The 72,089-nt window shown below is 43.4% G+C and overlaps 1 long non-coding RNA gene across 1 annotated transcript; it reads right to left on the reverse strand.

Annotated features, from left to right (window-relative positions):
• Window positions 1-715: 715 nt before the first annotated feature.
• On the reverse strand, window positions 716-45,851 carry LOC128340927 (uncharacterized). Its single transcript, XR_008314092.1, has 3 exons — window positions 45,676-45,851; window positions 1,544-1,662; window positions 716-1,432 (listed from the first exon to the last, which is right to left on the reverse strand). It is a non-coding gene; the product is annotated as an uncharacterized LOC128340927 (long non-coding RNA).
• Window positions 45,852-72,089: the final 26,238 nt, after the last annotated feature.

Below are 72,089 nucleotides of genomic sequence, written 5' to 3' on the forward strand. Positions count from 1 at the left end.
GCCAAGTTGAAGACAGATCATCCAGGAGAGAATCTATCTATGTGGTCGCTAAGAGTCAACACAGACTTGACAGCACTTAATCAATCAACAGAATAGAAGGGAAAGCAGCAACAACCCTGTCATATTAACCTAGTTTCCAAAGGGAAAAAGTTCACCATATCCATGCATGTCTGTGTGCATGTGTCCCTCCAATAATTTACACAGTCCAATACAAATCAAGCACAGAGGAGGGAATCCTAGGTAAGTGTGATTGTGCTGAAGCAGATAATAGAATCCATTAGTTCTACTTGTTTACAAGAAAATCCTCAAAAAGGAATCCTAAGGTCCACAAGTTGGACGAAGGCCTTCAATTGGATTAAAGCCAAATGTGTCAAGAGCAAAGCAGTTTTTGGTTTGTATCTGTTTGATAAAAGTATTCTATTGGAGACGTCACTGGCAAAAGAAAAGTTATGCATGTAATCTGTTCTGAAATTTTATCTATGTTGAAGCTACTCCTTTAAATTTATTTTAAAGTATTTACAGCAAAGCAATCCAAAGTGATAGTTTTAGAATTAGCTCGATTCTAAATTATAGAATACACAATGCAAGACACTGCTTCATTTCTAAAATTATATTACTAGTGATCAAAGAGTTATTTCCCCATTAATAAGGGGGATGGAGCCAAATAGTAAACACTTTAGCACACACAGGACAGATACCACCTCAACACAGATAATATTTGACAAAATTTTATTGGTTTTCAGGCCATTTTTCATTACAGTTTAATAGAAGCGTTATAGAGGAAATATCTTCTTTATGTTCATATTTTCAAGCAATTTTTTGTCAAGTCTGTTACAAAATTTTCCATCACATTTTACCAGCAGTTTTGAAAATTTTAATAATTAAGCCCCATAATTTTCTTGTCAGCTGCATAGTCAATGGTATTAAGTTACAAGGATTCTAAGAACATTCCTCTCTCAGTCACATCCCTTTACCTCAATGCTAATTTTATTCCATTTCAGATGGGGAATTCCCATGAATGAAAATCAGTCCATTTATCCAACATTCACTTTCTGGTTTGTGCTGTCTTTGATAAAGCTATCAAGGATGTGCTTTGTGTGCAACTACTCCCCCACCTTACAATGCAGTCTTGTTTTAAAAACTATTTTCTAATTAAAGCTTCTCACAAGGACATTTGATTTGTGATCAATACACAAACTTGCAGCCATGTAAGAAAAATATGAATTCAAAAGCAGAAACCACCAACCACCACCAAAACCCTTTCAAGATCTCCAGGCTTGTCCTCCTCAGCTGCTTTCCAAGCCAGAGAGAGTAAACAGCCTTCTCCCAGCTTTCTTCTTTTCCACAGCTGAGAGTGTAGGATGTTTACACTACCTGCCACTTAGAACTCTCCTGGATCCATTGTGAACCAAGTACCAAAGTTCATAAGGCGCTGTAATGAGAAAAAAGTCATAGAATTAAGGAGCGATTAGGCAGATTTCTTCTCTTATAATTTCAGTGTTTTCTATAAAGGCTGGAGACACAGCTTAGAAAAGATTCTTACACAAAAAGCTCCCAACATCTCCGGAGGAGTACCACATCTCATATGCTTACATTAGACCAATGTTGCCAGACATCAGTCCCTTTCAGGGTGAAGCATTCCCGTATCTGCTGACAGCATCCCTGTAAGAAAGAATGAGGTTTGCTACCATAAGTCACAGTATCAAATTTCCATATCAAAAGTTCTGAGTTCTGCCTCTGTCATCTTCTAGTATGACCAAGAAACAGATGAAGCATAATCTGGCTTTTCTACCTTTGCATTGTGCCACCCCATTCCTTAGTGAGGGGTCACCAGCTTCAGTCCCCACGTACTATGACCAATACCATGTCAATGGGGTCCCCAAGTTCACTTCTCCCAGGAAGTAGTAAGAGCTACACACTTTTAGGGAAGTAAAGCAGCACACCACACTTGGAAGCACCATTGCAATGGGAAGAAAACTACTCTCTTCTTTCCAACACTGAAGAGAGAAATGCACAACAGGCTAGTGCATTTAAAAACAAAGCTCAGTTTATAACATATTCCACTTATTTGACAGAGCTACTCTGAAAATGTACTGTAATAGTTGGACAGATAATATGGTTAAGAGATTGGAAAACGAGTAGAGTTAACTTAGTATTCAAAATAGAATGATCCAAATCAGCAACTTTTGACTGCTAGCCTCAATCCTGCTGCTAAAAGGGTTAAAGAAATATGGACAATATTTGGTGCATTTACTGTATTATTAAACCACAAAAGTCACCATAATTAAGGCCTGTTAGAATCCATGTTACTAGTGACCCCCGAATGTGGTAGGATTAAAAAAGGGCAATAACTTTCCAAAGGACTTCTATTTTCATAATAAGTTTATACCTAGAGAATACCAAAGAATACTCTGTGTTCTTCCCACTAGGATTTGTCATCAATCTTGCTATTAAGCAGGGCTGCTAAACTTCGGCCCTCCTTCAGATGTTTGCCTACAGCTCCCATGATCCCTGGCTATCGGCCAGTGTGTCAGGGGATTATGGGAGTTTTAGTCCCAAAACAGCTGGAGGGCCTAAGTTGAGCAGGCCTGCTATTAAGAATGAAGAGTTGTAGGAAAGCATGATGGGGAAAAACATGGAGTCAGGAGCAGCAGCAAGCAAAATGGCTGGGAAATTTGTGCTCACCTCATCCAAGGTGTCAGAGCAAGGGATAAGAGTAGGAAACCTCTCCTAGTTACAAGCTCAGTTGGGGGCAGGAGGGTTCTATAGTCAAGATTTGTTTGTAGGGATGTCTCCACCCGATTTGCTTTGACAAACGGAAATTGTATAGGTTGTTCAATATACATTAGATGACTGAAGTTCTATTGTGACAATGCAGTAGCATGTTAACTGCAGTAGCTACCTCACTTGCAGGTTAACACACTGGGCTGTTTCAAACACAATATGGATCCTTGGATGAATTTGAGAATCCCTGTTGGGCTTTTCCAGCTGAATGTGCCTCAAGTTCATCCAAGGTTCAGTATGGCAAACCAAGCTTTGGGACCATGGTGTATAGTTGGCTTGTTTCTTTTATGTGTGGCTGAATTTGCCATCAACTCCCAGGCTTTTTTCATGGCTTGTTTGCAAGAGGTTCCACAAAGAGCAGATAAACAGCTGCAGATTGGGTGAATGGCAGAGGAAGGTACTACTGTTCCCTCTAACAGGGATTCTCAGATGTTGTTCACTATAACTCCCAGCATCCCCAGCTGCAATGACCTTTGGCTGGGTATTATGGGAGTTTAGTCAACATCTGGGAATCCCTGTTAGAGGGAACACTGGAAGGGACCAAAGAAACCACTGACAATAAAACAGCATGCTGCTCTCAGGTCATCTGCAAAGGGAATTTTCCATTTGTTTTTGGAAAATTTGTTAGAAGCTTCCATGGTTCCGTGTTTCATTTGACATGTCCCACTATATGGCTGAACAATTCTCTTCACAACTCTTAAGTGGAGATGTGCACAAAACATATTTTGTGATTCAAGCACGAATTGCCAAAACAGCAGCCATTGCCAGCTGTTTCGATGAATCACCTTGAATCAGTGGCTTCCACCACCTGGAATGGCTGGTCATCCAAAGCAACCATCTCAGCAATAGCCCAAGTGCTGAGATGAGGCTCTAGATGACCAGACCACTTGCCCACTGACTGAACAGGTAACTTCCTCTGCTTTGGAGTGGAAGCCCTGCCGCTAGAGAACACAAACAGGCCTATTGTATGTAGTACACCACTCTGAGCTCCTTGGAAGAAGAGCAGGATATAAATGTTGTAATAATAATAATATTGCTGACAGCAGGAGCATGGACCCCAGGTGATGCTGTCGCAGGTGCTGCAGAGACCACAAACAGAGAATATATAGTATAAGTCATTGGTTAACACCAAATGTGGTTCAACTTCTGTGTAATGAAGCTGAAACTGTTTGCAAGGCAATAACCAGTTCCTTTTCTGCATTTGGCAGACCTTGTAGAAAGGGAGCATAGAGTATTCCACTTGTTTAAACACATACATTCTCAAATTCTTATTGCAGAAGGCATTATGAACACTGCTCTTCAGGCTGCCCAACACAGACACTTGCACTTAAAAGTTTGTCATACTGCCAGTGGTGGCTGGTCAGTAAGGAAAGGCGGAACAGTGCCCCGCCGCCAAACAAAAAACAAACAAGCTAATAAAGGATCAGACTTAGCAGCAGGGAGCTTCTTCCAGCCCCTTATCCCCTGCCTGCAACTTCTTGTTTTGGTCTTACTGGCTGGAACAGCTGCTACTCAAGCTGTTCCAGCCAATCTGATTCCTAAGTGGCTCCTCCTGGCACTGTGCCCAGGAAGAACTAAAATAATGGGTTAAAGTGCACTTCCTGGTTGCTTTGGGGAGTATATTTTTAGTACATTTTCCCCTTCTTCCTGAGCACAGTGTCAGGAGGAGCCACCTAGGAATCAGATTGGCTGGAACAGCTTGAGTAGCAGCTGTTCCAGCCAGTAAGACCAAAACGAGAAGTTGCAGGCAGGGGATGAGGGGCTGGAAGAAGCTCCATGCTCTGGAGAATTCCCTGGCTGCTAAGTCTGATCTTTTACTAGGTTGTTTGGTGGGAGCATCCCTGCTTTCTCCCTTCTGACCTTCTTTCTGCTTTTTGCCCTTTCTGCCTTTCTCCCTGCTCACTGCTGCAACAAGACCGCTCCACTGCAGCTTACAAAGTGACAAGCATACCATTGTACAAGGCTAACCGTGGCAGCAATGAATGTACTTTCTGCGCAATCACTCTGAGTTGCAGCCTTTTGAAGCTTTCTAGAACATCAATCATCAGGAATGACCATGGAACTCTCAAGGGCTCACAGCCCAACATCGAAGGCCAGCACAGTACAAATAAAAAGTCCTCTAGCAGTATTAATGTAATAAGTTTAATAAAGAGGCCACAGACTCTTTTTGCTCCATTTATGTGCATATACACCATTCTCTGGACTTTCACTATAAAGAAACTGTAGGCGTATTTAAAATTATATGGGCCACCTAGAATTGTATGCCCCTGTTCATAGAACTGCTTGTCTGTAATTTTAGTGTTCTATCAACTCAGCTATTTGGCACAACATCCAGTGGTTTAAAAACATAGCAATGAACATTTTAGCAAAGGGAAGTGGAATATGCCGACAGAATTAGGATACAATCTTATCCCCAGTTAAGAACAGTTATGGAATGGTTTTAGGATTAATTATATTTGCTACAAGCAGGGGGCAGAGAACTAAGAACAGTCACTCTTGTTTTGAACACTTTAGCTGTGACAGCAATTTGGCATTTTGTTAACCTTTTACAAGTTCACAATTCAGTGACTCAGGCTTGTTTTCCTTTTCAATCCAGCACATACCTTTGAAGTAAAAGGAAATAACTAAAGTTGGTAGAACAACTAGCTGAGCACAGAGGCAACCTATTCAGTCCAGCATGGATCCCTTTAATAGCTCCTGCTGGTGTGTCCATCGTTTCATTTTAGATTGCGACAAGAAACCATCTTCATATTTTTTCTCATTCTTTCTGCTGTGTAAACTACTTTGTGAGCTTTTTGCTGAAAATCAGTATAAGTATTCTCAATAATAAAAATATGAGTTGCAGTCCTTAAAATGCTTAAATATTGTTTTAACAAATTTTACATTGTGTGTTAATTTTTTTGTTTTTGTTTTGAACTAATGTTTTATCTTGTTGTAAACCACCCAGAGACATAAGTTTTGGGCGGTATAAAAATATGTTAAAATGAATAAAAAAACACAGTTCTGCTGACATTTATATAGATCAGCCACAGGACTGGATAACATATGCCAGTTACAGTACTGAAAGAACTTTCTCAATGAGGCTTGTGTTCCCTATAGAACCCTTGAGATCTCAGTGTTTTATCCTACATGGATGCAGAGAGAAATCTGAAGACTAAGAGCAGGAGGCTTGAAATCAACAGCAAATGAGTGCTCACACTTTATATTTACAAGTCTGAAGATTTATCAAGCTTATATTTCCAAAAAGCTCAGATTAAATTAATATTGAACAATTTTGAGTTTGCAACATTTTTCAATTTTAATTTAATACAAGATACAGTGGCTGACAATTCTGACTAGCAAAGTGCTTACAGAGGAATGATAATGTGCTAGCTACTTGTGCCCAGTCTAGAGCTTGCATTCCAGACTAGTGTTGCACTACTACAACATACTACAACCAGAGGCACACTCAGCCCTGGACTTTGGGGTCGAAGTCCAGGGCCTCCACAGCCCCAGACCCCCCCCCAATCCTCTTTAGTCTGTTATGGGTGGTGTGGTTGCCCAGTGGAGCATGATGATACCTAATTTGCAGCGGAGGGGGGCCCCCCAAAGGCCTTTAGGTTCAGGCTCCAAAATTACCAAGGTGCACCTGACAACAACTGTTGCTCAACAGTTACACAATCTGCAACATGGCTCATTTGTTTTAAAAGGAGCTTTTGCATAAAAGCAATATAATGAAATTCTACAAATCCCCATTTCTTAGCACAACATTTACTCAGAATATTATTTCTTTCTACTTATTAGTGGATCACAGGACTATTATCTGCAAACCAACTTACAATACACGATCCCTCTGCAATTCTGACTACCTTCAAACCCAGACAATGTCTTCTACATTCTAATATCTCCACTGATCAAGCAAGTAATAATGGTAAAAAACGTCAACCATGTCTAGTGCTTTGCAAATCTTAAAAGTTTTTAAATTAACCTTGATATTTATATATCAGATGTACATACTGCCTGATATGCTAGGCAGCGTGGTATAGTGGTTAGAGTGCTGGACTAGGACCGGGGAGACCCAAGTTCAAATCCCCATTCAGCCATGAAACTAGCTGGGTGACTCTGGGCCTGTCACTTCTCTCAGCCTAACCTACTTCACAGGGTTGTTGTGAACTAGAAACTCAAGTATGTAGTACACCGCTCTGGGCTCCCTGGAGAAAGAGCGGGACATAAATGTAACAACAACAACAAGCAACTTTACTGGGAACAGCCTATATTCTGCGATGATATCTATAACAACAGCAACAACACTGACGATAAAATTCAGCCATCCCAGGTCCTTGGGAAGGACTCGATGTCTGGATAAAACAAACCAGTCAATAACACCTGTCTGACTGTGTAAATAAATAATAATGTGTATCTTTAGCTGGTGTACACAATTTATAATGTACAACAGAGTAAACAATTAAAAAGTTAACAATTCCACAGGTTAAACACAGTTAAACAGTTTAAAATTAATTTCAATTAAAAGCCTGAGGGAAAAAGTTGTGTTTTGAGGGTCTTCCTAAAAGCAATCCGAGATGGAGATGCTCTTATTTTAACAGGAAGCATATTCCAAAGCCACAGAGAAGGCCCGGTCCCGAGCTGTCACCAAATGAGCCAGTAGCAACTGTAACCAGACCTCCCTAGCAATGTCCCCTCTAATGTTTATAATCAGTGACTATAAAGAGTTTTGTCCTGAGCGGCAGCATCAAGTCAGTGTGCGCACAACACACACGCGCACAACACACACACACACACGAGTTAGTGACTACATTTTTAAAGTATTATTATAGCAATAGGCTAGGAAGCCAATTGTGTTTTGGTTTTGTGTGTTTTGAATAGTAAAATCTAAATTTCCCAACTCTACCTAGTTTTATTTAAGTCTGAAACAGTTGACTTTAAGTCAAAAGTCATCTACCTTTCCCCCACTGCTGGGGGGAGCCCTCCCTCCTATCTTCCTCCCCCCAGCTCAGGTCTCTCTAGGCTGCCCCAGGGGAGCCACCACCGCCTCTGCAGCCACTGGGAGGGAGCCACCGCCACCTCCCATCCTCCCCCTGCCCAGTTCCAGTCTCTCTAGGGAGCTGCTGGGGGGAGGGGGGGTCATCACCGCCGCCTCCCGTCCTCCTCCAGCTGCTCTGCAGCTGGAAATGGAGAAAGAGGAAGCCTGGCCGGGGTGGGGGGAGGTGACAGCGAGGCAGAGAGAGGGGGAAAGTGCGGTAATGCTTCCTGGCCACAGAGAGTGAGGGAATGGGGTGCTGGGCAGTGGCAGGCGCAACAGAGACTGTGTGCCTTCCAGAAACTGCGATGTGGGAGCCTGGAAGTTGGGGCACACGCACATGTGCACACCTTGGAGGAAACAGTGCTCCCCAGATTATCTTATTAGGCAGCAGGGTTCATGACAAAAGGAGGCACTCTCTTAAGTACCCTGGACTCAAGCTGTTGAAGGCTCTATAGGTAACAGCCGGCACTTTGTATTTCACTCAGAAACATCTAGGCTGCTAGTGCAATTCTTTTAAAATCAGTGTTATATGGTCCTTTCGGGTTGTCCAGAATGCAGTCTGGCCACTGCATTCTGTACCAATTGTAGTTTTCAGACTATATACAAAGGCAGCCCCACTTAGAGTACATTACAGTTGTCAAACCTGGAGGTTACCATCATATGCACCACTGTTTTTGAGGTCAGTTACCTCCAGAAATGGGTGCAGCTGATGCATCATGTGAAGCTGATAAAAAGCATCCCTGGCTACTGTCTCGACCTGAGAAACCAGAGAGTTTTGGATACAGGAGCACCCCCAAGCTACATATCTGATCTTTCAGTGGGGTGTAACCCCATCCAGAACAGGCAGTCTAAACCATTTCTCAGGTCCCAACCCCACCACAGTCAGTACCTCTGTCCTATTTAGATTCAGCTTCAAATTGTTATCGCTCATCCAGCCCATTACTGCCTCCAGGCAGGGTTTTAGGGAATCATGCCATTTCCGGATGAGGTCAATATGGAGAAACTAGCTTTACCCACGCAAAGTATCTGCACACTAGTACTTTATTGCTCAGTATCATAAATTTCTTTACACACACAATTTTTGATCTTTTGATTTGCTGGTATAATAGAGAGTCAAATGATCTTACTCGTGAGAGACCTACGTAAAGTTGACCATGACTAAAAATTGGTTTTGGTAATTCAAGACAGATTATCAAAAGCAGAAGAAAATAGGATTCTGTGGGGTTCCTCACAAGGATGGGGGCCTGCTGCATGTCCTGGGGAGAGGGGTCCGTGCTATGTTTCGGCACCTCCAGCATGGCATTTTATATAGATCGATAGATCAGGGTGTCATCAGCAAATTGATAGCACCCTGCACCAAACCTCCCGATGATCTCTCCCAGCAGTTTCATGTAGATGTTAAAGAGCATAGGAATGGTATGGGGTCTTGTGCAACTCCATACTTTAATTCTTGCTTTGCAAAGCAGCAGTCTCCAAGCGACATCTGGAATCTCCCCAAGATTCCACTGTAAAACAGTGATACCAAATCCCAACTCCCTCAGGCAACCCAGAAAGATACCATGATCAATGGTATCAAAAGCAGAGTAACACTCCCACTGTCAGTAAACAACTGGAGATCATCCATCAGGCTGACCAAGGCAGTCTCAAACCCATAGCCTACTCAAAATCCTGTTTGAAATGGGTCTAGATAATCCTTATCCAAAATTGCCAGGATCTGAGAAGCCACCAGCAGCTCAATCAGCTTTTTCACCTATGGAAGATTGGACACCGTTCTGTCATTATCTAACTGAGGGACTTCCTTCATCAGATAAGGTCCAATAGTCCCCTTAAAACAAGGAGGCATCCTGCCCCTACCTCAGAGAAGCATTTATAATTATTTACCAGACCCTCTTTGTTAATACGATTACCAGATGAAATAAGCCAAGTTGGGCAAGGGTCAAGAGAACAGGCTGTAGTATGTACAATCCGAAGCAGTTTGTCCACATCCTCACAAGTCACAAACTGAAAAGTGATCCAATTTAATGTTGTATGAGGAGTTTCTGAAACCTCCATAGTAACTGTGGAATCCAGTTCAGCCAGAATGCGAGAGATCTTATCTACAGGAGGGGGAAAAATAATTGAAAACATCACAGCGAGTGACTGATGGCTCCAAGTTCAAATTCAAGGGAGAGGAGACACATACTAGCCCACTCACAACCCTAGACAACTCTGCTGGATGTGTACTTGCAGAAGCAATGTGGGCAGAAAACCACCACTTCTTTGCTGCCCACATTGCCAAAGCATCGATCTTCAAATGTGCTCTGTGTTGTGATCAGTTGGATCTGCCCAAGTATTTCTCCACATGTGCTTGAGTAGTCGTCCTAGCTGCTTCAGCTCTCATAGTTCTTCAGCTATGAGAAGGACAGGATGCTTAGGAGCAATTGTCTACTGCTCTAGCGAGTTCTTTATTCCGTGTTTGCACCAGAACATCGACAGAAGCAGCACCAGCTCTAAACCCTTCAAAGGCTTCTTGAAATCCTGTTGGATCCAATAACCTTCTTGGGTGGACCAACCTAATCAGTCCTTACTCTTGCAGAGATGGATTGTGGTTGCAAGTCCTATCTTAACCAAATGGCGGCCCATCCATGACAATGGGGAGATGTCAGGAGTCCCCACCAATGAAACACCACCCTGATCAGTGCAAAAGACCAAATCGAGTATGTGATCAGCATCACGAGTTGGTCCAGAGACCACTTGGAATAGGCCCATAGTTGTCATGGCTGCTATGAACTCCTGAACCAGTCCTAACAAACCAGACCTGAAATGAACATTGAAGTCCTCCACCAACAACTTGGGCAAATCCAATGCCGGTTCCATCAGCTCAGTTACGCAATCTGTTGGGCAGTGGGGTTATCAGTACACCAACAGAACTCCTAGTCTATCCTTGGTCCCCAAACTCAAGTACACACATTCAATACAGGCCAATTCCCTCATAGGGATCCTGGTAAAACAATATTACTGGGCAACAATACTGTAATTGGCATGAGTCTTTGTTTTAGGAGTCCAAAACAATGTTTGGCCCCAGCCCTCAGTCCCATCCCCTGCCAGCAGCCTGTCAAGCTGCACCCGCAGCTGCACTCCCAGCGTTGCTCCCCTTTATAAGGGCCAAAAGTTTACAAGTCCAACAGGTGTGGCTCTCACCCACCCTATCAGGCAAACCTGTCCCAGATGCAGGATATTACAGCAATTAAAAATGAGCAAAAACAGGTAGCAGCCAGAGGGAGCAGTGCACAGAAGCCACAGCCAGACTTCTTAACCCAATCCAGAAAAAGAAATCACTATTATTCTAGCATTCTTCCAGAATTTCTGACTTCTCACACGATCATGTTGAATATATCCTTAAGTAACTTAATTCCTCTGAACTTTTTTTAAGTCTGAAGACTCCATCAGTCAGGAGATCTATTATTCAATTTCTTAATTGTTCATTTAATTACATCACCTGTTAACTAATTCAGTAATGCATTAGTAATGAATTTTCTATAAATTTATATGATACATTGTTTTCAAACAAACTTTCAAGTTGATTTGGAGTATAAAGGCTGGTGTAGTAACTGCAAACTCTTCAGAGTTTTCACTTGCTTAGACTAATATACAGATGGCCTTCGTTATCCACAGTCCCAGCACCCACGGTTTTGCATATCTGCAGTCAGGCAATGGAGACCCAACCTCTTGATTCACAGATACAAAAAGTTAAAATTCATCTATCAGCAGTTCCTGGGTGACCAGAAATGACCTTCAAGATCATTTCTGGCCACCATTTTGCTGGAAGCAGCCATTTTGTGGCTCTTAGTTTAACACACACACACACACACACACACACACACCACACCTGGGTTTTCATGGAAAATCGGCAGAATTTGAGGTTGTGGGGGCATTGCTGGACATCTGGAGAGCACAGCATGGTACTTTATTTCATTTATTTCTGCTTCATTGCTTTTTAAGGCTTTTTTAAAGCCTCCAGGAACCTAAACCCCGCCCTCAATTCCATTGAGTTAAGGTCTTGTTATTCCACAGTTGCAGATGAAAACGGAACTCCTGTGGATAATGAGAGCTACCTGTATTGTCCTTTGTTCTGTTGTAATGTGTTAAAGCATTAGAATATAATTTTTGCAACACCTGCAAGTCTGGCTCATCTTACACCTTCAGAAAAAATAGCTTTGTTTCACCACAGAAGTTCATAAGCAAGCATGTAAACATCATCAAGCTCCCAACTCATTATACATTGCCATGGTGGCTGTTGATGCCAAAACAGTTGCCTTCCTCCGTTTTAGAAGACTATAAGATGACCTTGCACTCTAAATGCCCAGTGCAAGTAAAAGTACATAATGGGACTTGCATCAAGATCTAGTCAGAGAGCCAACTCTTTTTGTGGTACACATCAGGGTTAAATTATTAAGTAGAAGTGTTCAAGTTAGCAATTTGTAAAAACAGATTCATGTGTAACTGCCTCAGGAGAGGCAGTGTCTCAGCATAAAGGCTAGCTGTCAAGAACTTTCTATTCCAGTCCAAGTTCAAAAGGCAAAAGAATCAAACGAGATTAGTTAGTTACCAGGCTTTACTATTATTATTATTATTATTTTATCTAGGAGTCCTCAAGAAGCCATTTCCTTCCTCATTGTCACTCAGAGGCAATGCAAAGATCCATGTTGCTATTTTAAAATGATTTTTTAAAGTGCAACTAATACCACTACTCTGTTTTATAGGAACTGAAACATTCAGAAAGAGCCAACTGTTCAGAAGTTTTCATATTTGAGACAGATAAACCCTTTGTGCTTATCTCAGTAGATTCTGACATGAACCTTGCCCCAAAGGCCCCACATTCTCTACATTTTAGCTTTGTATAAATTGCTATTGCTTCAGTGCCTCAGCAGCATACCATGCAGTTCCAGAGGAATTAAGTTTCCAGAAGTGAGGGATGGCAATGAAGGTGGGTTAATTTTTAGCTCAAGTATGCCTTATAAAGCTTATAAATATTCATACAATGAAAAGAGTTCTCATAGTGATTTACATAGCAAATATGGTGAAAAGGTTATTCCCTAACCCAAGAAGGTTCACAATCTAAAGAGAGATACAAGGGAGACTCTAGGAAATGGGGGAGATGCTGTGCCAATACGGGCACAGGGAAAGTTAAATAGCGAGGGCTGCTAAGTGTAGGAGTACTGCCACTTCAAAAAAGTGTCTTTGCCCAGTTAGCAAGGGTTTTAGCAATTCAGCCATTTCCTTCAAAAGGAAATGGATAAGCTGATTCCTTTAACAAGTGAATTTTTAGCTGGAGTAAAAATCCTCCAGATTGTGCCATGAGGACAATCCACTCAAGACAAATATGGTTTCAGTCTCAGGAGGCTACAACTTCCTTAGTCACATCTTCTATTGAAAAACCACCACAATATGCTGCTCGTATGCAGAAACATGAGCCATGCTGACATAGTTAAGTCTGCAAAATGTTAAAAGCTTTTTGAGGATACCTATAAGCAATCCAAACTAAGGAAGGCTGCTTTTTCATCTTGAGACAGACATTTATCTCAATTAAAATCTAGCAATTTCATCAGAAGCAAAGCACGTTTCTTACCTTGTCATTTCACTAATCTTGCACAGTTCAACTTTTCTCTTCCAAAACCTGCTTAGCACCAGAGAATGGCACAATTTATAATCTGCAAAGTGCAAACTGGAAAGTCTAGTTCTTTTACTAACAAAATCAATGCTCTTGACCCAAGTTTACCTTATCTAAACAATTTTCTTCAATAAGTTTTTACCTGCAAGTAAATTTCCACAGAATACATTGAACATACTAACATCTGTCTTGAAAAATTAAAAATTAACACGTCCAGGGTCAGATGTCATCTACCCAAGAGTTCTTAAAGAATTCAAATGTGAAATTGCTGGCCTCCTAGCAAAAATATGTAACATATCCCTACAATCAGGTTCTGTACCAGAGTCCTGTAAAGTAGCCAATGTAACACCAGTTTTTAAGAGGGATCCAGGAAATTACAGACCAATTAGCTTAACATCTGTGCTGGGTTAACTGACAGAAAGCATGCTTAAGGATAAAATCATTAAGCATATAGAAGAGCAGGGCTATATGAAGGAGAACCAGCATGGCTTCCACAAAGCAAAATCTTGTTTCACCAACCTTTCGGAGTTCTTTGAGTGTCAATAAAATGAAATCAGTTTAGACACTTTTTTCAGAGTGGACAAATGCCCCTTCGTGGTTTCAATACTTGCAAATAGTGTAGGTCAGAAAGAGATACAATAAGGTGAGGAGTTAAGGGATCTGACTGAATTTGAAATATTAATAGTACGAAATTCAGAACATTTATTTTGACTTATAAATTGTTACTGAAGTATGATTCAGAACAGGTAAAACATTGCATGATTAAATGGATGCAAAATTTAAATAGAACGATATGCAACAATGGGAGTATCAATGGAAGGTGAACATTCAATTCATAGTGAATAGTACAATAAGAGAAAATTGGGATAAAATGTATTTTCGTTAGTATCTTACTCCTAGGATGATGGCAAAGACAGACAATACATATTTTGGAAATGCTTGAACCAGGTGGGAACATTCTACCATATGTGCTGGACGTGCAGTAAAGCCCAGCAATTTTGGAAGATTATATACTGCAAGATGCAACAAATTGTAAATACCAACTTTCCTTTGTTACCAGCTTTTTTTTGTTTTGTTAAATATTGCAAAACCTCATATACCTGTAAATATACCGAGCTATCTTTATATACAATAACTGCAGCTAGAATACTTTATGCTTTATACTGGAAAACTAACTTAATTATATCATTGGATGAAGCTTGGGGAATATCCATCAATGGCAAAGATTACTTCATACATCATACATAAAGAATAAATCAGATGATACATCTGTTCTAATGTGGGAACGGTTTATGCACTATAATTTGGTACATGGTAACTCCACACCCGAGATTTGGATTATCTCTGTAAATAAGGCCACAAGTTGTATACTTTTAATTTTGATGTTTATTAGATAGGTTATCCAATCATTATTGAACTAGAATGAAATGAGAAGACAGGATATGTTGGAGAAGTGGAATCCAAGTTGATGTATTAGACAACGATGAAATGTCATTTGTTTTCCTTTGTTTTGTCTTTTGTTTGGAAATAAAATAATAAAAAGAGAGTGTCAATAGGCATGTGGATAAAAGGTGATGCAGCTGATGTACTTGCACTCCTAAAAAGCTTTTGGCAAAGCTTCTCATCAAAGGCTCTTGAGTACACGTAGCGTGGGATAAACAGACAGGTTCAGGCGTAGAATGGCAACCAGCTGAAGGACAGGAGACAGGGTAGAATTTAATGGACAATCTTCACAATGGAGGGAAGGTGTGGAGTCCCCCAGGGATCTGTACAGGGAACAGGGCTTTTTAATTGATTCATAAATGATCTAGAAGTTAGGATAAGCTGCAAGTTGGCCAAATCTGAAGACGACACTAAACTAGGGTAGTGCAATCCAACACGATCTCTCCAAACTGAGTGAACGAGTGTCATATTGTTATATGACAGATGTGGTTCAATGTAAATAAGGGTAAGATGTACATTGGGGGGGGAACCCCAACTTCACATATATGCCTATGGGGTCTCAACTGCTGGTGACTGACCAAGAGAAGGATATTGGGCTTGTGGTAGGCAGCTCATTTAAAGTGTTGACCAAGTATGTGGCAGCTGCAAAAAATGCACATCCCATGCTCAGGATCATTAGGAAGGGGATTGAAAATAAAACTGCTAATCTGCATAGCATTGTATAATGCCTTTAAACAAATTTATGTTGTGGCCATATTTGGAGTACTGTGCACAGTTCTGTTCACTATCTCAAGAGGGACATTGTAGAACTGGAAAAGGTACAGAAGAGGGCAAGCAAGATGCTCAGGGGCCTAGAGCACCTTCCCTATGAGGCAAGACTACAGCATCTGGGGCTTTTTAGTTTGGAAAGGAGGCAATTACAGGGAGACATGATAGAGATCTATAGAATTATGCATGGTGCAGAGATGGGGATCACAATAATTTTCCCCTCTCACACAACCAGAGATCATCCCATGAACTGATTGCCAGAAAATGTAGGACTGACAAGAGAAAGCTCTTTTTCATACAACATGTAATTAATCTATGGTATTCTCTGCCATGAGATGTGGTGATGGCCATCAGCTTGGATGGCTTTAAGAGTGGCTTGGACAAATTCATGGAAGATAGGTCTATCAATGGCTACTACTCTTGACGGCTATAGGCCAGATCCAGGTTCAGAGGCAAGATAAACACCAGTTACAGGTGAACAACAGCAGGAGATGGGGCAAGCCTTCATCTCTTGTTGCCTGTGAGCTTCCCCGAGGAATATGGTGGGCCACTTTGTGAGAAGATGTTGGACTAGATAGGCCTTGGGCCTGATCCAGCGGGGATGTTATATTCTTATTAAATGCACAATCCTCCATAACTGTTTACCTACTTGTATTAATATAGCTAGTTTAGATATCTGGTACAGCAGTATCTGTCACTCACTGCATCATGCACTAGATTATGTTGACAGCAGACATCTGCATATTTCTATTCACATTCAGTAGGTGGAAGCTTTAACAGTATTTGCTACAAGTGTCTTTTTAAAAAAGAATCTTGTAAATTTTAAAATACTGTTTCCATAAGTTAGTTGTACCCCACTGGGGTCAGAACTAGTCTGCAATCTCCCCCCCCACCAACCTTCTGTTCCATCCACTTCAAACACTACATTTCAGCAAGACAAGATGCTGGAGAGAGGGGGTCCCTCTTTCCAAGTAGTGAGAGGAAAGCTCTATGGACAAGTTTCACATCAAGTTAAGAGGCCGCTTTTCATTTAAGGAAGGAATCCTCAAGTCACACAGACTAGCAACCAAGAAGAAGTTTCCCATTCCTCTAACACATGGCTTGGCTCATGTGCCAAAGCTTCTGCACATTTTTTCACTGAACTATTCCTTGAGTTGTGTATGTAAGGCATGGGCCAATTCTTTCTATGGTATGCACCATGGTTAACTGTATGTATATATGTACATTCGATTTTTATACCGCCCTTCCAAAATGGCTCAGGGCGGTTTACAATTAAAACAAGATAATTAAAATCAGTTAACAATTAAAACAAAAATTATAAAACAGTATAATACAACAATTAAAACATCATACAACAGCAATTAAACAACCCTGAAAACCAGGTTACAACATTAAAACCAGTTACAACTATTTAAAAACCCTGGAAAGCCATGCCAAACAGATAGGTTTTAAGGGCTCTCCTGAAGGCCAGTAAAGAATTCAAACTTTAAGAAAGAATTTGAGAATGCATGTAAAGAGCTTCAGATTTATGGGCAAATGATTTCACTTCCTGATTTTCTCATTTCTTCCTGATCTATCAAACAAACCATTCTATCTGTGAGAAATTAATTACCCCAAGTCTCCAAGTTAACTCCCTAAAGTCATAAATTCTGTAACCTTAAACTGCCAGTATACTTATGTGTTGAGAAATGTCAAAGTTATCACTTTACACAAATCACTGTGCATCTCTTTAGGTAATGCCCTGGTCCTTCCCCAAAAGCTCAAGTTGTTAGTAACTGCTGTTAGTTACTCAAAGCCTAAAGTATATAAACCATAAGATAGGTCTCATATTTCCTATCATCCAAATTGTGAATTCAGGCAGAATCTTGTTTTTGTATTGTCACACACAAACTTTTCACTGCCTCTTACTTTTAGAGTAGTATTTATATGCATAGAGTAGTATTTCTATGCAAAATGCAGTTGAACTCTATTTCACTTTCTCTAAGTCAGCCACTTAACTGATGAAGTAGTCAAGAAGCATGCAAAGTCTCCCACTCACTGAAACACAATGAGTGTGTTGTGGCAGAAGTCCAAGCCTTGTTTCCCCCTGCAGAGAATACACACAATCTTGGATAAGTTTGAATTCATCAGCCCATTTCCTCTGCTGGAAGGGAGTCACCCAGCCAGTTCTCCAAGCAAACAATTAAGGAGCCAACCGCCCATAGACTGTTTATAGAGACAGCAATCTCACTCATGTGACAGCTTCAGAGAACCAATACTTGAAAACAAGTGAGCCATACCAGGAAAAGCCAACACAGTGTATATTAGAGGCTCATACAATATTGATCTATAATGAACACACGCATTAAACCATGCTGAATAGTTTCCTTTATTCTAACAAGCCTATACAGTAATGCAAGGTTATTCTAAATGCAAGGCCAAGGAGCTGCCAACATAGACTTAATGTTAGCCTTGCCTTTTGTTCCTTACATATGGGAGAAACTATGTCTTAATATCTGCAAACTTGGATCAAGGAAAGAACTGGTTTTACAGCCACTGAATCTTGGGTCACTACTGTAAAAAACCGGAATATTTTATGTTCTACTCATCCCCCCCACCTGCCCCACATTTTTTAAAACCATCCTCAGTATATTAAATTATTGTACATTAGACAAGAGAAAAGGCCTATAAGGGGACTACAGTTCTGTGAGAGATGTCTGCACTTCCCCCAGGGTTCCAAAAACATCTGTGCACCAGAGGTTCTCTCAGGAGTCATCTTAAATTCTGCCTAGTGACTTTGGTAACAGGTACTTGAGTAATCCTTTATGAAATAGTTTTCAGTGAGCTAGTTGCTCAGAATCAGCTAGGGGCATAGAAGGAGAAAGAGAAGAGCTTGAGAAATCAAGTTTATATGGTGCTGGGGCAGAATTCCACTCAGCAACAAGAGTAGTACTAGATTCTGGGCAGAAAATTCTCTTTTTAAACAAACTCTCAAGTAACAGCACCAGGAGGTTGAACCAAACCAAACTTGAACCCAACCCCAAAAACGTTCTGGAAAACCCCCAGAAAAAAGTTCTGGTTCATTAAAGAATTTAACCAAAACCTAAAATCTCAAGGTTGACTTCAACTGAATCCTGGAATACAAAGGATGGCATCTAAACTCTGATCACAGAAATGTACTTCTTTTGCAAGCAGAAGGCATGCTTGGATACTGCAGCAACAAAAATCTAGATGCCACTCAAAGTAGTAGGTTAAAGTAGTGGCTCAGTAATCAGTCACTCCATTTTCAGTTGTAGAACTAACATTTATTTTTCTGGGCTGACATCCAGACTAACAGTGCACATGCCAAATATTTTATATCTGTGTCTTCCAAACACATGTCCCTGGAGGCTGCAGAATTCTCAGACACATATTTTCAGGTGATAGCTGCAGAAGGGAGAAATGGCAAAAATTGCCCCTCCTTCATTGCACGCACACACACCATTTGACACATGCAATGTTCATCTGGATGTCAGCCCTGTATCTTATTATGTTGTATTTAATTTATAAAATCCTTAAATTAAAAAACACAACCAGTTTGAGAGAAAAAATTAAATAGTTACTGGCTAACATGTTACACAGACTTACACTTGTGTTTCTAATTGGGCATCTAAGGAAACCTTGCACAATTAAACCAGCATGCATGTCCTTCAGGAGCACAACTTACATGGTAAGTTGCATGCATGCAGAACATGCACACTGCTTTAAGTATTTGCATAAGAGGACTCTTGTGCAAGACTGGTGGCATGGGCTAAGCAACATGGATTGACTGAAAATGCCAGCATAAGCTGCATCATCAGCCACCCTTATTCATTTTATAGTTAAACTGCAGGCAACAGAACTTAACACGATTCTGCAAAGTGTCTGAACCAGCTACCAAATAATTTTTTAAGGTTAGTCTCCAGACTGAAACTAAACCAAAGACCACTCATGAAGATGAACTTAATTCAAGTTATTTAATGGTTTGACTCCCTCGAGTATGCATATAGCTTGGCTCATTTATTAAGCTGTTTAACTCACTAATCCAAACTAGTTGAAGTAGTAGAGCAAAAAGTTGAAGTAGTAGAGTAAAACTCATTCTTATCTCTCTAGTCTTTCCACATAGAAAGCAAAGAGGCATTGTTCTGGACGAAAGTTAAAGAAAGACCTCTACATTTTGACAATCTATCTTCTCTTAGAAGGCCAGAAAGGCCAATTTGGCTGTGGTGATCAACTTTCACCTCTGAGAACAGACACTGAAATACGTGAAGGTATTTTATGTATTTTGCGGTAAAACCCTAATGTCTCCTAAATAGTAAGTCAAGGCAGATCACAGAAACTTTCTGCATGGTACCAGTGCAAACCTCGTGATCACAAGAATGAACTCTACCCTTACCTCTCTCTCCGCAAGTTTTATTGATAAAATGTAAGCTCACAGCTAATTGTTGTTTGGACTGCCTTATTAAAAACTAATGCAGAATGTTACGATCAGAAAGAGACAAAGATGGGTTCCTACTCAGCTCTTTGCAAACATGGCACACATTAAAGAGATCTAGAGTTCTCTATTAAATCAACACCAAGTTTTATTAGCACAATCAGAACTTCTGTAACAAAACCATTTACGAGGTATATACTATATTGTTTTGAGGTTTCACATACTCTAGAAACTGCACAACTGGGCTTAATTGGGCAATTAAGAATTCCTTGTCAACGTTTCCTGTCAGTGACTCACAGAAGTACGTGTATACTGTTATACATGTACTGTATAACAGTTTCTAAGCCTGTTAAATACTTACCAGATATTAGCAAAGAGCAGCTACCTTTAGACAGCATTTTTGGTAAATGACTGAAGGTGCAAAGCATTTTCCAGGACATTTTCCATGATGTAGGTGCAAGGCATTTTCCAGGACATGATGCATGTCACGACTTGTGTCACAGCTCACGATGCAACTCAAACAGCCCATTTGGAAATGTACACTGCAGTGTTGGTGCACTTTTCAAGTAACAAGAAAATGCTGCACTCAGTTTCAAAAAAGCAATAAATATGTCTATCTTGGGGGGAACATAATTGTGACTTAGCTCACTTAAGATACTATTGCATTAGACATGGAACTATATACTGTACTCCCAATAACAGCTGCTGAATTTTAGGGATGCTAGAAGCAAAAGTTATTTTACAAAGAGAAAGCCAGTCAACAATCTATTTACAGATGCAGCTAGAATGCTTGTTTTACAGCTTGGAGTGGGGGTGGGTTTGTGAGCAGTGGGGGAAGAGAGCATGACTGTGTACAATAACTTTATCCTGCAATTCAACATATCTAACAAGTGCAGTCAGCCATCTGTTGGCCGGGGGGGGGGCGCGGAGGGAGGCAGTCTTCCCCCATTCTCTGCCAAGAGCTCTTAGAATTTAGTGCAAAGTATGAGATAATGCAACATTTAAGCGCTGTAAATTGCACATCAAGTATCCATACAAGGAATTTTGTCACAAGACAAGATAGATAAAATGACATTATTTTAATTCAGCTTGTCATTTAGTAAGTTGTACAGGAATTCAATTGAAGCCACAGATGCTTGGCACTTCAAAGCTTGGCTGCTTTTAGTTCAAACTGGATACTCTGTAATATAGTTAAAAATAGCTGCTCACAATTGTGTGCATTCAAATGGCAAGCAACACACTAAAGTATTTATTTAGGCAAATCCTGGAATTACTACCATATACAAGGATTCATGGAAATCTGGTGTGGCCCACAAAGCCATGAATAGCAAACATAGTGTCTACCTGTACAGAGGTGGCAAGCAGAGATGAGGTCCCAGAAGTTATACTGAACTAAACTTATTTTCCTCTTTCAAACAAGCACTTCTAGAGGGGTAGCCAGGTTAGACTACAGGCAAACCTTGCTAATAGTAGACTTGGCATCTGAAGTTGGGTAATTGCCATCCAACCTCAGTATACATGATAAAATCCAGCAATTAAAGGGTTAAGACTCGCGTATCCATGGATCCGGGATGGGCGGAAATTACCTCCAAGATAATTTCCGCCCGCTGTTTTGTGAAACAAGTTTTTAACTCTAATTTCATTGTGGTTTAATTGAGGCTTTTAGGGACATTGCTGGACAGCTGGGGATACAGAGCAGAGTAGGGCACTCCCCCCACCCCTAATTTCCTCCACTTTGTCCTTTTTGTCCCATTTTTCGCTGCCTCAGAAACCTAACCCCACAATTCCCATTGCCCCAATTCCCCATTATCTGGAGTTTCACTAAATACGTTTAGCTTAGAACGTAAAGCGGAAGAGGGAAGGAAGAAAGATGCACAAATTCTGCGAATATTTGAGCTATCACAGGAGGGAGGATCACAATTGTTCATTTTGTTCGTCAAAGACAGAAAAAGAACTTGAATATATTGCATGTTTAGTCTGCCCTTCCTCCGTGGAGCTCAGGGCACCATACATGGTTCCACCTCTCCATATGGAATGGAAAAAGGTTACAAGAAGGAAAATTACATAATTATTATAATAAATAATTTACTATGTTACAATAGTTAAAACCTGGAACAGGAAGCATGGCAAAATTATAAATTCTTGTTTCTTCAAACCTTTTGGCTAAGATCAAGTGTGTGTAAACTTGCAACCTCCTCCTTGAACTCTCAATGGAAAATTCAGCAGCTGAAAGGACTGGTATGGATACAAAACATCTTGTCATCAAAACGTAAGACTGGTCCTCCTGAATTAGACCCAAAGGGTTATCTATTCCAGCATTCTGATTCCGACACTAGCCAGAAGCTTCTGGCATTCACAAGTAAAGTACAGCATCACGCTCCACTTGCGCCCAGCATCTGGCCCTCAGAAGCGTCACACATTTCTCTATGTGGATTTAGCAAACCTGAATAGACATAAAGAGACCTTTCTTCCATGAATTTGTCTAGACTCCTTTAAAAGCCCCCTAAGCTAATGGCTAGCTAATTTCTTCTTGGGGTAGTGCATGCATTCCATGTTTGTTATGTGCTGCATGTCCTAAATACTTCAGCTATCAGAATAGGAGAGGGATACACGCACACGGACACACGCACAGTGTCCATGTTTATAATTTTGTATCTATCATGTGCCTCCTAAATAGGTTTTTCCTAAACTAAAGAGACTCTTTTAGCCTTTCCTCACAGGTAAGGTGTACCAACTCCTTAGTTGCAGTTCCTCCTTTCCATATCTTTACCACTTTACGATATCCTTTTTGAGATGGGCCAACCAGATGATTCACTGGGTTCCTTCCAAGTCTAATTCCATTACCGGAAATACAGATGTCACTGTAGTCACAATACTAAGTGAGTAGTAGCCTTATAAAAACCTAAGTCAAGCCGGGACCAAGCCCAAGTACTATGTAGTCCAGCATCCTGTTTCCCACAGTGGCCCATCAGATGCCAACGAGAAGATGAAGGCATGCCCCCTTTCCTGCTGTTGCTTCCCTGCAACTGGTATTCAGAGCCATCTTGCCTCTGAACATGGAGGTAGCCTATAGCCATCAGGACTAATAGTAATTGACAGACCTGTCCTCCATGAATGTATCTATGTCACCATTAAAGCCATCCAAACCAGTGGCCATCGCCACACCCCATGGCAGAGAACTCCATAGATTGTGTGCTGGGGGGGGGGGGGATATTCTTTTTTCAGTCCTAAATTTCCTGGCAATCAGTTTCATGGGATAACCCCAGGTTCTAGCATTGTGTGAAAGAGGGAGAACAACTTCTCCCTATCTACTCTCCCCACACCATGCGTAATTTTTTAAGCCTTTATCATGTCTCCCTTTTTTCTAAAACTACAATACCCTAAGTGTTTTAGCCTTGATACATAAGGAGGGCTCTTTAGCCCCTTGATCACCTTGGTTGATTAAACTCTTGTGCACCTTTTCTAGTTCTACATTGTCCCTTTTGAGATACAGTGATCAGAACTGTACACAGTACTCCAAATGTGGCCACAACAGGGATTTGTATAAGGGCATTATAATATTAGTAGTTTGGTTCTCAGTCCCTTTCCTAATAATCCCCAGCACAGAATTTTCTTTCCCCCCCATAGCTGCTGCAAACCCAGTCAACACCTTCGGTGAGCTGCCCACCACAACCCCACGATCCCCCTCTTGGTCAGTCAAAGACAGCTCAGATGCCATCAGATAATTTGTGAAGTTGGGGGACATTTGAATGGACTGTGATCTATCCCTGGTGTTTTCCTACTCTGCCGACCCAAGTCCACCTGGACACATGGAGCTGCCCGGACTCCTTGGGAGTCTGGAAGGGTTGAGTGGAGATGGGAAGGTATGGAGTACGAGTTCTATTATTAATCAGAGATACCTGGAGCCCCACATCAGCAGGGCACTCAAGCTGGATGGCCTACCTCATGAGAGTGCAGTCCAATGGAGACTCAAAGTTTATAGAGCTTCTGGTCCTCCTCAGTAGATTGGCCCTCGCATGAGGGGGCTAATCCACGGCCAGCAAGCTGACATGAGGCAGGAGTGTGTTGGGTCTTCCTAGTGTCCATTACTTTACACTTACACTGAACCATATTTACCATTTTGTTGCCCACTCATCCAGTTTGGAGAGATCCTTCTGGAGTTCCTTGCAATCTGTTTTGGATTTCACTATCCTAAATAGCTTGGTGTCATCTGCAAATGTGGTCACCTTGCAGTTTAGTCCAACTTCAAGATTACTTAGGGATACATTAAAAAGCACTGGTCCCAGTACAGATCCCTAGGGGGCTCCACTTCTTTCTTCTCTCCATTGTGAGGATTGTCCATTTATTCCTACCTGTCATTCAACCAGTTACCAATCCACGAATGAACCAGTTCCCTAATCCCTTGTTAAAAGAGAGACCAATTGCAACTAGCTTTATATTGTATAAGCAAAATGAGGTGTGGCACAAAACCAAATAATATGTGCCTTGGGCTTCTGGTTCCCCATGCAGCAGCCTCATGTCATATTGCAAACTTTTCTGAAAACAGAAATTTTGAAAAAAGTATGTGATAGGGCATTCAGTTCTATTTGCCATAGAAAATAGTGCCTAAAACTCAAACCACAAAGTGTTCTCTGTTGACACATGAAAGTCAATCTTTTCAGGAATAAGCTTAATTAGAAGAGTAAACACAGAAAAACAAAATGATAAAAACAACACCCAGCCAGCGACATCATGCCTCATTTCTAGGAATTTACTATACATATTCCCATTTCTCTTCACCACAGCTCACACACTGCAAAACAGAAATTATCAAAGCGGATCTCTCTGCCTTGTCAAAATGACAAAGGAATTGATGACAAGACTGCAAGTGCTTTGCTCACCTAAAGTACTATGTTTAATAAATTATTAATATCAAATATATGTTTCACAGACTGATCTAGTCAAGATCCAGACTGCATGGATGGAAAGGACAAGCCGCAGCTACATGAAGAAAATCAAAGCAACCACAGACTCTCAGAGAGGTTTTGAACCACTCTCTAAGCAAGGCCAAAACTATCTCCTTTGTTCTCAGAGTAAGACAACCAAACAGTGAGCTATCCGCATAGATATGCAACCATGTCCATTTTATTTAACCCTGAACCAGTTTTATCTGATAATGAATTTATAAAGGCCACATTGCCTTTAAAACCAGCTGGTCCAGTTAAGAGTATTTGGCTTCACCTCACACTCCTTCATAGTAGTACACGGGTCCAAGCCACCACATACTTGGAATTACTTGGCATCCTAATCACAGGAGTTTCATGATTACTATACACATGTGTTTGCATTTGAAACTGTAGGAGGAGTGTAGGGATGGTGAAAAAATGTTCTAGTAAGAACTAACCTACCTACTTTCCTTTCACTATCCCTACAACTGGATTGAATTTGGTTCAAATTGGTTAGGTGATCCACAAGTTAGCCCACTTGCACCTCACACGTTTATGTGCTTGTCATTTTGAATTGGTGTGGATAACATCACAAACTATGCCACTGAGGTGTCCCTACAACTATACCCAATTTGGTTCATATTGGTTCAGACACTGAGAAGCTGACCAGAAGCGGGGGGCACACAGACTGACAGGGACATACAGACACAGACATGCACACATATACTGGGTCTCATAATCCTAATGGAAAGTGAGATAAAAAAGGCAAGATACCACTACTGAAGGAAGCCCTTTGTTTAGCAGCCGCTGCCAAGTTCGTAATGTAAAACTTGAAAATCCCTGTGTGCGCGCCATAGAAACAAATGTTGCACTCATGGCTTTATGCACAGCAGAGGACAATCTCTTTCTCCTCTTTCCAGCATTAGAGCTCCTGAATCTATGACTGGAAAGAAGGCATGTACCGTAGGGCTCCCTTCCTTCTCTGTGTTCAACACTGATAACTACCACAGCCTGGTGAAGAATGTGGATGAGAACATCTGCCACTAGTGCTGAACAGTGGACCACAGTACTAATGGTGGTTGCCCATCCCAGCTCTTTCCTTCTCTATTGGAGCTGAAGTGACCCAAAGGGAGGGCAACTACCTTCAAGTGCGGGTGTGTGTGTTAGGAACATAGGAAACTGCCATATAGTGAGTCAGACCATTGGTATATCTAGTTCAGTATTGTCTTCACAGACTGGCAGTGGGTTCTCCAAGGTTGCAGGCAGGAATCTCTCTCAGCCCTATTTTGGAGAAGCCAGGGAGGGAACTTGAAACCTTCTGCTCTTCCCAGAGCAGCTTCATCCCCTGAGGGAATATCTTGCAGTACTCACACATCAAGTCTCCCATTCATATGCAAGCAGGACAGACCCTACTTAACTATGGGGACAAGTCATGCTTGCTACCACAAGACCAGCAGGGGGTTCTTGTTTGCCTGGCTGCTTCAAGATCTTTTGACCTTCTTTCACACCAATCTTGCGCCTGTCAGTCCAGACTACTAGAAGTCTGGAGTGTCACACTTGGAAGGATCCTCAGAGGTCTTCTAGTCCACCCCCCTGCTCAGTGTGGGTATTTCCTATAGCACCCCTTTGGGCTACAGCCAAGAATCAATTCTTAAACAGAAGATAAGTTTTTAAAAACTGAAGGGGAAAGCGCTAGAAAGGGCCAGTAAAACTAGCGCAGTCTTCTGACCATCGAGCAAGCTGGATCACAGACAGAGCTTTTTGATCTTCCATATATGTACTTTCCATGGGCTCTTCCCAAACCATAGAAAGGCCAGCAGAAACAGACACAGGAGGGCCCCAGCCCTGCAAAAAGGGTAGGCAGCACAGTACTAGTTGCAACAGGGTGGACAGAATTAGTGATATGCATGAATCTCGATTCGAAGTGTGATTCATGCACATCCATGCATGGAGGCCAAAAGCATGCTGGCAACGTGCAGGGGCATCTGGGGAGAGCGCAGCTGGCACGCAAAGACAGCAGTGAGGAGTGCTGCGATTCAGGATGTGGCAGTGAGCAGCAGAGGAGCAGGTATGCACCAGCTCTCCTCCATTTTAAAGGTAGGGGTGTGCACAGAACTGGCTGGCCCAGTTCGGTTCAAGTGCAAACTGCACTCGAAACTGACCGGACCAGTTCGGTCCGGCCCTGCTTCGAACCCCTCTGGTTCGGTCCAGGGGGAGTTCACAATTTTTAAAAAAATTAAAAAATATTGATTTACCTCTAGCCCCTTCAGGGAGCTTCTTAAAGGCTGCGGGGGCGGGGGGGGGTGATCCACGAAGGTTCCCCCTCCCCCCTGCCGGCCTCGGTAATCACTTCTGCAGCCTATTTTAGTGGCACTTTTGGCCCATTTGGGCCTCTGTAACCCGGCACGGCGGCCATTTTGCCTGCCGCCACACATGCACAAATGGCCTCTATGAGGCCTGGCATGGCCTAGGACCTCGCAGAGGCCATTTGCACATGCGTGGTGGCCATTTTTACAGCTGGCCTACAGCTGGGCCATGCCAGGCCTCGCAGAGGCCATTTGCGCATGAACAGCAGCAGGAAAAATGGCTGCAGCGCCGACTTAAGCAGGCCCAAACTAAATGCCACGAAAATGGGCTGCGGCAGTGATTACCGAGGCCGGCAGGGGAAGAGGAACCTTCGTGAACACCCCCCCCCCTACAGCCTTTAGGAAGCCCCCCAAAGGGGTTAGAGGTAAATCAATATATTCTGTAATTTTTTTAAAAAACCATGAACTGGCAGGGGGTTCAGTCTCGGTCCGAACAGAACCGGGGGGGGGCTTCAGTTCAATTCCAACACCCCCCCCCCCAACCATTGAACCAAACCCCCGAACCCATTTTCACTTCCCTATTTAAAGGTTCAGGGAATGAGTTACGAATCACGCTTTGAACCATTATTCATGCACATCCCTAGCCAGAATGCCCCAGTTACGAGCTGGTAACTAACTCAACTGTCATGGCAACAGGGATGTACTCCCTGAACAGGCAATGGGATGTCTCATTAAGGGTGAGGAAATACACATGGCCTGCTGAGCAATTTAGAAGAAGGAGGAGAAGGAACCAAGAGAGCTAGCTATACAACTCCTCCTTCACCAGAGGCTACTAAAAGCAGAATATGTGGGGGGTGGGGGAGGTGGTATTACAAAACACTTTCCCGCATTGTGGTTCACATGTGTGGAAGTACCTCATAGAAGGGGAGCTCTTAGGATTCAGAGCCATGCTGAGGTGGCATAACTCTGGAGTCCACCTCATGTATGGCTATTTCTATACCTCTGCATATTACTACACCATATCTTAACAAGCGCTGTTTATCCTGCTCTCCTCAAAGCACTGATCCATATGAAGTTCACTTTTAGGTCAACCAGAGATTACTACTCAACAGAAACAGAGATCATTCTGAATTTTAGAACAGATCTTTTAATATTAAAATATGTTATAAAGATTTCTGAATGTTTGACGCCTATGGCAGTTGGCAGCTGCAAACATCCGACTGAAAGCCCCATCTGGTGCTTCACAGCTTCCAGTCGAGGATGTTTACAGTCGCTCACTGTCAACAGCAATATGCATTCCTTAGCTGTTTTACTTTATTGTTAAACTGAATGACTAGATCCAGAAAGACTGCCTAAGATGACAGTTTCAAACCCTCCTCCTACCGTAGGCTACACCATAGGGAAAGACTGCTGCTGCAGAGGACTGCAAAAAAGTTGTTCCCTTAAGATCTTAAGGTTATGCAACAGGCAGCGATACTATGTACAGTGCACCTTAGGAATTACAGATTTAATAGCCAATACAGATGGTTAATGCTATTATGATTTACTAATCTAAAAAAGTACCCTTTGGCTAGTACTGCCTGTATGCCAACATTTAAAGTGTTAGATTTTCGTACCTGTCAACATGTCCCTGTTCTCCCATTCTCCTGAATGGGAAAATATGGATTTTTAGATTGTCAGCCTTTTTGAGACAAGGGAACCATTTGTTTTCTATGCAAACCACTTTGAGAACTCTTGTTGAAAACCACTATGTGATATTCCTATAGATGTTCTACATATGTGCCTCTCCTCATGTAAGGGCATGAGGAGAGGAATAACTAAGCAATTCAGCAAGGTAGTCTAAGCATTTGGCATTTATAGAATATGCCAGGGTTCAAAGTATAATCAGTAATCCTTAACAGAACCCTGTATAGCACGCAAGAATTATCCCATATTACAGATGAGATGGAGATAAAGATTTGCCTAAGACCATTCAGCGATTTCTTGACCAATGTGGCATGTGAATCAGGGCCCGGCCAGTTCACACCCTCAACCACATCACATCAATTAAGTCACTGTAACAGTAGTAGCTTTAACATTACCTGAATGTGAATGAAGTCATGCGTTTTAATTAATGACTTGCCCAGTTTTCAATCAAGTCTGATGTTTGATGCCTATCAGGAAAAAGGAGTTTATAGTAGCACACTCTGGGGGAAAACCTGAATAAAGGTCACTGAAAAGACAAAAAAAAGTTACAAGAATGAGGAAGCTTTGTGTAATGCTCAGTTCATGCCCCTTCTGTCTCACTTTCAATGCTTCACATTTCCAAGGCAGTGAGAAGTCTCCGAACAGAAACTCCAAACAGAGTTTAGTTTCCTTTGAATTAGAGGACACTGGAGACTTATGCTGTGTCTGTAAAATTTTCATTTTATAAAATAAAAATAAAATACAAGCAGCACCACTGCCGTCTTCCCCATTGTTGCAACTGGGGGGGAAACTGTGGCAGCAGTTGTTAAGCAACCACCAATAGCCATTTTTGAAAGGGCAGTATATAAATCAAATAAATAAATAATAAAAACCGCTCATCCAGAGCAGTGCCGGGTCTGCCGTCTGCGTCCACAACAGCCCTGGGAGGCAGTAATGCAAGGTCAGTGCTTTATATGATATGCAGCATTACAGAAATGAGTCCACAGCAGCCCAACGCTGCTCTGAACAAGTCGTTGCACAAACAGTGCTACCCTACCACAGTTTTCTTCAGTGGTAACAATGGAGAAAGCTGCAGTAGTGCTGCTTGCACTGTCACTTATGAATATCAGGGCTGCCCCAGGAGTCTGCAGGGTACAGCATTATGTTTCTATAATGTTGTGCATCCTATAAGCCACTGATCTTGCATCAGATTCCCAGCAAGCCACCCAACACTGAACTCCAGTTTTATCTCCCAGACTCTGCCTCTCTCCACCCTGCCCCAATATAAAACTGGTTCTGCCCACAAAAAACTGAAGCACATCCTATTTCCAGATCTATTACATTCCAAAGGCTGGAGATCCTTAGCTAGCAAAGGAACATGCCTCTGTGTGTGTGTGTGTGTGTGTGTGTGTGTGTGTGTGTGTGGGGTGGGGTGGGGCTTGAGTCCCCTAATACTTGTCAGCTGCCAATTCACAGTATCAAGAAAGCCAAACACTGAGCTGCATACACTCGGCTGAAACCAAAGAGACCTAAATTCACCTGTATGATGGGTGCTTCGAAAGATTTTATCATTAAAGGCAATTACTTACAGTAAATCAGCTGGTTAAAATGGAGACCAGAAAGATTGTGGGTTGTCTCCCCCCACCCCCCCATGCCATGTCTTCAATGAAACTGCCACATAGCAAGCAGGCTTGTGGGAGTATTATAGCTATTTGGAATGCAGGAACTTGCAGTGTTATTTACTACAACTGATAAATGTGAAGAATCCACATAAATCGCTCCTCTGAAAACACAAGGTTAGATTTTTCCATAATAAGGTTAAGAAAATTCATCTTTTGAGTCAGCAGGTGAAAACAAGCTAAGTCATACTAGGGGTTGGTTCTTTTTATTCACTACTAAATTTTGAGCTATTAAAACCTCCTGGGGAACCACATTTTCTCAGTGGGTCAAGTCACTAAGGGAACAAAGCAAACGTTCAACACTGCGCATTCCAGGAATTCTTAGCACTTGGCATCTCTGTACCACTCCAGACAAGGATCAACTTTCTCTCTCTAGCTTAGAACAGATTTCAAAGCTAGCTTTGGAGATTCTCACCACAGTGCCCAATTCTGTTCGTCACAAACAGAATATTTCTTACAGACACAAAGTCAGCACATCACTTCTTACATTATTAATAGTAGAAAACATCATCAGGTATTAACACTGAAGTTTTACAAAGCACATTTGGGGATAGCACCCCCCTACACACACCCAACCATGATCTAGCATTCTACCCAGATCAATCATAGTCGTTCAGTTATACTTCGTCACAAACTGAAGATTCGCTCATCTGTAGCTATGTTATCACTCTTCAATTTGTTGTTGTTGGGGGGCGGGGCAAGTTATTGGTTGCTTGAATTCATTAGATGAAGGACATTGTATCAACAATACACCATTTCACTTTCCATATGCATGGCTCCCTCAGAGCCATCCAACAGATCATATCAGTATCAAAGTCAAAGCAAGGTCATGTCTAAAGTGCTTCAATTTTCACAGTGCTGGACAATAGTATTACAGTATACAGAGTTTTCCTGCTTTGTTGCATGTAGTATGCAAAGTTTAGAATACTGTTTCAGCATGCACATTACCAAAATGTTTCAGAACAGGAAAAAGCATTCATTCTGAATTCAACTGGAGGAGTCTTCAAACGCCATATTTTTAATACGGAAAACAATCTATTAAGATTCCCCCACCCCAAATGAAAAAGAAAAAATCAACTCACACACACACACAAGCAAATCCAAGAAGCAGCATAACTTAGCGCCCAGAGCAGGGGCGTAACTACCATTAGACAAGGGGAGGCAGTCATCTTGGGGCCCCACTGCCTCGAGGGGCCCCCCAGAGACACATCACATGACTCCCCATCCGCCCGTGTTGCACCCCCTATGAATTATGTTGAGTCTCTTGGAGATCGGCAGGAGCAGAGAGTAAAAAAACTAGATTCAATGTGAACTAGATATTCACAGTATTCATAATGGGGATGTGAGTGTGAGTGCACTATATATTTTGTGTGTGTGTGTGTGTGTGTGTATGTATCAGTGAGGGGCCCATTTTAAAATCTTGTCTCTGGGCCCCCTCCAACCTTGCTACGCCCCTGGTCCAGAGCATATTATAAAGATGTTTTCACACAGATCCATTCTACGGTTAGGTCAGTTGTGCAGTTAACAGTTTGTGCTCTCCTTACTTCTCCACTCTTCTATGTGACTATTGAAACCAATTAGAAGAAATCTATCTACTTGCTTTAATTTTTCTGTAGACCATGGACAGTATCCAAACAATCACAGAATGTAGGAACTCAAGAGAACTTCAGATTCATTTTTCTCAAGTAGCGAGCCCTCATGCCACATGATAAATTGTTTTTGAAATAAAAGTTTCAAAAACTGCTTGCAATATGTTGTGAAAAGGCCATTAAAAAAACCCAGCAAGTAAAAAATCCATTAGGCTAGTGCTTTTGTGTGTGGCAGTCAAAGATCCCCTTTGGATCCTAACCGAATTTACAAAGGGGAAAACAAAGACGACAGACTACAGAAGCTTGTCATCAGGCAGAAATCGGGGATTACTCTTTCTTGTATCTTGCAATCCACCATGTTTTATATTTTTCACAATTTTAATTAGTGCCAGCTTGCTTATCCTGCCCCCACTTCTCCAAAAACAACTTGAGAGTTTTGTTTATGACTTGCTCAAATGTACCACGTTTACTTCTCAATTAACCTGGATTCCCCATATCAAATCCAAGACTTTAGCTCCTATACTACACTGGTTCTCTCAAGATTTCTCGTAACAGACACTCTTAAGCAAATGGTTCCCCTCCAAATTTAATGTACCAAGGATAGATGAGAGGGAAAGGAGCAAATACTGGATGTCTGCCCCTTGCCCCTAAGTAGGGAGAGAGGCACCTTTCCAAGTGGTGATTCCCATTTTATTTAAAATGGAAGAAAGTAACTGTTCCTGTTCAAAAATCTATCCAGTGGCTGTTGCTGGTGTCTCTTTTCAGATTGTGAGCCCTTTGGGGACAGGGAACCATCATCTTATTCTTCAATGTAACCATCTTGAGAACTTTTCAGTAGAAAAGTGGTGTTATATTCTGTCCCTCCAGTTCAATACTGCTTGGGGCAGCTCACAAAGACAATACAACAATATAAGCCAGTTAAAAATCAGATTTTATATAAACCGCCCTAAGCCATTTTTTGGAAGGGTGGTATAGAAATAGAATAAGTAAGTAATAAATAAAAAATTATTGATTAAAAACTTACTAGAATTAAGAATAACAAACTAGAAAGCCTCTCTAAAAAGATGGATTTTCAATTGTCTCTTAAGAACCTAGATGGAGGGAGAGTGGCAAAGCTCAGTGGAAAGGGTATTCCAAAGCTGAGGAAGGCTGTATGTCTCTCAGTCAGTGGCGAGGCCAGAAGCAGGGCCTGATGCATAAAATGGAGAGTCCTGGCATATTCATATGGACAATATTTATTTAACACATTTTTATACATGTTATACTGACATTTATTCTTATGTCTCTGTGGGGTTTACAACAAAACAAAATAAATATCAGGAAAAAGTTAACACATAATAATTTAGAATTTTAAGACAATGCTAACACTATTAAAAGAGTATTTAATGAAAAATATAACATCATTGTGCTATGAAACCAAACAGATTTTGTTAAATGATCAAGGGCAATCTAAATCTCAGTTGGTTTGATGAAGAGCAATCAAGCCAATTAAGACACAGGGCTATGCTTCCTGCAGTGAGTCACATGGATGATCCTAGCCAGCAGATCATTGATTGTGCAGAAAAGTGGCAAAAATGTCTGCTCATGCAGAGTGAGGACCAAGTCCCAACACACCAACCTCGAAAAAAGGGGGCTCTCTGACATTGCCAAAAATGTTCATGAAAATTCACATGCAGCCTTTCATCTCAGCCCTCCTGTCTAATGTTTGGCACAGAGAGGTTCCTCAAAGCAAGAGTATCTCCCCTCTGTCTAACTTTGCTTCATTACTCATTTGCACACCTTAGTTCTGTAATTCAGGTCACTATGTGCCTTGACAAGTAGTCCCAAAGTCTAGAGTAACCATAAGTGTAGATACAGTGGAGCAATAGTGCATACAATTTCCTTATTACAGTATGACAAAGGCAGTACTTGCTAAATTTGCATCAAAATGTGTAGTGATCAATCTAACCCATGTTTATTCTTTGTTAAACTAAACCAGTTAACCTGTTTTAGGAGTACCTGGGTGCTTTCCAAACACCAGCTTAAAATTGCTTCACTATGTATAGGCTTCAGGTACATTCATATGATCTGGTTTTGACACTGTCATGCAAATGGGAAAAACAAGGTGCCGTTCGCACAACCGGAGCCTGTTTTTGGATCTTATCTTGACATTTCAGGCTTAAAGTGTATGTGTGTCATGAAATAGTAACTCATTCTCTGAGTTTTGAGAATGGTTTGCAGGCTTGCTCCTTCCCCCCACCCCCGAAATGTCATGTGGAGGGTCCCAGGCTGTTTAGGGAAATGGTATTTTTTCAAAAATCTGGAAACATGGGACAGACCACTGCAGGCCTGTAACCAGCCTCAAACTTTGGGAGGGCGGGGGGACTGCATTAGTCAGGGGAGGCAGGTTATAAAACGTTTAATGAAAACAGTCAGTGAATTTGGGGAGGAAATAATCTTTTGGTGTGGCAGGTACACACCATACCACCAGCTGGCTACGGGCCTGGACCTCTGCAGGCACAGAAACGATAAGCAAGGGATTTAATCTTTGCAAACTCAGAGCATGCCAATCACACTTCTTAATCCTAGGCATGCTTACTCGGGAGTAACCCCCCCCCCCAAGCTCTGGGAGAACCACTTCCAAGGAAATGGGCACAGCAGACTGGGATTGCAATGAGCGCTGACTTGGGAGTAAGCCACCCTGAGCTCAGAGAGAGAAAGGCCATGCCATGCCATTCTTGCAGCACCTGCAGCTGAGCACCGCCTTCCCTGACAGCCAGCCTTGTACAAATTCAAACGGGGGGGGGGTGGATTAGAAAGAGGGGAGGGGAGGGTAAGTCATCATGTCATCCTTTGCTACCTGCCCAAAAGTGAGTGCCTGCCCTCTCTGCAGCCCCATTGGCCCAAAATGGGGCAAGAGGAAGGCACAGAGTACATGGTATGAACAGTCCTCGCTTGCAAACAATCATCATCAAAATGCATTATGGATGGGAATATCAATGGTCCCAGCTCTACCACAACATATGCAACAGTTTCTTTCTTTGTTTACATTTTGAAAATGATCCTTCCATAGCTTACAGTACTTCCTCCTATGCTAAAGCTTGCCGTCTGGAAAGCAGCCTGGATACTCCAGCAGACGTGGATCTTACTTGCTGGAATCCAGTATTTAGATCTGAATTTCAGTCCTGCACCCACAAATCATAGGAACATTGGATGTGTGAATTAAACGCCTAGATATTAAGAAAAATAAAATGATATTTTAATCACACATTCAGCTATCAAGGGAGCTCCTTTCAGCACTATTTATCTATCTATCAAGTTCATGGACCATCCCAAACTTCATTCTCTGGGCAGTTTACAAAAACATCAAATTGATTAAAAATCAAGTCCTTAGAACAATTTAAAACCACAGTCCAGTTAAAAAGCTTGGGTGGAAATACAAGTCTTTACAGACTTTTTATAAGTTGTCAGAGATGGGGAGGTTCTTATTTCAGCAGGGAGCACATTCCAGACTCTCAGGACAGCAAATAAGGCAGCCCATCCCTGCATAGGCCCCAGACCACCTGGTGGCAACTACAGATGAACCTCTCCAGATTATCACAATGGGCGATGGGACTCATGGCAAAGAAGATGTTCTCTTAAATACCCTGGGTCTAAACTGTTTAGGGCTTTATAGGTCATAACCATCTCGTTGTATTTTGTCTGGAAACATAATGGTAGCCAGAATAGTTCTTTTAATATAGGAGTAATATTGTCTCTTCAAGATATCCCAAAAACCAACCTGGCTCCCTCATTCTGTACCAACTGCAGTTTCCAGACTACGTACAAAGGCAGCCCCACATAGAGTACATTGCAGTAGTCAAGTCTGGAGGTTACCAGCCAACATACCACTGTTCTGAGATAGTTTATCTCAAGCAACAGATGCAGGTGGTGTGTCAACCAAACCTGATAAAAAGTACCTCTGGCCACTGTCTCAACCTGAGACACCAGTGAGAGGTTTGGATCCCAAAGCACCCCCAGACTGTATACTTGTTCCTTCTGAGGAAGTGTGACCACATCTAGAACCAACAGGCCAAAATCACTACTGGATCAAAGTTTAGCAAACAGTAGGAAACTCCTTATAAAAACTGACCACACCACACACTGGACAAGGAGAGAGTGTTCAAGTGTAAGGGGACCCACTCCCAACAAGTGATTGCGAAGCTGTCAGTCATATACACATTCGCTTTAGCTTAGGGAAGGGCAACTTATTTGGCATCAGGTAACTAGAATTAAGGCCTGCAGCTAGCATGCACACACCACAGTTTACAAGTATAAATTAAGACACCAAGAGCAATAAACCAGTTATAAGATAATGTGGCTAACATCCAGATGAAGTTGTTCAATAGTATTATTCAGGAGTTACTATACTCCATTTTCCCATCTGAAACACCGAGTGTCAGAATTTAAAACATCTTGAAACCGGGCTCAGAATAACAAGCTTTTAAAGAGTGCTATAGTTTAATCTGGATTTGCTTTTAAAATCACTTCCATGCTTCAGTATTTACAACATATCACCATCATACTTGCCAATCTCTCTGAAGTCTGGCCAGGAGCCACAGAATGCAACTCCACACCCCAAATAGGCTTGGGCTTGCATTTCTCTGAACAGTCACTCATTCTACAGTAAGCCGCTTTTGAAACTCTGGGGAGTCCTAAAAGCAGTTTGTGAAATCTCCTGCAAATATGCTACTAAAAGACAAACATTGCATTGGGTGTCCACAAATTCTTGGATATGCCCCTTGGATCTTGGTCTTGTTTTCAGACAGGTAGTAAAGATTTTCTGAATGACTGATTGCACTAATTCTGGAATGAACAAAGGACTGGGAGTCAGGCATAGTACGAAACTCATGTTTAACTGCTCTAACAAGGCTAAAAGTGTTATTGTTGTCTACCACACTACTATGTTGACAGATTTTGCTTGGTGTTTTTATTTTTATTTTTTAAGGTTGCACTTTGTTCCCTATGAATTTTTCATCAGTCAGGGACTGGTAAGATCTCATTTATGCCATGTGCTGTATATGGGGCTAATTCCGAAGAATATTTGGGGAAACTATACTTAATGCAAAATACAGCTGCACATTTATCAGTCAGGACCAGATATACAGAATATACATTTCTAGTTCTGAAACTGCTATGCTGACTCTCAGCTGGTTTCAGAGCACAATTTAGACTTCCAATTTTAACCCAAAAGGCCAAAAATGGCTTGGGACCAGTACCTACAGTATTGTTTCCTTGTCTAGGGTGAACCTATCTAGAACATAAGAGCATCCTCCAAGGCCCTGCTCTGAGTTCCACCCATCCAGTGTTCTTTCTAATTTTTCTCATCTGTGTGCAGAATGAGTTTTGTTCTGTGCAGCAGTATCAAGGCAGTGTGTACGCACATGCATTCAGAGTGGGGCCTTCCTCATTCAACCTGAGCGGGATCTAAAATTTACTGAGCGGACATTAAAAAAACTTGTGAGCGTGTGCACACCTTAGAGGGAACACTGCACCCATCATCATATAAGATGAGTTAGGTAGTTACCAGCAACAGAGCCTTTTCAGTTGTGGTACCATCTTTGTATTCCCTCCCCCAAGAGACATGCTTTGTGCCATGTCGGTATTCCAGTCAGAGGCAGGTGAACAAGTTTTTATTTGCCCAGCCTGTTGAGAGAGAGAAAAACCACAGCTATCTACTGCTCTGCTTTATTATTTATGTTTACACTGTTCTGACAGCTTTGACTGAATAAAGGCAGCTAATAAATAAACGAGTGTACTATACAAGTGAACTGACATTACCCATGGCTCCCGCTTAAATCCAAATTTGAAACATTTGTATGAAATAAGTTAGCAATTCATAAAGGAAGCCTGGTGTGGTTAGCATTAACTATAATTAGTTTTGGTGCACTCGCAATGTTCAACTGACAAGGGAAGGGAAGATTTGCTCCAGAGAAGGGAGGAGAACATGGATGTGTCTGAGGCTGGCTCCCAATCTACAAACCATATTTGTAAGGCAACAATACAACTACTCATACATCAGACACACATCAGAGACTGACTGCAGATGTGTTTATTTTAAAAGTGAGCCCAAGGTCTAGACCCCTGAAATGGAGTGTATAGATCATGTTCAATTCACATGCAGCAATATGCACAGTGTGAATAACTGTACACAAACGTGTACAAATACTGTACATGCATAACAGTGTATAAACAGATCCAATGTTTCAATAGCACTCAATTACTTTAGTGAAATACAAATACGGAATGCCACAAGATTGTCTTCATAACAAAAGTTATGAAGAGACAATCCCAAGACTCAAGGCATTTCCTAAAGTTCAAGGGAACTCCATATAGAGATAAGCAGCTCCCACATTATATATAGTGCCTTTTTCTAGAAGGGTGTGGTGCCTTTCACAGTAATCCTAGCCTTACACTTAGCACATTCTAAAATTACTCCTATCACCTGGTAATTACAGCCCTCTTCAGATGTTTAAACACAGGGAAGATGTACCCCTGTCCAGCATGCAGAGAACACGGTCTGATGTCCCACTTCATCTGACGTATGCAAAACCCTCAATTCCGTGTTGAACACGCTTACAACAGCTGTCTGCAGAGACAAATGTTATAAGTATCAAGACATTGTTTCCATTAGAAGACTAGGGTGCCCCAGTATTCCAATCACAGAAAGAATCTCTTCACGCTTACCACATAGCCCTATTCAAACAAGAAATGCCTGTACATGCTTAGAAATGTTGAAGGCTTGTCAGAAGTCCTGCCCCTAGTACGCCATTCACCCTCCTCATCGTTGCTTACAGAAAGGGCAATTTTTGTGTAAATAGGGAAACACCATAACCATGAGGGCAGTTGTTTCTGTGAGCACCTGCCTGGGGAACCTAGAAAGGGGAACTCCAGATAATTAGCTCTTTACAGAACTAAGTTGTTTTAGGGAGACTTACTTCAACTAGAACCCCTGAATTTGGAAGTAGATTTTTAGGAACCTATATGAACACACACACATGCGTACCTATGAATATGAAATATGGGAAGTTCTTCCCATTTAATAACAAAACTGAATAATCTTACTGTAGGCATTCTCCAATCGCCAGCCATTTTGCTCTCAACATATGTTTATGGCTGAACTACGTTGCTTTGTATCTTGTAAGAGGCTTTTTGCATGTGGGTATTTTAAACTTGGCCAGTGTTTTCCACTGATCTAAAATGTTAGATACGTAAAGGTATAATATTAACAGACTTTGAAGTACATGGCCTTGAAATTATAATAGTGTCAACATTCCAGTTGCTAGGTCACATGCTTATTAAGTTAAGCATAAGAATGTCCTGGAATGCTGCTGGCTATAGGATGTTGCTTCTCCCATGTAATGTGCCAAGTTACACCTGGAAAGAGAAGCCCTCTAGGTTGGCAGCAAATTCCATACATGAATCATGCACTGTTTGAAGTAGTACTCTCATCTATCCTGAACCTACTGCCAGTTCAGAGATTCCAAGTTCTGTCCACTGTTTGTATGTGTACACATTACCACCTCCACAGACAGACATGTTAGCAACTTCAAGAGACAAGCAAAGATCCAACTGTTCAACTGGAAATGCTTATTCCTGTCCCAGGATAGGAACACAAGATAAAACAAGAAAGCAGGGATTTACAGGTCCCATTGAAGAGACATTAAGAAACGAGAACACCTGCCAAAACAACTTCTCTCAATCACCATCAGTACTATCAAGGCAAAAGCTAAGCACCGATTCTTGCAATGTACTTGTGAGAGGGATGAGCGAGACAGGCCCACTGCTTCCATCAAGACCCTCCCAGACCCTCCCATGTGTAACTACCCATATCTCCACAAGAAAACCACCTCACAGCTTCAAAGCCAAATAAAGGGTTACAGGGCTGCTCAACTTTGGCCCTCCTGGGTCTACAACTCCCATATTCCCTGGGTAATGGCCACTGTGGCTGGGGATCGTGGGAGTTATAGTCCAAAAACAGTTGTGGGGCCTAAGTTGAGCAAGTTTGCTTCACAACAACATTCAACAGGGACCTCCAAATAACTAAGTATTACTGTTCTGGCCTGTGGTTACAACAATAAACGTAAGTATTACTGCAACACAGATTGTTTCTTAGTTATCCACACGATGGGTTACTGGGGTAAACATATGCTTCCACAGGATGCAGCAGGTATGTAAACAGATTTCTGAATAAAAATAGCACAAATTACATTCAGTTGTGAATGCACCATTACAGTCAATACAAATATGTTCTCATGCTTTCAGCAAGCTGATGGAGTGTTACCCCTAGAGATTTGTCCTGTATTAATTGTAAGTCTACTCCTAAAATTACTTGCAGAAACAAACAAACTTTAACTCAGAATAAGGGCAGTGAAAGTTCCCTTATTCAAATATGTATTTGGTAGCATTTCATCCTGCTCAGCTTATTCTGTTACACATATATAAAACAGTTAGAAGGCCAATTTCCAATTACACCTTCAATCCAAGTAAAGTTCTCAGTTCTGGTAATATCAGACACCCTTATCTTCAAAACATCATTGCAGCAATAGCTGCACATTCATGCATTTACATGTTGCACTGGCATGGTTTTTGGTACCACCTAGCCACATCAGCTCAGTAATTACTAACACTGACAGAACACAATGGTTTTAAAGGGGCCATAACGTCTGACTGTTCAAAAAATAAACCGCATGGACATTCAGGGTGAGTTTGAGTATGGCTCAGTCACAGATGGGGCTAAAAAAGAGATGGCAAAAGCTTTTCAATATGGCTTGAAGCTGGTAGTGTTGTATTACACAGCCTGTAAGAGCGCTTCATAAAAAAGGTAAAGGTAAAAAGTGTGCCGTTGAGCCGGTTTAGACTCCTGGTGACCACAGAGCCCTGTAGTTGTCTCTGGTAGAATTGGGGGGGGGGGTACCATTGCCATCTCCCACGTAGTTTCAGATTATACCTTTCAGCATTTTCCTATTTCGCTGCTGCCCAATATAGATGTTTCCCATAGTCTGGGAAACATACTAGTAAGGATTCGAACCGACAACCTCTAGCTTGATAATCAAGTCATTTCCTGCTTCATAGAATCCTTATTTAAACTTCTAAGATGGCTACATGTTACCTTCAGCCCAAGTTCAGAGGCAGTATGCTTCTAAATACCAGCTGCTAGGAACCACAGTTGGGCAGGACTATTTGCCTACATGATGGCTTCTGGGACTTCCCAGAGGCATCTGGCTGGCCACCATGGGAAGCAGGAATCAAGACTAGTCCTTTGGTCTAATCCACCAGGATCTTATCATCAGAGTGAGCTCAGCACTGAACTTAGTAGGCAAGCAAGTTTAAGCTGCAAGTTTTGAGAGATGCAGAGATGTGGAGTGGCAACAGTTGAGAAGACACATCTAAACACTTAACCATCCTGGTTGCACAATTATTCTACGCACTTGTGTGTTGAGCATTAAGTTGTAAGATCAAGTTGCAAGGTATCTAGAAGATATCCATCATCTTGGGACCATGAGTCTCTAGCTCTGTACGCACATGTTTACATTCAGCTATTACCCTGGGGCCTGGGTAGAGCCCCAGTTAAACAGAAATACAGTTTGGGAAATTGCCTCTCAGCTTGAGCAAAAGGTATTTAGAAATCCAACCCATTTCTCCTAAGGTTCCATTTACCGATTCACATAAGACCAGCCTCTTTCTGTTTTCAGCTACACGGTCAAACAAGAAATTGAATCTGCCTGCATTATGTTCCTTAATAATCCAGTCACTAACTGGCCAGCATTTTTTGAAGGTTCCATTAGAAAATAAAAAGGCATACATTCAGGAAGGACTCTTGTTCTAAGCAATAACATGAGTTCCATATATGATTACATAGTAAAAACTAGAGTCTTTGTTAAAAGTTATGTCTTCACAACACAACTAAATACAAAGTTAACTGCTTCAGCAGCTGCCCTGCAAATACTCATTGATCTACAAGAGTGTGCATGTGCGTGCACACGTGTGCACATGCACTTTTGGCAAGTCAATCCCAAATAGCCTTGGTGCTCCAAGCAGGTGTTTTAACTGTCATAGATCTATTTCCCAACTGGTTTTATTCATGATGTTAACATTAGCCTGTTTTAGCATGCAGAAATAGGTCTGCCATGAACATCAGTTTTAGAGATTATAGTTCAAGTGTTATTTTAGAATGCATGTTTTAATTTATACAAGACAGATGACATTCATTTGTTCAAGGTTACCTTTCTAGTCATTGCAAACTGGCTCAGAAAGCATTAAAAAGCTGTTTAAGCTGACAAGAATTTCCAGTGCCTTCCTAACTAGAAACCACACCCTACACCAACTGACAGGAAAAACATTTTGAATCAGAAATCTGCAAGTGAACTGCCCAAGGCAAAGCAAGTCTCATTTTCAGAAAAGAAACTTACTCAATAAGTAGCAATTATGCTAGAGAATTTATATGCTGAACATGACTAAATGGAAGAACACCAGATCAGTCAACCATAGCTTTAGTGCTTTGCGTATGATTAACAGAATGAGCCTTCAAAGGTCAATTAAATGTCAACACATTTGAGGCGGGTGGGGGGGAGAAAGTCTTCTGAAGTTTGGTCAGTGTATAATGGCATCCTCAAACTCTGCAATGCTAGTATTACATTTAAGTTCCATACACACTAGGATTTGTGTGCATACAGAATAGCTAGCCACTGTTTTCTGCAAAAGAGTAATAAGTATTTAAACTACTGTCTAGAATGCTGCTAAGCTGTCTTATTAGCTGTGCTTAATCAAGTAGAGCAAGACAACTCTTTCTGTGTTATTCTAACACACACACCCCATGGGGGGGGGACGTTGAAAGATTCTATTCATTTGGGCTTTTCAGAAAATTAGTACTTTAGTGTGAAAATGTGTTGACTGTACCCCTGGTCACATATTTTGGAAAGCACATTGCGGAACTTCTTAACACTTTGAACAAAAAGACACAACCAGAGATATATTTTGGTCTTAGTTAAGCCAATCACTCAGGAAGTGTTTAATTTGTATCCCACACTTTCTAAGTCAGTCATGCATCTTCTGCACCAGAAGTTAGGCACCTTGTTTATTCCCCAAGTCATGTAACATGCTCCCCAAATACCAACCAGGATTTTTCTATTATAGTTAATTGCTTGCAACAGCAAGCAATTATCTGTTTCTGCTGGCAAAGTTGTTCTAAAAATAACAATCTAAAACTGTGAGGGGGGGAGGAACAGACTGGAACTATGGCAGTATATTAAAAGAAAAAAATAGAAGTTTTTAGCAGATACTGTCGTTAGGAAGAATGGTTCTGCAACAGTACCTTGTCAAGATGGATAAATGGTTCAGAAGACCATTTATATGATTTTCCAAGGACAGACTGTAAACTCTCAATGTGAATAATGAACTTGAGTGGCCTCTGAGGGCTGAAAACTCATAAAACGTGACTTCGAAGGCCAACTAATCCATGAGGTTGTATTAAAAGTTCTTCCTAATGTTGAAGTTTAAAAAAGATTCACAGATAACCTTGCTCTCTGGAGAACAGGAAACAAAACAAGAATATAATGCTTATTTTAAGTTGCATGTCAAATGTTTACTCTTTTATACTATACAAGACCCTCTGTCAAACAACCAGTTTAAGTACTGTAAGAATAAAGAGGTAACCTAGAAGATTCTAACATGCTTCAGCTTATCTGAATGCTCATTTTCAACACACTAGAACACAAAGCATATAATAACCTCTTCATCTGTAGCCATTCCAGTTAGCCCTTCCTGTTGCATCTAACCACACCTATCCCTCAACCCAGAAGCTCAGGGGATATTTAGGATTCCGCTGGCACCTCTAGTGCCAGGAAAAGAGCTCACCGTAGAACTCCCCTTAGGCTGCAATACTACGCACAGTTACTTGCAGGTAAGCTCCAAACATTTTAGTGGGATGCTTATCAATACTGTACGTACACACACACGGAAGTCTTGCACAGCAGACTTCCCAGCACAACTACTAACCGATCCTACTGATTTGCAGATATATGTCCAAATGGGAAAGGGTGACCGCGTACTACCCACCAGCCTACTCACTCATTACAACTACCTGTTGCTGCACCTGCAGAGCCTCCTCTGTTATGTCACCATATTGAAAGAAACGCCCCCCGCTCGCCCCCTCTAAAAATAAACCCAACAAAAGTTCTACTAGCGCCAGTTCGGCCCATTCCACTAGATCGGCTACTCTGGAACCAGGCATCGGCTTCAGTCCCTGCTAATCCTTCTGGACTCTCTGCCGGCTCTCCCCTCCACCACCGCTATCCGCACTGCTATTTTTGACACACGGTAGGAGGACGATCAGAAGTAAAGCGACGTCTATTCCAAGCCCGTCAGAAGTTATGGGTTGAAGAAAAGAGGGACGAGGCCGAGGCTGCTCCCCACCACAGGCACGCCAACAGAATCTTGTCAAGAACTGGGTAGCTCCCGAACATTGCTTCTCCCCCAACAACCCTCCGCTGCAAGGCATGGATGCAACAGCCCTTACTGCAAGGAAAAGCTGCAGGCGATCACCCCGGTTTTTCCAGCCCAAACCATTCCACCGGAGTGCCGGGCGCAGCAAGAGCAAGAAGCGCAGGCAGGGCAACTACGTCCTGGTCTCCCTAGAGCATCCCCGACAAAGCAAGAGGCCTCCCGCGCGATGAAGAGAGAAAACAGCGGCAGAGGCATCTACTTCGCCCTCCTTCCACCTGCGGCAAAGTTCCGGGAGCCCGCGCGCGCCCCTCAGATCCCGGGCGAGGAGGGAAGGAGCGGTGGAGCCCTCCCCCCCCCCCCGCATCCCCGACTTGCGCTGCCCTAGTGGCGACTTCTGGAGTGAGCAAGCTCGTCCACCTTGCTTGGCTCCAGCTCCACTTACTCGCCCCGCTCTGTCAGAAGGGAGCAGCGCGGCGACTTCGAGTCGGTCGAGCGCCTTTCGCACCGTGTAGGAGCCTCAACGGAGCACAGCCCGTGGCGGCGGAACAAACTGCCCAAACAAAACTCTCTTTCTTCCTCCTTGTCCTCCTCTAGGAGCAAAAGCAGCTCAGCATTGCTGCCCTCTCCTCAAAGTCCTCTCCTTCCTTTCCTCCCACGGGGCGGGAAGGGACTAAGTTCCCGTCACCTCAGACTCCACCTCTTCTCTCTCTCTTTCTCTACTTGCAACGCCTCGCCATGTTCTTTGTTTCTCTTGCTTTTCTACCCCCACCCCCGACAGCTGCAGCTCCCTCAGTGCAGCTGCAAAGCCCCTCCAGAGGAAGCCCTGCGCGCGCGGCAAAGGAAGGAAAAGTCCAACAGCAGCAGCACCACCACCCCTCTCCCTTTCCCTCTTTCACTTTCCTCCCCCAGCACAGGCACGCATGCACACATACTCGGTGCTAAACCGCCCCACCTGCAGGTGACCGGCGGGGAATAAATGCAGATCCATAAGGCAAGCAACTCCAACCTTGCGCGCACTCACTCATCGCCCCCCACCGCGCCTTGACGGGATTCCATCCCCTCCACGCTCAGGCTCCTCCAATTAGCTCAAGGGGAAGGGAGGAACCTTAGCCAATGAAATGCCGGGAATCCCCAGAGTCCCGTGGGCACGAGCCAATAGAAAAGAAAAGAGAAGGTTCGGTCTTCCCGTCTCGGCCTTTCTTTCTCCGTCTTTTTCTACCTTCTTCCATCTCCGTTCCGGGCGGTTGCGGTAGTCTAATGTGGTCGAACAGCTGGGAAAAACCTCGAGAGAAAAGCAGCCGCCGCCACCACTACCACTGCGGCGGTACGAGGAAATGTTTTCGGCGGAAACGAAAGGGGCGAGTGCAAAGCTCGTGCAGAAACTCGAGCGGAATGTCAGGAGTTGCAAAAACATCTGGCTAATGTAGGGTACTTATTTATAAATACCCGCTGATATGCAGGTCTTTGATCTTACTTTGCTGCTGGGAGTGAACTCGTCCGATATAGAAAGTACTTGTAAAATCTAAGGAAATAATAACAAAGTGGATTGCATAGCAAAACCAAACCCATATTTTAAACTTTTGCTACTATCTCATTCATAGCAGTAATTCTTGTCTTACATTTTGACTTTTTTGATTTAATGCATTTGTAATTGGTGCGAGGGAGTGGGACAGGTTTCAATTACCTCTTCCAAAGGAACTGCTCTGTGCCATCCAAAAATATGCCCCTGAAGATCAAGAAGCCCTCAAGTACATATTTTCAGGTGACACAAAGGGTTGTGCGGTCAGAATGCTACTTACACACACTTTGTTACTCCTAATCTTAGTCACTGGCTGAGTTTGGACGTACTGGGAAATGAGGTCCCTTCACTTCTGATTTGTGAAGCTGCATGTCTGAACCTGGCAAACTTCAGCCCAAAAGGGCAAAAAGGGACCTGTGGTTTCCTTCACCAGACTCCACTCTACCTTAAGTCAATGGAGTTTTGCGAGGGAAACCACGAAGTCCCTCACAGTGGAGTTTTGCTGCCCTTAATTCCAGTTTAGTGGTGCTAGCGAGTGGAAATCGAGTGGAGTTTTGCCACCCTTAACTCTGGTTTAGCAGTGCCAGCAGCAGTGCACTACATTCGAACATTGGGCCTGAAGGGACCCAAGTTGAGGGAGGAAGTTCTGCCCACACTCCAGCCCAATTGGCTATGTGGGCTGTCCTGTCAAGAAGGAAGCCTGTACAGCCAGCTTCCCTGCCTCTCCCCAATGTATGAGTGGGGTGTGGAGCTGTGGGTCCATTGGATCCATGGCTCCATGCTGCGTCTGAACCCGGCCATTGCTTGCAGTGCATCTGAGATATGACCCAACCCTGTATAGCACATTTATATATAACTAGCCAACTCGCACAGAGCATCTGTGCACTCTTTGGGGCCGGCTGTTCCCCCCCCCCCCGTCCCACTCTCTCTTGCCTCCCCCCCTGCCCCTCCCCCCTCTCTTCCCCCTCCCCCCTGCCCCACTCTCTTGCCCCCTCCCCTCCCCCCACCCCACTCTCAACACAGGCTGCCCCACTCGCTTCCCCACCCCCTTGCCCTCTCCCCTGCTCTCCTCCTCTCCCCTCACCTGTCTGGCCGTCCCACTGCTGCCTCCTGCTCCTTTCAGCCAGGCCGGGCTGTCGCCGTCTCCTCCTCACCCGGCCAGCCGAGCGGCCAGCCTCCTTACACAGGCCAAGCCAGGCCAGGCTGTCCCACCGCCACCTCATCTTTTTTTTAAAAAAATTAAATTTTTATTTATTTTAACAATAATCATACACAACACATTAAACAAATATGGACTTCCCGCTCACACCTCCTCGTGAATCACCAACTATATAATTAACCCTTGCTATATAATAATTCAAAACATAGATTTAAACCTTACAAACACAATTCTGATCTACTCAACCTGCTAACCACCGCCACCTCATCTGGCTATTTTGCAGCCCCCCGCCGCCTCCATTTTTTCTTTTCCCTCAACTCTCACCCAAGGCCGGAACTCTCGCAATGTGTCGCGAGAGTTCTGCCACCAAATCCAGGAGGACATGCATACCAGCTAAGAGAATTAAATATATAGATTGTTTGGGCTGTATTTGTAATATGTTGTCGTACAGTGTATGTTTCACTATATTCAGTTGAAAGCATTATGTGGTGTAGCAGTTAGAGTGTTGGACTAGGACCAGGGAGACCTGTGTTCAAATCCTCATTCACCCATGAAACTCACTGGCTCACTTTGAGCCGGTCACTTATATTTCAGCACAGTTGCTTCACCTTTTGGGGGAGTGTGCAGCTATACACCAATTTTGGAATGAGGTAACAGAATGAATTTGATTTTAGCTGTTCCCTTTAAACCTAAAACTGCAGTTGTTCTAGGTCTAATTTTTTTAGATTAAAGGTTTCCCAGCTCAAAGGGAATGGATTGGGAGAGTTCTATAGATTGCAAAGCAACTAATTCTGCAACAATGGAAAAGCCAAGTTAGACCCCAGTTGGATGACTGGTTGGCAGATATGGTGAAGCTTGCAGACAGAGAGGAAGTTTGCTTCAGGAAAATGGACAGATCTTCCAAAATTATGTAACTATGGGAAAACATTTTGGACTTATTTGGGTTATAATAGTACACAGATAGCATATGATTAATGGAAGAGTTCTTTTTCGTATTGTTAGTATACTTTATTTATTTGTTTAGTTAATGTTTATCTCTCTTTCCCCCCCTGGGGTGGGGATAGTTACTATATTATGCATGGTGGTGTTTGGTTTATGAAAATTCTTTAATAAACAATTAATTTTTAAAAAAGATAGTTACTCTAACCTAAGATTTCCTCCCAGTGTGAATGTGATTTGTATCTGACTTTATAACATGGGTTATAAAGGGGTGTTGCCTATACATTGAGTGGCTGCCATCTTGAACCAATATGGCATATGGGGGGGATCCCCTTGGGATCCTCTAAGACCCTTTCCTATGTTCTGTGAATTTGATCTGTGTTTATTTATTTCATATCCTTCCTGACTCCAAAGGCTCTAGGCAGTTCACAAAGATGAATACAATAAAAACAAAATAAAACAAACAGTTAAAACAACAATTTAAACAATTTAAAACATTCAAAGATTACTAAAACCCAGCCTAAAAAAATGTGTCTTAAGGGCTCTTTTAAAGGCTGAGCACATGCCATAGCCCATGTGTGACTAACTACAGAGAAGGCTTATAAACATAAAAGGTATTAGAGGGGGACACACAGACACCCACACAACATGGTGATCTCATAAGCGTTTCTCCTTTTGTAAAGTAGATTAGAAATGGTTGCTAATCAACCTCTAGTTTTCTTGCAGCATGATGCTCTCTTGTACAAGCTATCACACATTACAGATGTGTCACTCAGTACTCTTATTTATTATGAGCACTGATCTGTGTATTATGTCCAAAGGAACAGTATGCATAGCTTTTGAGCACTCATCAGTAGGGGTGTGTGAGGAACCACTTTCCATGGTTTGGTCTGAATTCAAACCGAATTTGAACCAGGCTGCGCGTTTACAAACTGGTTAGTTGAACTGACTGGCTGGTCTGTTCTGTTTGATGAACCAATTCGAACCGGTTCAAATCAGTTCACCCATAGGTAATAATGGGGACTACAAATCACCCCATTATTCCACATGGGTAGCTCAGAGTGGGTCGGGTAGTAGAGCATGATGGGTGCTACCTATCACCCAATCTGCAAAACAGTTGGGCAATCAGGCTATTTTAAATAAATTTGGGGTTTTTTTTCTTCTGGGTCAGTAGGTCAACACTAACCCTAGTAGCAAATTGCATGGCCACGCAAATGGCGTCCACGCATGCATGGACAGCATGCAAATGGCCTCCACACATCCATGCAGGAGACTTCCTAAAAAGGCTTAGGGCCATGCTGGGTAGGGCAGTCGGTGGTGATGGCAGCTGCACCAGCCAGGTAAGAACCTCTTGCTGCCCCTGCCCAGCCATCCCTTAGTATTCCTATGATTCCTAGTCCCCACCCCTTTAACTGCAAAAGCAAATTCTGGCTGAATTCCCCTTTACAAGTATTAGCTGCCCAAACTGCCGAACTAGTTTGGTCAAATTGATTGGACCAGCCTGTCAGTTTCACCAAATTGGTTTGGCAGCATGCAGTTCGGCTCAAATTTGATTCAAGCCAAACCGCAGTTTTTGGTTCATGCACACACCTAATGCAGATTGCAAAGTAGACCAGAGAACTGAGTGAAGCACAAGTTAGTTCCAAGGAAAGACATGGAGCTCATCTCACAACAATCACCAAAAAAATATTACACTCAGTAGAGAGAGCTGATCTGCCACTTTCCATTTCTCGCCACAATACCATCTCAGAAACAGACAAAACCACAACTCCTCAAGGAAGGAAGGAAGGAAGGCAAGCACTCAAGTTCTGCCTTTGTCCATAGGAGATCCAACAAAACCAGACAATCAAAGCAACAAGCAATAGCACAGCAAGCATATTATAATCAGTGCTGGAAAAACTTAGGAAATAATCACAAGCTTCCTTGAGAAGAACTTTCTTTTTGCCCTTCATGTCTGGATTATATAAAAGCGATGGCCTCAGACTGGCGGGACCCCGGCTGACAGCCTGCCTGCCTGACACATGTCAGGGCACCAGTCCACCTACTCATCATGGGCCATGGTGGAGGGTGGTGTGTGTGTCTGTGTGTCTGTGTGTGCGCGCGCGCATGCACGCGCTGCTTGTAGGGGAAAGCCAACAACACTAACACAAAAAATCAAACCTGCCTGTTCCACCTTGACCCCCAATTGGTGCTGGGCCTCAGGACACCAGTGCATCATCATCCCAGACCATGGCAATGGGGTGCATGCATCTCTGATATGTCAGCAGCACTAATGAGTAGACTGTGACACAGATGGTTTTGAGGTTGGCCAGGGTGGGGTGAGCTGAGAGTGGTGGTGGTGCAGCAGGCGAAGGTGACCATGACTCACTATTCCTCCATGTCCAGCTCAGGATGGCCCAGCAGGGGGAGGTTGGCCTTGAGGAAGACCAGCTGCTCCACCAAACCAGTATCCAAGTGCAAGCAATGGGGTGTCACCATGGCCATTTGGGATGCTGGTTGGCAGGCACAAGAGGAACCATCCGGCAACAGCCGCCAAGTCCGGCCAGACTTGGCAACGCATTACCCCTAACGGGATTGGTTCTGTCTCCGTGTGCCATGGGCTCCTGGATGTACTGCAGAACAGACAGCTTAGCACTGCTTCAGGGCTTCGTGGGCTCCTCCTGTACCCCTGGCAAGCTGCCAAGGCACCCTTATTTGAACCACTGGGTGGATCGTGCAGGCGGAACTGCCAGCTGTGTTGCTGCTGCTAAGGACACCAGGCTGCTGGCCAGGGAAGCAGTGGTAACGATGCTGCTGGGGGTGGAGTGTGCACTCAAAGCAGGTGCCCCAGCTCCCTCTCCCTGGTTCAGACCCAGATTCCTATTCTTGGTCTGCCTAACCTCTTGAACCAGGAGGTCCTTTCACCTGGGCAGCTGGTGGGGGGGATGCTTGCCCTTCACCGTTGGGTCACATAGGCAGGACAAAACATGCTCTGCCTATTGACCCAAGATGTTGCTGAGCCACTCCACCGCTCCAGTCTTCAGCCGACTTGCCAGGGCTCATGCTTCCACAGTGGTCAGCGAGGTCTGGAGATCACCTATCATCTTCTCCAGGAGAAATGAAGAGAACAAAAAGGAACATAAACTCTGGGAAAAGAAAGCAAGGAAACAATAAGGGATGCAAAAAGAGTTTGAGGAGCATTTAGCTAGAAGTGTCAAGGGAATAACCAAAACGTCTTTAAATATATCAGCAACAGAAAACCTGCCAGGAGGTGGCTGGCATCTTAGATGATGAGGCCATGAAAGGGATTATTAAGGAGGATAAGGAGACTGCATATAAGCTAAATGAGTTCTTTGCATCTGTCTTCACAGCGGAGAATACTGACCATATACCCTCTCCAGAACTGAGCTTCTCAGGTTCAGATGCTGAAGAACTGGGCCAATTTGAGGTGACAAGGGAAGATATTCTGAACTGTCTTGAAAAACTAAAAGTGAACAAATCTCCAGAGCCTGATCTCCTAGCAAAAATATGTAGCTTTATTATTTATTTATTTATTTGATTTATACACCACCCTTCCAAAACTTGCTCAGCAAAACTTGTCCTTACAATAAGGCAACTACCAGAGGACTGGTAATGTAACCAATATTCCCTCTAACAGGGATTCCCAGATGTTGCTGACTATAACTCCCATAATCCCCAAGCAAAGACTGTTGCAGCTGAAGATGCTGGGAGTTGTAGTCAACAACCTCTGGGGGGATCCCTGTTAGAGGGAACACTGAATGTAACTCCAGTTTTCAAGAGGGGATCCAGGGGGATCCACAAAATTACAGGCCTGTTAGCTTAACTTCTGTGCCGGTCAAATTGATGGGAAGCATACTTAAGGACAAAATTGTTAAAGACATAGAAAAACAGGCCTTGCTGAAGGAGAACCTGCATGGCTTCTGCAAGGACAAGTCTTGCCTCACTAACCTTTTGGCGTTCTTTGAGAGTGTCAACAGACATGTGAACAAAGGTGATCCAGTTCACATAGTATACTTAGACTTCCAAAAAGCTCTTGACAAAGTTCCCCACCAAAGGCTCTTGCATAAACTTAGCAGTTATGGGATAAAGGGACAGGTTCATGTGTGGATTAACTGGTTGGGACAGGAAACAGAGTAGGAATAAATGGACAGTTTTCACAATGGAGGGAAATAAGAAGTGGGGTCCCACAAGGATCCATACTGGGACCAGTGCTCTTTAACTTATTCATAAATTATATAGAAGTTGGAGTAAGCAGCAAAGTGGCCCAATTTGCAGATGACACTAAACTATTTAGGGTAATGAAATCCAAAACAAATTGTGAGGTACTCCAAAAAAAATTTCCAAACTGGGTGAGTGGGCGACAAAATGGCAAATGCAGTTCAATATAAGCAGGTGTAAAGTGATGCACATTGGGGCAAAAAACCCCAACTTCACATATACGCTAATGGGATCTGCGCTATCAGTGACTGACCAGGAGAGAGATCTTAGGGTCGTGGTGGACAGCTTATTGAAAGTGTCGACTCAGTGTGTGGCAGTTGTGGAAAAAGCCAATTCCATGCTAGGGATCATTAGGAAGGGGATTGAAAATAAAAATGCGAGTATTATAATGCCCTTATACAAATCTATGCTGCGACCACATTTGGAGTATTATGTTCAGTTGTGGTCATTAAATCTTAAGAAGGATATTGTAGAACTGGAAAAGGTGCAGAAGAGGACAACCAATAGGATAATAGGCCTGGAGCACCTTCTTTATCAGGCATTGCTAGAGCATCTGGGGCTCACTGATGATAAAAATTAGAGGGAACACTGCTGTTGAGTGCTGTTGAGAACACTGCTGTTGAGTTTGGAAAAGAGGCAACTATGGGGAGACATGATAGAGGTGTATAAAATTAATCATGGAGTATAGAGTGGGCAGAGAAAAAAAATTCTCCCCCTTTCATAGTAGAACCAGGGGTCATCCTATGAAACTGAAGGTCAGGAAATTTAGAAACAACAAAAGGAGGTACTTTTTCACAGAATTAACTTATGGAATTCTCTGCCACAGGATGTGGTGATCACCACTAGCTTGGATGGCTTTAAAAGGCGCTTAGACAAATTCATGGAGGGGAGGTCTATCAATGGCTGGCTACTAGTTTAGTGGCTGTGGGTCACCTCCAGCCTCAGATGCACAATGCCTCTCAAAACCAGTTGCAGGGGAGCAAGAGCAGGAGAGAGGGCGTTAGATGGGCCTATTTAGGGGGTGTGGTGCCAGGGGTGATCTGTTTATTATGCTGTGTCTATAGCACTGTAGTGCTCACACAGAAGCTGGGAAAATCAAATCCCCTAAATAAAGAAGCAGGCTCTCTTGGGTTGGGGGGGGGGACTTGGGGAGTGGGAGCAAGCAATGGGGTAAGTCTAAGGGAAGGGAGGCAGAGGACCTCTGTGGCCTAAGCTACCCAGTACCCTCCTAGCTCTGCTGCCCAGTCCTAGTACCCACCTATGTAAACTGCTTCCCCCAAATTGGGTCCTATTTAAAAGAAAGAACTCTAAAGGGGATATATGTGTCTGGGGTGGGGTGGGGTCTCACAAATCCAATGTCCTCTTCTTTTGGAGTCTTCGGTTGGAGTCTGTCTGACCAGGAACGCCAGGCAATCAGGCCAAGCACACACTGGCACTCAACAGCAGTGATCCCTCTAATTTTTATCATCAGTGAGTGGAAACAGTTTTGTTCTGGGCGGCAGTTTCAAGGCAGTTTGCACACATAATCTCTGACACACACATACACATATGTATAGGAACACTGCACAACGCATAGCGTGGCATGCAAACAAAATTTACATCCCCCTGCCCCCCCTTCTTCTGCAACTTATTAATCAACACAAACTAGTTATTCATTACTAAGTACCATAAATATGGAAGGAAACAGAATATTTTACAATTCTACTCTATTTTATTACAAAGTATAATAAAAACAAGGCAATACTTCAGCAAATAGTTACTAGAAGTGATAATACCTCAATATTCAAATTAGTATTGTAGAAATAGTATGATCACACTATTTTGTTTTATTTGATTGCCATTAGTCACCTTGGGACTATTTTAAGCAAGATAGAAAATAAATCTTGATACTAAATGAATAAACCAGTCTAAGAAGATCACTGCACGTTCTTAGTCTTCAGCATATCAATACATTCAATACTTGTCATGCTGACCAATGTCATGCAAACTTACAAGCAAGTTTGCTTTTTTCCTGTGTTTTCCCCTTAATGGAGAACACCAAAAGAAAGGGTTTAGCAGAATGAAGTAGCAATGAGATGGCAGAATGGTCTGTACCATTTTGGTGATGGGGATGTAGCTTATGCTTTGCATGCAGACGGTTCCAGATTCAATCCCTGGCAGCATCTCCAGGTACGACTGAGAAAGAACTGTCTGAAACAGTGGAGAGTTGCTGCCAGTCAGTGTAGACCAGAGATTCTCAACTCTGGGTTCCCAGATGTTATTGGACTTCAACCCCCATAATCCTCAACCAAAGGCCACTGGGGCTGGGGATTATGGGAGCTGAAGTCCAATAACATCTGGGGACCCAGCGTTGAGAACCTCTGGTGTAGACAATACTGACCTAGATAGATCAACAGCCTGATTCAGGACAAGGCAACTTCCTTTGAACTGCATGCAAGGGATTCTGCTTTTAACGGCCACTAGTAAAAACAAACACAAAACCCTTCGCAAGTAGAAATCTAGCACATCGGCAAGAAGAGGTGCGACCTTTTGTTTGCTGTGCTGCAAGGAGTTTTTACCATTAAACGTTAAAAATGGGACCGTTTAAAAATATTATCTTCCACCTGCATTCTGAAGCAGTGAAGTCCATGCCATCACAGGCAGACATGACAGGTGCCATTTTCCTCTGAGTAGTGAAACAGCAATGGGGAAAGATTTACCTCTTGAATCTCTACATGCTGCAAAGCTGATGAGGAGAACAACAAAAGCCCTGCCAGAAAAAGGAGTGACATCTCTCGGGAAGAATCAACCCTCTGCTCTAACTCTCGATTTAAAAAGAGAGAGGAAAGAGAAGAGCAGACGCCAGGTGAGAGGCTGCTGTTTTGGGGAGTAGGAGGGGCACCCACAATCCTCACAGAACTCCAAGAAATCTGTTACAGATGTATTTCAGCTGCTGCTGCTGCTCCTCCCCCTGCTCTTCCCTTTCCCAAGAAGCGCTCCAAATGACAAAGCACAAACACACAGACACACACACACACCACTCAACCCCCATGAGTGCCACCCCACTACATTAGAGGAGGAGACTGGAGACAAGGCTTCACATGGTGGGGAAGGACGACTCCGAGCCCCAGCAGCACCTCCGCCTCTTCCTGCCTGCCATTCAGGCTCTTAAGTCAGAGGGAGACGATTCCCTCCTTCACAAGAGCTTGAGCGGTGGGAGGGCAGAGGCGGAGGTGTCGATCGGGCTTGGACTTGAGGAGGCAGCAGGGGCAGAGTAACCATTGGGCGAGGGTTCAAAGAACCTGGGCCGCCACCAATCAGGGGCCACGAGTGTGGCCTCAGATGTGGGGGGCATTATTTCGGTCCCAAATGAAATATTTTGGTCCCTTAAAGGCAGGGAGAGCTGCTCCTGGTCTTGCTGCCAATGCAGTGGGGCTGATCGATCTCTCTCCCAAACGGGGCCGCGCTGCCCCATTTAGGAGAGAGATCAGCCCACACTGCATTGGCAGAGTGGCCGGAACGGCTCTCCCTGCCTTTAAGGCAGGGAGAATCGCTCCGGCCCACACTGCCCAACACAGCGTGGGCTGATCTCCCTTCCAAACGGGGCTGCACAGCCTTGTTTGAGAGACCATGTCCTCCGTGTCTGATGTCAGACACAGGAGCGTGGATAGCTTGACCCCTGCGTCTGACGTCAGATGGGGGGGGGGGGGCAGGAGGCCGCAGCGGCCACACACGGGCCGCCACCAGCCTCTCTACACTACTGGGAGGCAGCAAATGGAGGGAGACAATTTCCTCCTTAAGAAGAGCCTGGACGGCACTGGCAGCAAAAAGAGAGGGAGATGACTGATTCCCTCCTCCTTAAGAAGAGCCCATGGCGGGCAGGGAGAGGTGGAGGTGGTGAGGCAATGGGGAATGGCGGCAGGGTTGGGGGGGGGGGGAAGCTGCAGCCGCAGTGAGCGGCAGTTTTAGAAAGCTACACAGAGGGCTTGGGGAGTGTGCGCGCCTGCTCATGTGCGCGCCTTAGAGGGAAGGCTGCTCAACAGCTAGGGGGAGGGCATATGAGTGCCAGCAAGTGGGCACCCACCCACCCCAAGAATCAGAAAATAAAGGGGAAGGGGCGGGCGGCAACCAGTTAAATTCACTGGATTGCTGGTAACTTGAGAAAACAAAAAGCAGTTGGTAAAAACAACAACAAATATTTATATACCGCTTTTCCAAAAACATTTCCAAAGCGGTTTACGTAGAGAAACAATAAATAAATAAGATGGCTCCCTGTCCCCAAAGGGCTCACAATCTAAAAAGAAATATAGACAGGCACCAGCAACAGCCACTGGAAGTACTGTGCTGGGGGGAGTGCTGGGAGGATAGGGCCAGTTACTCTCCCACTGCTAAATAAGGTTAAAAAGGTGCCTCTTTCTTGCCCTCTTAGCGGGGCAAGGGGAAAAAAAGAGAGACAGATAAGCCTCTGCCCGCCCCACCTCTCTACCAGTAGGAGGCCCAGCAGAGCAGTGTATGCTGCAGGGCAGAGACAGTGATTCAGCTCAGCAGACACTGCAGGCAGCGGGCCCCAGCAGGGTCCAGTAATAGTAGTGGGCTACAGGCAGGCCCAGCAGGCAAGCCTAGCAGAGCAGGACAAAAACCAAGCAAAAGCAAAGCAGTGGCAACAGCAGGCACAGCAAGGCAAGGCAGCCAGATCACTTCCTCCAGATCCAGAGGGAGAGTGAAGCCAGGCAACTGTCTACCTGGACTTCAAATACAGTATGAAACTCTCTCCTTTTTGCTCCCCACTCCCTCTTCCCTCCCCTGCAGCCAATGGGGGCAGAGTTGCCCTGACAACACTTGATTTGGAATGATAACAAGCCAACCAGGGGAAAGGAGATTGCAAACCAATGGGAAGGCAGCAAACCAATCAGCAAAGGAGAAAAAGAAGTAAACATGCAGACAAAATGGTGGCCACTATCGAACCTTTGAACCAGTTCATATCAAACTGGGTTCGATTCAGTTTGATCACGGACTGGTCACCTTTACTGAGAAGCAGTCCAGTTTGCAATTGAACCAGATGAATGGGCCTGGTTTTCATTTTGAATCTTTGGGAATTTGAAGAGTTTGGTTTTCCCTTGAATTCAGCTTTTTCAAGTTCTTCTCTAAACTTGAGATTGGAGATGTTTGCCAGCATCCCTGTCTTACTGTAAGCATCTTTATTTATTTATTTTTATTTCTCTATGTAAATCGCTTTGGGAGTTCTTGCTTTGGGAACTTTTGTTGAAAAGTGGCATATAAAAATTTGTTGCAGTAGTAAGAAAAAAATGTTGTATGGAGATTCAGAAGGAAAGAAAAATATCAGTAATTCAAGGCAGAAATGAGCAGTGCATCATGATCACATGCTATTAATTGTTATTGTTTGTTAATCTGGTCTGTGACCACAATAAACTTCCCACTACTCATGATCATATCTATATATATTTCTCTTAGACATACCTTTCGCTAATCCCATGTGTGGCAGCTCTTGCGAGAGTTCGTGAGCAGCTGCTCGGATAGCAACCGGGGCGGCGGGAGAAAACAACAATAGGGGGCAGCGGGAGGAGCCGGTGGGCTGGTGGCCAGCCGGCCAGCCAAAGAAGGTGGCGGGTCAGTGGGAAGAAGATGGTGGTGGCGGGAGGGGTGGGGAGGAAGACGGCGGGGAGGCAGGGGAAGAAGAAGGCGGTGTGGGCGGGCAAAAAAGCAGGGTGGGGGGAGAAAGCAGTGGTGGTGAACTAGAGGCACAGATGCTCTGTGCCCAGCCTAGCTAGTTGTATTTTATTTGGCTGAAATAACTGAAATGCGTGTAGGATTCAAGGTATTTGGTTGGTTGGTTGGTTTGTACTGCTATAACTGTATATTAAGTTCTGTTTGGGATGTCCTCTCCTCCCTTTTGTACACTTTTTCTTGAAATGTTAATACAAATTTTGGTCTGGAAAAAATAGTATATATCTGGTTTTTGGAAAAAGAACTACATATGTAGCAGATGTGCCTCCAGGCTTGAGAAAAAAAACCTTTGGAGCTGGCTGCAGATTTCTGGGGAAATGCCTTTGAGTCTCTAGTTTCTTCACTTTGACCACCTGAACGTAGCATGCATTGTGTGTAGTCCTGCGTATGCTAAGTGCTCATTCATTCCTCTTTATTTATTAGATGAATCAACTGTTTTTAATAGAAACACTGACACACTCCAGGTCCTCTCTCCTTCTCCGAAAAAAACTTTCACTTGTTTTCAAAACAAGGATAGAAGCAAACGGTAGATGGAATCCAAACCCCGCCTTGGGAGAGTGCTAACCACCTTCTGTTGATGCTATCTAGCATTCATGCAAGGAAGGGACACAGTTTTTGCTGGTTTCCCCTTTCCTCTCCAGTCTCCTGCACCTCACAAAATCTGTTTCTGAGGGGTGAAGCCTGCCACCAGCAACTGTCATCTACTGCCAGGTCCCTTCTGGTGGCAGTTGCCTTGGGGGCTATGTATATCAGGCCTACCACAGCTTTAAGAACCTGCAGTAGCCACAACCACACACCTGATTATTGTTGTTGTAGTACATTATTTATTATTTATTTGATTTCTATACCACCTGACTACAAAGGCTCTAGGTGGTTCACAAAAATAAATACAAGAAAACGCAAATAAAACTAACTGTTAAAAACATAAACCACCACTTTGAGAACCCTTGGCCTGACAGGCAATATACAAATCAATTTAATTAATTAATTAATTAATTAGGTGATTGCTGTCTGTGTTATTGTAATAGTGCTACACAAACTGGAAGGGACCATAATCAACTGACTGAGGTATCCTTTTAGTTCTACAGCAAAGAACTTTCCATGTCACATCTGTCATAGAATTGGCCAATATTATCCTAGTACACCAGATAAAGATTTTGTTTCTCCCTTAATTAACAAGATAATTTTATTTCATCAAACCCACAGCCACAATCTTCTTGCTTTCCTTGTAGTAGTGAAATGAAGAAGTGATGATATATTCAAAGGTCACCAAACTACAAACCAAGATGTGGACCTGGCCTACATACACAAATTGTGGAGAAAAAACTCACTGCTAGGCTTGGAGTTTCATGTGCACAATGCAGTGAGAAAAGCTGAAACAGAAGGAAAGGAGGTGGTTAAACCAGACTCAGAAAACTAGGCATACAAGTTGCATCAGCACTGCTGCGTAGGAGGCTAGGGAAAGGAAATGCACTCTTGTTCTGATTCACTACACCAACTTGAATAGATTTAATTAAGGCCGCATATATTACACTGCTAATGGGTGAAAGACACTGAGGACATGAGCCTCATGCCTAACCCAAGCTTGGGCAGCCCTATCTGGGTAAGGCTGCTCATGTGAAGTGTAAGGATCGGGACCAATCCAAACACTGCCTCCCCTGGTCGCCCAAGTTGTTTACTCGGGCTTTTACCTGGGTAAAAGGGCATGCGTGCACCCTTTTACCCGGGTCCAGGGTCGTGTGTCCTCAGGTAACCTGAGCAGACACAGAACTGGGCACATAGAGCACCCAGGTGGAGGGGAAATCTCTCAATGCACTTGTGGTTGTCTGGTGGGGGAGGTAGGTTCGACTCTGCCTTCCCCCCTGCCCACTCTCCCTGCCCCAGAAACGGTCATGTGAACAAACTCCTTGAATGGTATTTGAAGATTTCTTCCATTTTACAGGCTGATCCTCAAAGCACTTGCACTCTCAGGTCCCCTGTTACTGCCTCACAATGGATTTTTGCATATAAACATGTTAACACTTAACCGCTACCTTCAGGGGCATCTGGTCAGTCAGTGTTAGAAACAGAATGATGGATTACTGGGACACCTCCCCCACATGGTGAATTGAACCAGTTCAGAGTATCAACTAAACTGGCCCATATTGTCATGTGGGAGTAAGAAAAGCTGCATCTGCCAGCATTTTCTCTTCAACAGAAGTATGAAAGGTTCAGGTACTGTGCTCTGCTTTGCATCTGGTCAGAACTTGACCAGCTGTAGATGATTGTGTCCACACATGAAGAACATCTGATTAACCTGTAGGGTTAATATCTGCTTGAAACAACAGCTGTAACTGTTGTTTCAAGCAGACATTCAATTGGTTTTTTCCTTGAGTACCTTTGACAAAATGTTGTGTGCAGTGTACCTTTTTCTCTACATTAGTAGTAGTGTCACCATCTTTCCCCTTGACATTAGCCCTTGCCTTTACATGGAATAACGTGCAGAAATCAAATAAAGAGGGCTTTACCCCAGAATGAAGATGTACGTAGTGATAGTTAAAGGTGTCCTTGTAAAATGGGCATTTCTGTCCGTCATCCAGCTGTAAAAGCACAGAGCTTCCATCATGGAAAAAGATGAACAGTAGTGCTTGTTGGAAATTCTCTCTGGTGAGAGAATCCCTTTTTCATTATATCAGAGTGCACAGAGGCACAACACAGCAGAATTTGGTTAGGCATGCATGTATGCTGAGAGTAAAGTAACTTGGAGCCAGTTCATAGTTTCAAATCATTATATATGGCATTTATTAGAGAACTCCATTCTAGATAGGAAAGTGAGGAGTTAGGATCTCTAATCTAGCTAGCTGGCTGGATGCAGATGGATTCTGCATCTCTGCACACATGGTGCAGGGAGAGGAGCTGGCATGTTGCAAGGTAGAAGGAACAGGAAGAGAAGAGAGGAAGGAAGTGGCTGGAAGGAAGGAAGTTCCCTGAGAGTAGCAATCTACATTCCAAAGGGATAGTGTCAGAGCAGTAGAGAAGGGATGACCAGTGTCTTGACCCTCTAGCCCTCTGCCTCACTAGTCTGTCCTCCACTGTCTTTGAGACAAGAGACAGCGCATAGTCCTTCACTTCCAACAGTGCTGAGAGTCATTGCTTGGACTTTTTTCAAGCCTTTAAAAGCTTATTGAAACAACCCATATTGAAACAACCCATCCTGACTAATGAAGCACTGATGCAACAGGAGGAAGTCCATTGCTGGCTTAGTGGTGGCAGCAAATTTCAGAGTTCTCCCCTTCCCCGCAGAGTCTGCAGAGATGTATTTTCAGGTGACACAGAGGGTTGCCAGGGGAAGGCGAGGTCGTTGAGATTTTGGCAACGTGCACCCTCGCACCAGTACAGCATTAGTCTGGAACTCTTCAGATGCATCGTGGCACTTCTCCCATTAGACCAGTTCTTCATGAGTCAGGATGTGCCAGTCACTGTCTTTCAATAAATATTGAATTTAAGGGACATTTTCCTTTACAGCAACTCCAAGAATCCCAAAGATGCTGCTTTTGATTAGCACTGCGGATAGGTCTGTTATTTATCCATAATACACATTCAAACCATCTTCTTTATTTCCATTTTCAGTAAGACATGAGAAGCTAATACAAAATTCAGCTTGTGAGATAAAGACAGGGGGGAAAGTACTTACCATTGAAATGACCATAGGAATAGGAGCAAATACAATTACTCCAATGAGGATAAATAAATAAATATAATCTCTCCAGGAACTCCATGTTCATTAGCAACCTAAGAATTAAGCTTAAACAGTGCAATTGAATGAAAGTGAATGTACTTCAATTATATTATATTATTTTTACAGATAATCTATTGTCGTGTAAGTAACTTAAAATTATGACCTCAAATTGCCTTTTCATAAGTATTGGATTATCTAGTGGCTTTTTGACTGGAGTGGAAAAAAGAGTTCAAAACCTACTGTATCAAAATTACTGTATTACTTGCTTTAATTTAATTTAATTTATTTATTATATTTCTACACTGCCCCAAACTTCCATCTCTGGGCATTTTCTTCAATCTCCTTAGCAGTCATAGGATCTCAAACCCAGTTTATTAAACTTTAACAATTATTTGGTTATTAAATCATTTCTCAGCAAATATTTGGATGGAAGCAGATTGTTTGAAATAGGTTTCTGAATAACCTTGGATTTTAGATCATGTGGAGTGTGTGTAGAAATAGTGATTGGGGTCCAAATAACTACTTCAAACATGTCAAAGGGCTTAGGCATATATAGTGGTATTTTTGACTCTCTTGTTTGACTGACTTCCATGGCAAATTGCAAAATTCTTTGGAAAGGCCCCTCAATTTCAAAAAGAGTTTGCTGTATAATGAACTTTCAGGGGCTGCTGTTTGAGAAATATGAGCAAATATGCTGTTTGGTATGCCCCGTTATCCTTTGGGCATAAAGAACTGCAGAGGTTGACAAAGAACAAAGTGGAAGGATGTAGGACCTGCCCCTGGGGAATACACACTGTGCTTGTAAGAATGGATCTGCGCGCTAAAAATCTGTAGGTAATATAGAAGATGCTGAAAAGCATAATCTCATACTGCTTGGGAGGAAGCAGTGGTAAACCCCTCCTGTATTCTACCAATTTTCAGGGTGTTCTGTAATTTTCAAGGGTGTTCTGGTGGGAATTATGGGTGTTCTGGTGGGAATTTTGGGTGTTCTGGTGGGAATTTTCAGGGTGTTCTGTAAGCAAGAAAAAGAAAACCACAGGGCTCTGTAGGCACCAGGAGTTGAAATTGACTTGATGGCATGCTTTACGTTTTAAAAGCTCTAGCTTTTATGTAAAGGTTTGTAGCATGGAGACCCATACAGTGCTTCAGGGTTCTAAACAGTGCTCTGTACAGGTGGAGAATCTCTCATATTTGTGCCTGCACAGAGACCACAAGGAAGCCTGTCCAAAGAGGAAGGTTTGCATGAACTTTTATATGAAACATATTTAGGACTGGACTCTTAAGTGTATAAGGAAATGGAGTAGAAAGTGGTTTTTGAAAAACAGATGATGTGCTATCCTACACTACTATGCCTGAACTAGTATACGGCATTGACAATCTTGAAGGTTCTGTTTCTTAATGTTATTGGCCCATGGTTACCCCTTCACATCCCCCGCCCCATGTCTTTATGTATCTCCTGCATTGCCTTTTTTCTGATGTAAGTCATTCCTTCTTCCCTGATGCCTGCTCTTTTCTTTAAGTGTCCACAGTCTAAATGTTTGCATCTATCCACTGATGGATGCAATATGTAGTATTTTACATATTTCAAGAAACCCAAGGCTGCCATTGGAAATTGCAGCCTATGTCAAGTTCTAATAATGTCAATGTGCTGATACAGTGTAACACAACTTACCCTGTGTCCTGATATTATTGGCTGACTACCATGAAAAGAGGGCTTGTGGGGACATATCTGTCACTTGTGTACAACTCCTCCAATCCCGCTCCAGCTGCACTGTGCTGCAAGCAGTAGAAATGCCTGTGCTCCAAACATGCTCGGGAAGAGAGGAAACATGTCACTAAGTGACTGTAGTGTAGAGAGGGACTGGGGGAGTTGCATGCAACCTCCAGTCTCATCGCCACACAGTCCCTCTTCACACGGGCACTTCAGTTTATATGTCAGCCATTTCGCCGTGTGTTTCCCTGCTCTGCTTTATCTGATTAATTGTTGCTGTTGGCTTGGGGAAACACATAGCATAGTGACTTCAGGACATGGGGGACACTGTAGTGGAGGGAGGGCAAGAGAAGCCCACATAGGACTGCCATTTTCAGTGGCAGCCCTGGGTTTCCTTTAAGATAAGAGTTCCACCTTGAGGGACATACCTTGGAAAATTCTTCAATACATTGTCAAGGACTATTTATGATTATATGTGCGATTGTTTAATCAACCCACAAGAGCACCCTTCTGTAATTCTTTTTATCCCATATCATGTCTGTGATTATTGTCTCAACCTTCATTCTCATCATGTGGCCACAAGTTTTGAATAGTAACCATTGTTTCCTTCCAGTCATGTTGTGGTAATATACCGAATACCACTATGTTCAGGCTACCTATTGGGAATTTTCAGGGTGTTCTGTAAGCAAGAGTACTTTTCTAGGTCAGTTTTCAAGTAACATTTGTAGGTGTTATAATACATGGATTCATTATATATAGTAAATATATTATATGTAAATATAACTCCATGGATGTTGATGAGTGTAAAGCACACGTAGAGATTAATCCAGGGACGCATATGCATGGCAGCCCTGGCAAGGGTATTCTAGTGTAGAAACAGCTGATTGTGGTACACACTGTTTTTTGGTGTAATTCTGGGGTGGGATGTGGAAAATGTCACTGCAGTTACTTGAGGAGCATGTCCTATAAAGTATGTAAACATCCATTAGCAGTGGTGAAATCATGTATCATATAGTCCACCACTTTCCATGGGGATAAAGCAGCAAAGAATTAATGGGAGATTTCTCTCTCCTGACATATTAAAAGGCTGTCGTATATATTACGAAGGTGTGGAGAATGCAGATTATCAGTTCCTGGTTAATGGCTCTATACCCCATGATTACTCCCAGAAGGGTTTTCACTGCCACCACCAACTATTTACAGCAGGCAGGGTTGGCCACTTGCAACGCTCTGAAACCCCCAAATATTCTGAGACTGTTCAGGTGTGCAAACATGGGTATTCCTCAAAAGTCTAAAGGAAACCCTCCAAAGCCTTTGCATAGCATGTCACCAAAGCAGGTGCAGGTAGAGCAAACATGGTATAAAACCCAGTCCAGTCCAGTAATGTAGTGAAGAAACTCCCAAAGGTTTAGTTTATTACAGTAAAGAAAAGAATTAGTTTACAGGAAAATATAGGTAAGATAAAAAGAAAATGTAAAAAGAGCATAAAGCATGCACACTTGCTAGTCTTAGGTGTTACTGGACCAAGAGGCCAAAATTCTTACTTGCAAAAAGGATGAATTCAGATTCTCAAGCCTATAAGCATGATTATATGTCCTTCCTTGGGAGCAAGGGAATATGATCTCAGGACAGTCCCAGCCAAAGTCTGACCTTAAGGCTAGGAATTCCTTCTCTTAGACTGATAAATATCGGGAACGAGATTGTGTATTTCGTGGTCCTTATTTAAGGAGGAACATTAGACAGAGTTTCATCTCCCATTGTCTGGCACTAGAGACATAGGATGATTTATAGTTAAGGTTTTTCCAAACAGGATTACTATTATGATGGCAGAGGTGGCTCATCATTAAGGGAGGAGGGGCTGTGCCCCCACCACTGAACAAACAAAACAAGACAGAAAGCAGAGATCAAAATTAGAAGGGCAGGGAGAGGAGGAGGGGCAAAAAACAGAACTCAAGGGGGAGAAAGCAAAGACTTGTATTTTCCCCACCAAACAGATAAAACAAACAAGCAAGCCGAGAAACTCAAACATACCAGTACTTGCAGACAGCAAATCTCCCAAAGCATGGAGCTTCCCCCAGCCCCACCTTCTGGTCTTACTGGCTGGAACAGCCTGCTAATCAAGCTGTTCCAGCCAGTATGATTCCTAGGGGCACCAGCCTGGCATTGACCACCGCAGGAACTAAAAAATAAGTAGAAAACACAGCCCCTGAAGCCACCAGGAAGTGTAATCTTTACCCATTGTTTTAATTCCTGGTGTGGTCGATGCCAGGCCAGTGCCCCCTAGGAATCAGACTGATGTCAGGCACGGGGTGTGTGGTTTAGCTCCCCAATGGGGCCACATGGACCCATTTGGCAGCTAAATCCAGCCAGCGCTACGTTTGCAGCATGGCCAGGAGCAGCTCTCCCTGCCTTTAAAAGGCAGGGAAAGCCACTCTGGCCACGCTGCGAATGCAGTGCTGGCCGATTTAGCTTCTAAATAGGGCCATGTGGCCCCATGTGGGAGCTAAACCACAAACCCTGCATCTGACATCAGATGTGGGTGGGGGGGCGTTTTTGGGACATGAGGGGCGGCGGCCCAGGTTCTTTGAACCCATTTGCTCAATTGTGACTCCGCCCCTGGCCTAGAGCACCAGTCTCTCGGGGAATCCCCCAATGCACTGAGCTCATTGCGCAGTGCATTATGGGATTCCCCGGCCTCTGGTACACCACACCGGTTGCCTCCATGGCGATCGTGTGCACAGTAGTGTGGTGCAGCTGTGGCCAGTCCCAATTATCTGCGGGGGAAGGTAGGCTTAACCCTGCCTTCCCTCCATCCACCTGATCATGTGAAAGGTTCCTTAGCCTAGCTGTCTTATTTTCTGGTATCTTAGCTATAGTTATATTCCTGAAGAAATCTGAAATAAATAATTGCAATCTAAAAATTCATTTAAGCAATGTTTGTTAGTCCTGATTAAGAGGGAGGATTATTTTGTCCTTGTATCCGTTTGACTAATTTCCAAACCTGTAACCTGCCAGTCTCCCATTCATAAGCAACCAGGGTGGACCCTGCTTAGCTAAGGGGACACGTCATGCTTGCTACCACAAGACCAGCTGTCCTCTCTTCAAAATTGTACAGATACAAAATAATATGGCATAACATATTCTAAATTATACCAGTGGAAACAAGCTTGGGCAATACTAGTTTACTGCCCCTTCCCTACAGCTGCCCCCTGCAGAGCCTCTCCTGAGGGTCAGGGGAGTCTCAGAAAAGGAGTTTGGCATTCCTCCATACTGGGCACAAGTGGCTTCTGTGAATGATCTGGCGCGGGGGGGGGGGGCTGCAGAGAATCCCTCCTTCTCGCTGCAGTCCTCCACCATGTCTTATCTCCTTTCCTGCACATTTATTTGTGCACTGTATGCTATTTGATTCCAAAAGAAAATGTGCTTGTGTATTATGTAGCAGGTTGGTGCTGGGTGGTAGCAGGGAAAGAAATACAACTCCAATTTCACCTTAAAGGCTGAAATGCTTGGATTCTTTGGCAAAGCATTGTTTAGCTATTCATGAACACTGTGGGTGCTTGGAATTCATTGCTATTGTCCTTGTTCTGAATTGCTTTGGGAAAAGGTCACATGAGGAGGAAAGGAAGTTTTGACTTTCACATGCCTGTAATTGCTAAGGAAACCAGTTTTGTGGCAGTCACGTATTTAGTATGTCCTGCAACTTCTGGCTCTCTTGACAAATTATACCGTACCACTGCATCATGTAGCATTGTGTGTGTGAACCCCATCTATGAAACAAAACAGTCATTGTTTCACTTTATTTCCTACATTGTTCTGTTTGAATTTAACAAGATGATTTTGTTCTTAAGCTGTTTTTTAAAAGCCACAAGGCAGTTATAATCTTCCCTACTAATTTTATTATCAGTTAATTACCATGTTAGCATTTTCAGCAGTTCTACCATGTAGATGCATTGCTTCTCTTTGTACAGATCCTTGTTTTTACAAATGCTGATTCAGCATTTATGTGTAGAAATGCCTATTTCATGCGCTCAAATGTCAATCCAAAGGTCTAAGGGAGGAATTTATACACATTATTAAAACAAACAAACCCACCCACATTTGAAAACTGGGCCCATCCATTTCCTCCTTCCTCCATTTTCTACCTTGGACAAAGACTCAGAAGCAAAAGTTAGATCTCCTTATGAGAACAGAACCTTCTTTTTTGCCATGACTATTGAAAAAGTTGTTTTGAAGTAAATATGGTTCTCTCAAGCTGACCACACATCATTATGCTACATGCAACTAGTCTCCCCCGGCCTGACTTCTAAATGTATTAAAACAGCAATAAAATCTGCAGTATGCTTCAAGCTATTGCCAAATGTCACTATAAATGTAGAGCAGTTACCAAAGCTAAAAGCTATTGCAACCAAGTAATTTGGCGGGGGGGGGTGCGGGGGGGGGGAATGAGCATTGACTGGGCTTAAGTTTATATCCAATGCTGTGAATATTTCAATGAAACTTGAATTATCAAATTATACAGCAGGGACCCCGTATAGACACCACATTGGAGTGGTATGTTCTGTGATGGTTGTGTTGCTAAGCAAAGAGTGCTTGCTATGTTGCCATGCATGCATAATGGGCAATGCTCATTATGTCTGAGTGCAGCCAAGTACTTAATGAGCTGCATGCTACAATGCATTACACAGTTTAAGCTCAAGCAAAGCATTAGCAATAAAAGGGTCAGAAGTGCAGAACCTGAGGGCTGGCACGTACAGTGTGTGTATTTACACCACAGCAAGGTACTCGTAATTACTTTAAAATGCAAGAAAATCTGGAACATTTGCAGGTGGGGGGAGAGATTTGTGAAAATTCAAACCATCTGAAGCAAACCCACAAATATCTAGACGTTCCGCTGAAATGGTAATCCTAGGTTGCTGACTTTTAACGACACCAGTTCCTAATCCAGCTGGCAATAGGTTTGGGAACTACAAAACATCAGGGGGCTCTTTAGAGATGTCCAAAGATTTACACACCCCTGGTTGTACATATGGTGCTGCAAGAACACCAGAGCAATCTGAAACACTCCTATGTAAACCAGGGATGGTTTATTACAAAACACTTGGGGAGGATCCGTGATAAGGTGCAACATAGGTTCAGTTAAGATCAGTAAAACTTTGGTTTAAAGAAAGGAGTTAAGGCGCACATATGGAAATTTTCAATGAAGGTTCATGCCTTAACTTCTGCTTCATGTAAATAGTAAATGTTGAACAGTATGTTATATTGTGTCTGTCTACAAATTAGTCTCCATAAATCAATATTTCATCTTGGTCTTTTAGCCACAATCCTCTTTGAAATTTGGACACATTAAACGCTCACCAAGTAGATTCACCAATTTCTTACAGCCAGAATAAATCATATTGATTTGAAGTCTTCTAAAAATTGTCAGGCTTTCTAATGGTAGACTTCTGAAAAGCCAAGACTGATGGAGATTCTCCTATGACTCCCTAAGAACAAAACTTCTCGGCTGGTGTAGGAGGTCACCCAAGCTTGGGATTACATCCCCCCCACATGCTCCAAAAGGCAGGAAGTAGTCATACTTGAAGATCCTTAACCCAGTGCATGTGGGCGGATCTCCTCAGTTCTACTTCCTGCCTTTGCTCCAGAAGGCTCGCATTACAGCTCGCAGGCTTTGGCCTAGTTAACTAGGCCTCTTCTTTTCTTCTGCTTATATTCCTATTGTTTTTGACTATTTCCAATCTATTCTTCACCTGGTATTCTACTACTATTAGTTCTCTCTAGTTACTAAAGAAAAAAATAATAATAATAATTTTAAATTAAAAAAAAAAATCATATCTGTTCTTCTACTGTCCTTTCTGTTATTCGTTACCTCTCCTCACCTCTTGCCGACCTTTTGGCCGATGTCCACTAAAAAGACCTTCGGACTCCTGGCTATTAGGGAGAGATCCGCCCATCAGCGCCTGTTCCCGCCAAAAACTCGGGACTGCGCAAATCCTGTAAGGAAAATGGCAGATGTATCAGATGACCTTGCTGGCGCCTGTAGGCCACAGCGGTCCTCTTTGTTGCCAGATACCAGTGAGGAGACTGGGCGCAATTCATGCCACCAGCAATCCACCGTAGCAGGACACAAGTGGTGGCACCAGAATCGGAGGCTTCCCTACAAGGAGGCCCCGTTGGTGAGAGAGCTTTCGCCCGGCAGCGTGAGCAAGGTAAGCCTGTGATGTTTGGCCTCGCCCCCCCCCCCAACTCCTTTCCCTAGCAGTTGGGCGTGCAGGAGGAGGACTGCCTCAGCGAGTATTGGGGCCACGCTGAAAGGAACGTCAGCAGGAGTGGCCGCCCCAGAGCCTGTCGGAATCAGACGGGGAAGACGTGCAGGATGATGAGGCAGGTGGTGCTGAGCCCGTGGATGGGGCGTCGGAGCACCCAGAAGGCCATGAACAGCTCCCCCCGGTAAGATCGGGACTTGCTCGGGGGGGGAGGAGGTGAGTGCAGATGCCCCCTATGTGGCCCCTCCCTCAGGGCCTACTCCTACAGGGAATGTGGGGGTTCCCCCTGATGCTGCCACTGCAAAGGGCTGGATTCAGGAGGCCGTTCAGGTCTCACTGGCAGCAGCGCTTAAAGCGCGGAAGCCTGCAAGGCATTGCAAGGCAGGCTGTGATCCATGTGTCGCCCTCAGACTCTCAGGAGGAGATGGTGCCCGCTAAGCAGCCCAGGGTGGCTATACGCCAGGACTCTGTGCCCTTGCGTAGAGGGAGGTCTTCAGATGAGTCTGGAGAGGACTCCCCAGATCTATTGTGACCCAGGGTCAGTGGGTCAGAGACATTGCTGGGCAACCCAGACAAGGGGCCCTCCTCCTCGGAAGAGGGGGAGATGATTGAGGACTCTGCTGCAAACTTAGAGGCTCTCTCTTATGGTGGATTTTCAGCCACTAATTAACCAGGCTATTGCTGCGCTTGATCTGTAGCCAGTTACAGAGGAACAGATCTCTCCTGTGTCCAAGGGCTCCTTGGTGCTGCCTAAGGCTAAGGTACCGCAGATTAAATCAGTGATACCTGAGGGCTTTACTAAGACCATCAAGGAGGAATGGGCAGCTATTGCGACTCCCAAAGCGTATGTTGACATTGGCTAGCAAATTGTACAACTTTGAGGAGGAGACTCTGGACTTGCTGAAGGTGCCACTTACAGTTGCTCACTTCGGGGCCCTACTTAGTAGCACAGTGGTACCCAAGGATGGGGACTCCTCTTCTAAGGAGCCAGAAAACAGAAAAGCAGAATCTGCACTGCGCAGGGCCCACGAGGCTTGAGCAGTGGCCATCAGAGCTGACACCACTGTGTCCTTGGTGTCTAGAGCATCAGTCTTGTGGGTTGGTGAGTTACCCAATGACCCTCCCACTAATCAGTCTAAGATGTGGCATAAGCTACTTCGTCTGCAGAGGGCGGCTGCCTTTTCAGCGGATGCTACTCTGGACAGTGTTCAGTTCTTGGCACGTGCGGTCAGTGCAGGTGTCCTGGCAAGACGCAACATATGGCTAAAATTTTGGAAGTTGATAATACGTCTAGGGCTAAATTAGCTGCTGTTCCCTATGCTGGGGGGAAAGCTAATTGGGAATGAGGCCCTGAAAGAGGTCCTCATTGAAACTAAGGATAACCGCAGGGCTCTGCCATCAGCTCCTAGGAAGAAGGACAAGAGTTTTAATCATAGACCGATGCAAACCTTCAGGGCGTTTAGACCTCAGTTTGTCAGAGGGAGCCTTTTAGGCCTTTTTGATCGCAGTGGAACAGATCCAGAGGCCAAGGCAGGCAAGGGTGCACTCAGCAGAACCATCAGTCTCTCGGAAACCAGCAGCGGGGCCCCAAAGCAGCAGTTCTGACTCCCACTCAGGCAAAGTGGGGGTCTGCCATTTGGACTGTTTTGGAAAGAATCCATCGACAGGTGGGTTCTTTCCATTAGCCTACACGGGTACGAAGTGGAGCTGGCCAGCCCCCCAGGAAACAGATTCCTCCTTACCCCTAGATCTGGGAAACCGGAAAAGCACAAGGGGTTGTCCATGGCCATTCAGTATCTGGTGGCTATAGGGGCCATAGAGGAGGTCCCACCTCTTCAGAGAGGCAAGGGCATCTATTCTGTGATTTTACGGTGCCAAAAAAGGACGGATCGGCCAGGGCAGTTCTCAACCTACGCCCAGTCAACCGTTTTGTGATAAAAAGGAGGTTCAGGATGGAAACCCTTTGTACCATCTCAGAGGCATTGCAGATGGGGGACTACATGACTTCAATAGATCTCCAGGAGGCGTATTTACACATCCGCATTCATCCACGCAGTCGACATATACTCCACTTCTGCTACATGGGGAGGCATTATCAGTACAGAGCCCTTCCTT

The sequence above is a fragment of the Hemicordylus capensis genome, chromosome 1 (assembly GCF_027244095.1).
Source record: "Hemicordylus capensis ecotype Gifberg chromosome 1, rHemCap1.1.pri, whole genome shotgun sequence".
In the NCBI taxonomy this organism is placed as follows: Eukaryota; Metazoa; Chordata; class Lepidosauria; order Squamata; family Cordylidae; genus Hemicordylus; species Hemicordylus capensis.